We start from the raw sequence: 72,089 nt of genomic DNA, 5'->3' as shown, positions 1-72,089 counted from the left end.
GCTGGGGCTCCCAACGAGTCACCAACTGACTCCCACCAATCTCTAGCTCTATCCCTCAAACATCCCGCAGCAAAGCGGACCTTCGACCCTTCCGGGTAGAAGCTCGTCAACTGCGCAGACTCAATGTCTGTGATCCATCTCCTGGCAACAATGGGGTCCTTCACCCCGTGAAAGTCCGGCGCACCACTCCCCCTAAAGTCCTTGAAGGACAGTGTGCGCGTACCCGACTGGCTGGCCGCCGAGTCCCTCCTGAACGCCAGGAGGCGGTCCTCCATCAACTCGATAATCCCCTCCTTGATCGACCCGAAAATGATAGGGGTCGACTCAAGGATACCTCTAGTGATCTCAGACGCGATGAACTCGCATAGTCCGTCATCGACCTGCTCAGACCCTGCACCCGAGCCTGATCCTGATCCTGATCTAGATCCTGCTCCATGTCGTGTGATCGCCATACTGAAAATGAACACATAAACGTCAGGATCATACATATCCTCGAGAGGTCTCGCACACTCTCCAAGTTTCCCGGTTCTATCTCAGCCTTCTTTGATTCGAGTACGGATCCTCTGCTTCCAATAGTACGGGCCCATACTACCTTCCACATCTATCCGTACTTTCCTCAAGAACTGCATTGACTTCACCAAGTCCCTTTCTACTAATTCAACTTCCCAACTAAGCTCGTCCTAGGCTTTCCTAGGACGCTCTCCGACCTACTCTCCGCCGTCAGCTGCACTAGGAGTCCCTACCACCTCTCCCTAACTAGCTTGCGAATATTGTTACATATCCGCTCACTGCTTAGTTAAAGTTAGGCAAAACCCCTATAGCACAAAGCAAGCAACATTCATGCATCGAGTAACCACAACAAGCATAACCTGATCAGGACATCCTACCGCTGACTAAATAGTCCTAGCATACAGCTCATACTACAGGCATTCAAGGCATCCTTCCTAGATCCTTAGCCCTATTCTAGCATGCAGTTCTCAGAATCATAAATCATATACATAACATAACAATTATAGGTATATTGGGGAAAACTTACTTGAGCTCGGCCGGTCGCACGCATCACACACCTTGTTCTTTCTCAAAATTCTTTACTTAATTTTAGAAAACTGTTTTCCTTGTGAAAAATCTTTTAATCCCTCGGTTTGAGTCCAGACACCCCCGAAGGTGTGCCCGAATCCCTCAAACCAAGGCTCTGATACCAACTTGTAACATCCCAATTTTCAAGGCCAAAAAATTCATTTTTAAATTAAGTACCTCATGAAATAGTATACCCAAACATTGTCAAGTTACATCAAATTATAAAAACCATAACGTCATGTTTCAAAATCACAGTATCAAGAGTTATGAAAATCAGAGTACAATCCCAGAAACTCCATGCGGAAATCATGTGTGTGTGTGATGCGCTACTACACCGCCAGCTCCTTCCCCTTGGACGAAGAGGTACCTGAAACCAAAACTGAAACCATAAGCACAAAGCTTAGTGAGTTCCCCCATCATACCACATACCAAAACCACATACATATTGCCGGGCAATCCTGGGGTGCCCAACCTACCCATGTCAAGCCATTCTGGGGTGCTGACCTACCCATGTCAAACCATTCTGGGGTGCTGACCTACCCAGGTCAGGCTATTCTGGGGTGCCGACCTACCCTCCGGTCTATCTCAACCGAATACGGGGACTATTTCACCCCCTACCGCTAGCATATAATATCATATCATAATCGTGATGTCAGACATATCTGGGGTGTCCGACCTACCCATTGGTCCTAGCGACCGAATCGGGGACTAGTCCCCTCCTACTGATACTATCTCACATAACATAGCATACTAGCATACACATATATCAAGCATAAACAACCCAGATGGTTATCACAAAGACAATCATCACAACTAAACAATTACCAGTGGGCCGGCCTAGGTGCCTTAGACCCACTTCTACTGGAAGGTAACTCACCTCTATGTCGTGTAGTGTCTGAAATGTCCTCGGCGTGAAAGTCGATTCCCCTCGATGTAACATCTAGATTCCCAGGTATTATATGTTATTCTTTTATTTTGATTTAGAGAGAAGGACTCGACGAGTCGACGCCTAGACTCGTCGAGTAGGATCGCGATTTGCTGACTGGATTAATGAATGGACTCGATGAGTCGGCAGGGTGACTCGACGAGTCTGCGCTGAGGTCAAAAACCCTAAATCTGCGCACCTGAGCCCTATTTAAAGGACCTTATAGCCCTCATTTGCGGCTACCAGTCCAGAGAGAGAAACCCTAGAGAACTTGGGCGAGTTGTGTGTGAGAGCAAGCCATTTTAATCCTTTTTGGTGTTGTTTTGCAAAGAAGAAGATGTTTCCAGCTAGAGGAGGTCAAGAGGGTTTCTAGTCCGTGGTTTCCAAGCTTGGATCTGCAGTGTTGAGGTAGCAAATCGAACTCTCCTTCTCTTTTGGTTAAGATTTATGAATCTAGGGTTTTCTATACCCTTTTTATGGCTTTAATTGATGAGTTTATGGTCCCTTTTTGTGTTAGACTTCAGATCTGGACTAATAGAGGTCCAGAGAGCATTATCCATCTTGCTTTATGTAGAGTTATGGAAGGAATGAACTTAGGTTGCCATTTTTGAGGCTATTTCTTCAAAAGGAACCATATATGTGTTGCATGAGTGTAAAGGTTTCACCTTTACGTGATTAGTAGGTATGGGAAGGTCAGATATATAGGTTAGAGAAGCGGATCTGACCTCAGAAGGTCATTTGAGTGTTGACATGGATGTAACTCGCCGAGTTCATAAGTGGACTCGACGAGTCGAGTCGGGGTTGCCCCGCGATTCGTGACAATAGTAGCCCGTCGAGTGAAGGGATGACTCGCCGTGCCAAGTGAGGCTAGAAGGATTCAGAGGACCCACATGGACTCGCCGCGTCGCCCATGTGCACTTGATGAGTCGGGTCAAAGTTTGACCGTTAACTTCAGTTGACCTTAGGGTTTTGGTCAAGCTGATTCAAGAGAGTTCTGGGAGGGGTAGAATGGTCTTCTACCCATCATTAGAGATGAGAATATGAGAGTGTATTGATTAGGGATGTTATTATGTTGATAGGAGGAGGCTAGATCGGGTATCCGAGCACAGGAGATTATCCGATATCGTACGAGGTGAGTCTTCTCACTATATTGTAGCTAGAGTGGTACCTATGTGTGACCGGAAGGTCTTATATGCTATGAGATGTACGTGTTGTATGTTGTTATATGATACGTATGTGTTATGCATGTTATGAATGAAAAGGACCGGAAGGTCATTATGATATGGACCGGAAGGTCATTACGGGTAGAGGCGGAAGGTCTACCAGAGTTGGGACGGAAGACCCCTGAGACACATGGATCGGAAGATCACATAGAGTTATGGCCTTGAGTGGCGTATGTGTTGTATGTGGTATTTTGGGAACTCACTAAGCATCTATGCTTACAGTTGTTTTGTTATGTGTTTCAGGTACTAGCGAGGATCGCGGGAAGGCGCCGGCATGATCCGTACACACTCATGGAGATTATGTCTTGAGATTATGGGATATGTTTTGATATGATAACATCGGATACATTATGTTTTGATATTATCTTATGAATAAAAGTATGTTTTTGGAAATGAAAAATTGTTTTGAAAATTTACGTTGTTACAAGTTGGTATCAGAGCCTTGGTTTGAAGGATTCGGATGCACCTTCGGGCGTATCTGAACTCAAACTAAGGATTTAAGGAAGTTTTTCATAAAAGAAACAATTTTACAAAAAAGTAAAAGAATTTGAGAAAGGCGGAAGGAAGCAGTGTGTACGATCAGCCAGCGCCCGAACGGTGATTTCCCAAGATACCCTTACATTATGTGTTATGAGATATGTTATGATATGTTATGCATGCTAGAGTAGGCTAGGTATTCATATTAGGACTAGAGTGGCCTAATTTGTGATTCCTTAGCCTAGGAAGATTTATGTTGCTATGAGATGCTTAAGAGTGAGTAGGTAGCAGTGGAGAGCTTATGAGAGGTCTACCGAAGGGTAGCTTGTGCTAGCGAGATGTAGAGTACTTGTGATCTGGGATCCTAGGAGGAGGACTTGGGGTGAACACTGATGCGGTGTGGATGGTAGTATAGGGCCCGTACTACTGAAAACATCGAATCAGTACGCAGTCTAAGTAAGAATCCTTAGGGTACTAAGGAGCAAGTAGGGTTGAGTTATCGAGTGCGAGTATACTCGAGCGAGTCTCTGATATTTCTTATGTTGTATTTCAGAGACATCATGGTTGGGACACGCCACAGACCAGGGACCAGCGGTGTGAGTGACGAGGAGCTTCGTCAGATGATCCACGATGAGGTGGTTGCGGCTATCCGAGCCGAGATTCCGGAGATGTTTGGGTCTATCAAGACCACATTGATTGAGACCTTTGATGAGCGGTAGGCAGCGGTGACTGAGGCTGCGGCTGCTGCAGCTACTGCAACTGTTGCTACTGCTAGACCTCAGGGAGGTGACTCGATGTTGTTCCGGGAGTTCAGCAACACGAAGCCACCGGAGTTTGATGGGACGCAGGATCTGATTGCTGCGATGAGATGGATTTCTGATATCGAGGGATGCTTCTACACATGTTCGTGTCCGGAGTATTTGAGGGTTCGGTTTGCACTGAACCAGCTTCGCTTGGGAGCGAAGGACTGGTGAAAGTTTGTGACGGAAAACTTCACTCTTGCAGAGATTTCGGAGGTGACCTGGGAGAGGTTCACCGTCATGTTCAGAGACGAGTACGTTCCCCCGGTGGAGAGGGAACGGTTGGCACAGGAGTTTTTGTCCCTCGAGCAGGGGACGGAGTCAGTGACCGTGATCACACGGATGTTCCATGAGAGGGCGTTGTTTTGCCCTGAGCACGTGTCTTCTGAGCAGGCACGCATGAGTTGGTACTTGAGCATTTTGAGGAGGGATATCAGGGAGTTCGTGGCGAACTCGTCATACCGGACATTTGCTGAGCTCCATGCAAATGCCCGGAAGAGGAAGACTGAGTTGGAGACTCAGGCCCGGGGGGAGTCCGAGTCTCAGGGGAAGGATCGGCGGCCGGCACACTCTCATCTGGCAGCAAAGCGGGCAAAGCCCGCTGATTCGAGGTCTGGAGGCCATAAGGGCCGCACTTGTGGGAAGTGCGGCAAAGGACATGATGGGGTTTGTCGATCAGATGCTTGCTACAAATGTGGCAAGGAGGGGCACATAGCCAAGGATTGCCCCAAGGGGTTCATGGTTTGTTTTCAGTGCAACCAAACCGGACACCGGAAGGCCGAGTGTCTGCAGCTGTGGGGGTCAGCACAGGGAGCACCACAGGGATTTCCCCTGCTGCCATGCGAGCTGCTGAGGTTCGGCCGGTGAAAGCCGAGGCACCGGAGGCTCGCGAGAGAGCCTTCCAGTTGACAGCGGAGGAGGTCCGCATAGCGCCCGATGTCGTGGCTAGTATATATTCTTTCATTTATTTATGTTGAGTTTGTGATATTGTGCTTATATTGTGATATGTGTAGGTACTTTTCTTGTGAGTTATGTACCTGCTTTGGTATTATTTGACTCGGGTGCGAGTCGGTCATTTGTGTCTTTAGCATTTAGTCAGCACATCAGTATCCAGCAGGAGGTGTTGAGTCGACCTCTACGAGTTTCCATAGCTGACGAGCGAGCGGTGTATGGTATGGATGTGATGCGAGGATGTGTACTCGAGATCTTAGGGGTTGAGTTTCCGATAGATCTGGTCCCGATTGCGATGGGGGACGTGTGCGTCATAGTAGGCATGGATTGGTTGAGTCGATTTGGGGCTGTTATAGACTGCGAGCGAAAGTTGGTGACGATACGAGACCCTAGTGGGGGAGTACTTACGGTGTACGGAGAGGGTACCCGTTCTGGGTCAGCATTTTGTTCGGCTGCCAGAGCGAGGCGGAGCCTACAGCAGGGCTGTAGCGGGTTTGTGGCTTATGTGATGGATTCACGGGTAGCCGCAGAGGGGCCGGGTTCAGTTAGTGAGGTTCCGATAGTGCGTGATTTCCCGGATGTTTTCCCCGAGGAGTTGTCGGGTGTGCCTCCCGAGAAGCAGGTGGAGTTTCGCATTGATTTAGTTCCGGGAGCGGCGCCTATCGCCTTGTGCCACCAGAGATGCAGGAGTTATCCTCACAGCTTCAGGAGCTATTGGGGAAAGGATTTATCAGACTGAGTAGCTCACCTTGGGGAGCGCCGATCCTTTTTGTTAAGAAAAAGGAGGGTTCACACCGGATGTGCATAGATTACCGGGAGTTGAACAAGTTGACGGTCAAGAACCGTTATCCACTACCGAGGATTGATGATCTGTTCGATCAATTGCAGGGAGCATCTTGGTTCTCCAAGATAGATTTGAGGTCTGGATATCACCAGATGAGGGTTCGGGATGAGGATATCCAGAAGACGGTGTTTAGGACTCGTTATGGGCACTACGAGTTTGTGGTGATACCTTTTGGGCTCACCAATGCACCAGCAGCGTTCATGGATCTCATGAACAGGGTATGCAGAACGATGTTGGATAGGTCGGTGATTGTATTCATCGACGATATTCTAGTGTATTCGAGATCTAGAGAGCAGCACGAGGAGCATCTGAGGGAGATTCTCGGAGTTCTGAGATCGGAGAGGCTTTACGCCAAATTCTCTAAGTGCGATTTCTGGTTACGAGAGGTCCAGTTCTTGGGACATCTCGTCAACCAGAATGGGATATTGGTCGATCCGGCCAAGATCGAGGCTGTGATGAGTTGGGAGATGCCGATATCCCCCACCGAGATCAGGAGTTTTCTGGGGTTGGCCGGCTACTATCGTAGACTTATCAAGGATTTCTCCAGGATTGTCGTTCCTCTCACCAGGTTGACCCGGAAGGGCGTGGCTTTTAGTTGGGGTCTTGAGCAGCAGGCCTCATTCGAGACACTTCGCCAGAGATTATGCGAAGCCCCGGTGTTAGCCCTTCCGGAGGGAATGGAGGATTTTGTGGTGTATTTTGACGCATCAATATCGGAGTTGGGTGCGGTGCTGATGCAGAGAGGGCACGTGATCGCATGCGCATCAAGGCAGCTGAAGCCTCATGAGACGAGGTATTCCACCCACGATCTGGAGTTGGGCCGGTGGTATTCGCCCTCAAGATCTGGCATCACTATTTGTATGGGGTTCGGTGTACCATATACACGGACCACAAGAGCTTGAAGTATTTGATGGATCAGCCCAACCTGAATATGCGCCAGAGGAGATGGTTGGATGTGGTAAAGGATTATGAGTGTGAAATCCTGTACCACCCGGGCAAGGCTAACGTTGTAGCCGATGCCCTGAGCCGTAGGGCGGAAAGTGCCCCGATACGAGACGTCTGTATGAGGTTGACGGTGATGAATCCGGTGTTGGACACCATTCGGGAGGCCCAGGCAGAGGTTGTGAGACCGAAGAACTACAAGAGAGAGCGGGTGACCGGGCAGGTATCTGAGTTCGTTGCCGATAGCCGAGGGCTTATGACCTTTTAGGGTCGGATTTGGGTGTCGTTTGAGGGCGGAGCACGTACCATTCTAATGGAGGAGGCACACAAATCGAGGTTCTCGATCCATCCTGGGACCACTAAGATGTATTTGGATCTGAAGAGAGACTATTGGTGGCCCTGTATGAAGAGGGATGTTGCGTGGTTCGTTGAGAGGTGCTTGACCTGTCGCCGGGTTAAAGCCGAGCACCAGCGTCCGCACGGCAAGTTGCAGCCACTTAAGATTCCCCAGTGGAAGTGGGAATAGATTTCTATGGATTTTATCACCAAACTGCTGAGGACCGCGAGGGGTGTCGATGCAATTTGGGAGATAGTCGACCGGCTAATGAAGAGCGCTCACTTTCTTGCTATCAGTGAGAGCTCTTCCGCTGAGAGGCTGGCAGAGTTGTATGTGAGAGAGGTGGTATCGCGTCATGGAGTACCGATCTCGATTGTGTCAGATCGAGATGTACGTTTTACTTCCAGGTTCTGGAAGAAATTCCATGAGGAGTTGGGCACGAGGTTGCATTTCAGTACCGCCTACCACCCACAGACGGACGAACAGAGTGAGCGGATGATTCAGATGCTCGAGGACATGCTTCGAGCATGTGTGTTGGACTTCGGAGGAAGTTGGGACACGTACTTGCCGTTGGCTGAGTTTTCCTATAACAACAGCCACCATTCGAGTATTGGTATGCCTCCCTTCGAGTTGTTTTATGGGATGAGATGTCGGACTCCCATTTGCTGGGGAGAGGTAGGGCAGCGCATGATGGGTAGCACTGAGATAGTGCTTCAGACGACTGAGCAGATACAGTAGGTCAGGAAGAGATTGTTGACAGCTCAGAGTCGCCAGAAGAGTTATGCGGACAGGCGACGATCCGAGCTTGAGTTTCAGGTGGGAGACTTCGTACTCCTGAAGGTGTCTCCTTGGAAGGGAGTGATCCGATTCAGCAAGAGGGGCAAGCTGGGGCCCCGGTACATTGGTCCGTTCAGGGTGACCGCGAGGGTGGGCAGGGTAGCGTATCATTTGGAGCTACCTGCGGAGTTGAGACAGATTCATGATACCTTCCACGTGTCTCAGTTGAGGAAGTGTGTAGCCGACGAGTCAGCGGTGGTACCACTAGAAGATATTTAGGTGGATGCGAGCCTGAATTATGTTGAGAGACCAGTCGTGATTGTGGATCGTAAGATCAAGGTTCTGAGGAACAAGGAGGTGCCTCTGGTCCAGGTCCAGTGGCAACATTGGAGAGGGTCCGAGCTGACTTGGGAGCCGGAGTTGGAGATGCGGGAGCAGCATACAGAGTTGTTTGCAGAACGAGACTTCGAGGACGAAGTCTGATTCTAATGGGGGAGAATTGTAACATCCGGATTCCCAGGTATTATATGTTATTCTTTTATTTTGATTTAGAGAGAAGGACTTGACGAGTCGACGCCTTGACTCGTCGAGTAGGATCACGATTTACTGACTGGATTAATGAATGTACTGGACGAGTCGGCAGGGTGACTCGACGAGTCCGCGCTGAGGTCAGAAACCGTAAGAGCCCTATTTAAAGGACCTTATAGCCCTCATTTGCGGCTACCAGTCCAGAGAGAGAAACGCTAGAGAGCTTGGGCGAGTTGTGTGTGAGAGCAAGCCATTTTAATCCTTTTTGGTGTTGTTTTGCAAAGAAGAAGGTGTTTCCAGCTAGAGGAGGTCAAGAGGGTTGCTAGTTCGTGGTTTTCAAGCTTGGATCTGCAATGTTGAGGTAGAAAATCGAACTCTCCTTCTGTTTTGGTTAAGATCTATGAATCTAGGGTTTTCTATACCCTTTTTATGGCTTGAATTGATGAGTTTATGGTCCCTTTTTGTGTTAGACTTCAGATCTGGACCCATAGAGGTTCAGAGAGCATTATCCATCTTGCTTTATGTAGAGTTACAGAAGGAATGAACTTAGGTTGCCATTTTTGAGGCTATTTCTTCAAAAGGAACCATGTATGTGTTGCATGAGTGTAAAGGTTTCACCTTTACATGATTAGTGGGTATGGGAAGGTCAGATCTATAGGTTAGAGAAGCGGATCTGACCTCAGAAGGTCATTTGAGTGTTGCCATGGATGTAACTCGCCGAGTTCATAAGTGTACTCGACGAGTCGAGTCGGGGTTGCCCCGCGATTCGTGACAGGAGTAGCCCGTCGAGTGAAGGGATGACTCGACGTGCCAAGTGAGGCTAGAAGGATTCAGAGGACCCGCATGGACTCACCGAGTCGCCCATGTGCACTCGATGAGTCGGGTCAAAGTTTGACCATTGACTTCAGTTGACCTTAGGGTTTTGGTCAAGCTTATTCAAGAGAGTTCTGGGAGGGGTAGAATGGTCTTCTACCCATCATTAGAGATGAGAATATGAGAGTGTATTGATTAGGGATGTTATTCTGTTGATAGGAGGAGGCTAGATCGGGTATCCGAGCACGGGAGATTATCCGATATCGTACGAGGTGAGTCTTCTCACTATACTGTACCTAGAGTGGTAGCTATGTGTGACCGGAAGGTCTTATATGCTATGAGATGTATGTGCTGTATGTTGTTATATGATATGTATGTGTTATGCATGTTATGAATGAAAAGGACCGAAAGGTCATTATGATATGGACCGGAAGGTCATTACGGGTAGAGCCGGAAGGTCTACCAGAGGTGGGACGGAAGTCCCCTGAGACACATGGATCGGAAGATCCCATAGAGTTATGGCCTTGAGTGGTGTATGTGTTGTATGTGGTATTTTGGGAACTCACTAAGCATCTATGCTTACAGTTGTTGTGTTAGGTGTTTCAGGTACTAGCGAGGATCGCAAGAAGGCGCCGGCATGATCCGTACACACTCATGGAGATTATGTCTTGAGATTCTGGTATATGTTTTGATATGATAACATTAGATACATTATGTTTTGATATTATCTTATGAATAAAAGTATGTTTTTGGAAATGAAAATTTGTTTTGAAAATTTACGTTTTTACACTCGACTCATCAATCCCTAGATGGCAACCCAAGTTATCAATTCGAACATGCAACCCAAACCATGGTCAACTCAATTCAGTCAAAGTCAACATTGGTCAAAGTCAACATCCAGTTGACCTGACTCGCCGAGTTGGTCTACCAACTCATCGAGTCCATACTCCTCTAACTCGAACCAATCCCCGTCTCTACTCGTCGATTCTAGCAAGAACTCGACGGGTTCTTCTTCAATCATACCATTGGGGCCATCTTCAACCTACTCGCCGAGTTCGACCTTGAACTCGTCGAGTTCATCTCCCTCATAAAAATGTGTCCAGTCTATGACTCGTCGAGTTGTATGAACAAATCGTCTAGTCCATCTTCAAAGATTGGGAGATTGTCTTGGACTCGCCGAGTCTGTTCATACACTCGCTGAGTCCTATGATTTCCAGTTCCAAAACAAACCCCTAGCAGGCTGAGCGTTCCTTCCACTCAACCAAAACCATTTCCATAAGTCGTTTTTGGGGAAAAAGCGTCCCGACTCGCCGAGTCCCTCTTTGTCCAACATTATACAGTCGATTATAATTCGTCTTAACGCATCAAAACCATAGATCTGGCCTCATAGGGTCCAATTTATACGTAAAGCTTCAAACTTGATGCACATGCATGGGGCCTTTGGCTCAAAAAGCCATAAAAGGAGGTCTACAAGAAGCATGGGGTGTTTATGGCAACAAAGTTGGCACCTTTATGCCATAAAGACCCCAAAATATCCCCAGATCCAAAGTGCAACTCTAAGCACATCCACAAAATTCGATTTTTGCTTCTCTATACTCATTAAAATGGTAAAAACAACCCCAAAACAAAATCTAAGAGATAGAGGGTCAAGGTTCCAGCTTTTTACCTCAAATGAGCTGAGAATGGAGTAAAACTTCTGGATCTCCTTGCTTCTACTTCAACTTCCAAACTTCCTTCTCCTTCTCTAACCTCAAACACACAAAAACATACACAAAATGGCTTGAGAGCACTCAAACAAAGCTAGGGTTTCGAGTTAGGGTATTCTGGAAGTGAGAGGTGATGGGGTTTTGAGCATCCTAACAACCTTAAGGTGCACATACAACCCTAGAAGCTTTGGAACTATGTTTTCTCTATTATACATGCAAAATGATTTCCAAAGCCTTCACATATCTAGCATGCAAACCTAGGTGCATAAATAACAAAACACTAGATAGAATTACATACATTGATGTTGCTTGGATTCCTTCAAGACTTTGTGAGCCTAGCACCCCAAATGTTGTGCCTCAAATGCTTCACACAACACCACAAAACATGGAATAACTTGAGAGAATATCACTTAGCCTCAAAATCGGTTATGCCCTCTCTAGTAACCACTAGGTCCGATTTTACTAGCCAAAGGGTTCCTTTTATAGTGTAGTCACAATTAGGGTTTTCACATGAATACTCTTAATTTTCATGACTTTCCATTTCCCATGACCCATGGGTTTGTAACTCCCATGGACTATCCATGGAGCTCCATGTGGTTATAACCAAACCCATAAACCATGGATCATTAATCCACCATAAAAGAATTGATGATTGTCATAATCAACCCTATATATATAATTAGTCTCACTTTGATCACCAAATTAATACTAGATTAATACTTGATCAATACTAATTAAATAATACTATTATTAATATTTAGAACTTATAATATATTAATAATCATAAGTGCCTTATTCTCTCATCTAGTCTATCCAAGTATTGCAATGCCATGCAACCCAAATGGACCATGCCGGGTTGGGTCAAGTACATACCAAATAAAGTTATGGACTTAGACACTATATCCAACAGTCTCCCACTTGGATAAATCTAATAACTATATTTGCAAATATGACTTCAAAACCTGACTAGCAATCGTAGCTCTTTCAAAGTCTCTCGGAACTGAGATGATGATGATACGCCATTTAAGATAAGTGATCATATAATCCTCTGCTCTCATGATATCAGCCGGACAAACACATGGAACATGGTCTTACTTATTGTCCAGCATTTGTTTCTCGATCTCTGATTTGTTTCGACATAGAACTAAATTGAACACATCAATTAGGTTCTGACCGGGCCCGGTACATAGGTCAAAACCAAATCATCGAGGGGCCCAGATATCGCTTCTATTTCTAGAAGGAATAGATAAACTTCGACTGATATGCTTGTACTAACTACTTGTTGAATTATTCACAAAGGCACGTTTTATAACATCGAGTTAGCGTTTTCGTACAATCAATGAATAACCAACTCATAGTCAACAACTCATATCTCTAGGTTAGAAGATTTATATGATATTACCGTCTCACGACCACTCGAGATAAATTCCATGTAGTGATGCAAGTGAGCGTGGGTTGGGTCCAATACTCAGCCCTTATGAGTACTCATGAATGTTGTAGCAACCATTGCATTGTCCAAAGCACTTTAGACAAATCATACAAGCCAAATTCATTACAGTCTTAAATCAATACTTACTTCCAAAGTTTGACTGACTGTGGATGGTTTGAATAATAACATAATTATTCTGGAAGTAAAAACATGCAAAATTGAAACATAGTAAACAATCAACACAAGATAGTAACACCTTACACATAAATAAATAACAACTTTTATTTATCATCAAATGTCAATTACATTTTACAAGTTTCAGGAATCTAATTATTGAAACTAATATCATCCTTCAGCCCAATACGCCTTGCATGCTGTAAATGCTTAATCCTGCTCAGTCCCTTCGTGAGGGGATCTGTCGGGTTCTCATCTGATGATACCCTCTTAGCAACGAGGAGTCCTTCTTCTATTCAATGTCTGATGAAATGGTATTTTCTGTCAATGTGCCTAGATCTCCCGTGATCTCTCGGTTCCTTAGCCAAAGCAACCGCACTTTCGCTGTCACAGAAAATTTCCATTGGCTCCTTTATAGCTGGTACAACTCCAAGGTCTCCGATGAAGTTCTTTAGCCATATCGCCTCCTTAGCTGCTTCACTCGCTGCTATGTACTCTGATTCACAAGTAGAATCAGCTACTGTCTCCTGCTTGGAACTTTTCCAAGTAATTGCGCCTCCATTTAGGATAAAGACCCAGCCTGACTGAGAGCGGAAATTATCCCTATCAGTCTGAAAGCTAGCATCGCTATATCCTTCCACTCTCAAGTCATCACTGCCCCCGAGGGTAAGGACCCAGTCCTTAGTCCTCCGCAGATACTTGAGAATGTTCTTTACCGCTGTCCAGTGTGCCTTGCCAGGGTTCCCTTGATATCTACTGACCATGCTCAAAGCAAAGGCCACATCAGGGCGAGTACAAGTCATAGCATACATGATCGAGCCCACAGCGGAAGCATATGGTATATGACTCATCTCAGCTATCTCGGCCTCTGTACTCGGACTCTGAGTCTTACTCAGCTTGGCATTACTCTGGATTGGTAATTCTCCTTTCTTGGAATCTTGCATACTGAACCTCTTCAGTACCTTATCCACATAAGTACTTTGACTAAGTCCAATTAGTCTATTACTCCTATCTCTCAATATCTTTATCCCTAGGATATAGGCAGCTTCCCCAAGGTCCTTCATAGCGAAACACTTCCCAAGCCAGGACTTAACCTCCTGCAAGGTTGGGACGTCGTTTCCTATGAGAAGTATGTCATCCACATACAACACCAAGAAGCTAACTATGCTCCCACTAGCCCTGATATACACACAAGTCTCATCCTCACTCCTAGAAAAGCCAAACTCTTTGACTTTCTCATCAAAGCAAAGATTCCATCTGCGAGATGCTTGTTTCAATCCATAAATGGATTTCTCAAGCTTACACACTCTATTAGGGTATTTTGGATCGACAAAACCCTCTGGCTGAGCCATGTAAACATCCTCAGCCAACTTCCCATTAAGGAAAGCGGTTTTGACATCCATTTGCCATATTTCATAATCATGAAATGTAGCGATGGCTAACAATACTCTAATAGACTTAATCTTAGCTACTGGTGAGAAGGTCTCATCATAGTCAACTCCCGGAGTTTGAGTAAAGCCCTTCGCAACCAGTCGCGCTTTGTAAGTGTGTACCTTCCCATCCATGTCAGTCTTCTTCTTGAAGATCCATTTGCACCGAACTGTCTTACGACCTGGTACATTGTAAACCAAGTTCCAAACTTGATTGTCATACATGGACTGAATCTCGCTGTCCATAGCCTCCTTCCATTTAGCAGACTCAGGGCCTGCCACGGCTTCCCTGTAATTATTAGGTTCATCCAAATCTATTAGTGTACTATCACTAATAAATGTATCCCCTTCAGTGGTGATGTGATAACCATAACAAAAATCAGGTGTGTTCCTCACCCTAGTGGAACGTCTTGGAGGTACAGACTCATCTATCGGATCAATAGGAGTTTCCTCCTCAGGTTGGTCGATAGCATTTGAGGTTCCTTCACCACTTGACTCTTGAAGCTCTTCAAGGTCAATTTGCCTCCCACTGTCCCCTTGGCTTATGAATTCTCTCTCACGAAAGACTCCTCTTCTTGCTAAAAAGACCACATTATCACTGGGTCTGTAGAAGAGGTAACCAATGGATCTCTGTGGGTAGCCGATGAAAATACACCTCTCACTTCGAGGTTCAAGCTTGTCATGAGTCTCACGCCTCACAAAAGCTTCACAACCCCAAATCTTGATGTGGTCCAAATTGGGAACTTTCCCAGTCCACATCTCGTGAGGTGTTTTGGCAACCTTTTTAGTAGGGACTAGATTAAGGATATGGGCGGCAGTCACTAAGGCATACCCCCAGAAAGAGATTGGCAACGAAGCTCGACTCATCATGGAACGAACCATATCCAACAAGGTTCGATTGCGCCTCTCAGCCACACCATTCAACTGTGGTGTCCTGGGAGGTGTCAATTGTGAGACAATCCCCGATTCCTTAAGATAGTCAAGGAACTCAATGCTAAGATACTCTCCTCCCCGATCGGATCAGAGCATCTTGATGTTCCTGCCCAATTGATTCTCAACTTCCTGCTTAAACTCTTTGAACTTTTTAAAGGTTTCTGACTTATTCTTGATTAAGTAAATATATCCATATCTACTGTAATCATCAGTAAAAGTCACATAATAGCGATTAGCATCCTTTGTAGCAACTCTGAACGGCCCACACACATCCGTGTGTACAAGGTCCAACAAACCTTCACCCCTATCACAAGTACCTGTGAAGGGTGACTTTGTCATTTTTCCAAGTAAACAAGATTCGCAACTATCATCTGACTTGAGGTCAAATGATTCCAAGACTCCAGCCTTTTGGCCTATGCGCTTCTTGTTAACATGTCCAAGACGATAATGCCACAAAGATGCTTTATCCAAGCTATCTGAAGAATCAATATACAACACATTATTTCCTAGATTGTCTACAACATCCACGGCTTCATATACACCATCACAAGGTAATGCTTTAAAGTAAAATACATCATTGTAATAAACATTAATAGCACCATTTTTATTATCAAATGAAAATGAAAAACCTTGTTTGTACAAGCCATGAAAAGAAATAATATTTCTCACCATTTCGGGCGAGTAACAACACTTATTCAAATCTAACATTAACCCATTATTAAGCAATAAAGAATAAACTCCTATCTTGGTAACAGGTGATGCTTTCCTGTTGCCCATGACTAAGTTTATCTTCCCGTGCTCCACTTGCTCACTTCTTCTTAGTGCCTGCAAATCAGTACAAATGTGAATACCATAACCTGTATCAAGCACCCAAGAATTAGCATTAGATGAGTTGTTAGACAATATTGTGTAAATACCTGCATGGGTGGGTTTAACCTTCCCATCCTTTACATCTTGCAGATATTTAGGGCAGCTTCGCTTGAAGTGTCCCTTATCCTGGCAATAGAAGCACTGTGCTTCCTTTGGGTTTGAAGAAGGAGTAATGGGACCTTTCTTTATCCCACTTGAAGAGGAACCATCAAGAGTCTTACCCTTGGTACCCTTCGAAGGGCTTTTCCTCTTCTTACCCTTTCCCTGCCCAATAGCCAGAACAGGGGTTGTTGAAGGAGTAGAAGTAGCAACCGCTTTACCCTTAAGGCCATTTTCAGCTATCCTTAAGAGTCCTTGAAGTTTGCTAAGTGTGACTTCCTCCTTGTTCATGTGATAAGTCATACGAAACTGATCATAACTTGGAGGTAAGGAATGGAGAATGATGTCAATCGCCATTTCCTCAGGAAAGTCAACATTGAGCTTTAGCAATCAGTCAACAAACCTTTGCATCTTCTGCAAGTGACCGGTGATGGGTTCACCATCCTTCATCCTTGCGGTTATCATGGAGGAAATGATTTCATACCTCTCTTGACGCGCGCTCTGATGGTACCTTTCCATCAGATCTTGGTGCATCTCATAGGGGTAGAAATCTTCATAAGACTTTTGGAGTTCAGGAGTCATTGTGGCCATCATGATGCATGATACCTTAGTAGCATCCTTCTCATGTGCAATGAACTCCGCAAACTCTTCAGGAGTAGCAGTGGCTTCATTAACAACCTTAAGCTCCCTGTCAAGGACATATTCTTTGTCCTCATAGCGGGTAATCATCCTGATGTTTCTGATCCACTCATTAAAGTTGGATCCATCAAAGATGACCTTACCACACAAGTTCATTAGGGAAAAGGAGCCTGTAGGGTTTGAGCCAGAAGCATTGTTGGAAGACATCTGAAAGGAAAGAAAGTCAAGTTTCATTAGATTAGGAATCCTTAATAATTCACCCAAATGAAATATTAAGGCTAGGATCCAACAAACTATTTATAGGTGGAAGAGGGATGCCGTAATCCACACTATAAAATATTTGAAGGTAGGTAAATGACGATTTACCAATTTCCACCATAAGAACGAAATATTTTATTATTAGGTTTTATTGGTTTTGAAACTCCTAGATCTTTTTGAGATACATTGAACTTTTCAATGGCATGTTTGAATCTCGATTGTGCCCTCTCAAGTTTGTGACTGGGATGTCGAGGATCACAAACAAGGTGTGAATAACCATACAAATTGACTTGGTACCCTCAACAATATTACCTAATCGATGTACCGGTTAACCACACACACTCCACCGATCTATAATAAAGTCAAGTTACCCTTTGCCATGCTTACTAGTCCATGTTAGTGTGCCGGTTAACCACACACGCTCCACTAACGACTTGGTAAGGTACAAAGTGTAATTTTATGGGCTAGCACCAATTTCACATTTTCCTAAAGTAACTAAGATTGGGAATTTATAATGTATAGTTACTTTATAATTCATTATACTTTTAATGAGTATTTAAAGTCGTATCCTACCCGTTCGGCTAACGACCCTCCACCAGTCAAGGAAGCGGTGGGTGAGAGTGGACACCCATTAAGTTGCCATTTTATAGGCAACAACCTTATACCCCCCTTATAGATCGACTTCGTGAATGAGGCCTACTTGCGGTAAGTGTGACTTATTCTTATACATATCTATATAATAAAATTATAATAATAGTATAAGTGTTGATTTTTAAACTTTTTAAAAATCTAAGGTTTAATTTTGAATTAAAGTATTTAAAGTGTAAAACTTTTCAAATTCCAAAACTTGAGGGCAAGAATTGAAACTATTCCAAGTCTCTTCAAATTCATAACTTATGAGTTAATGGCCAATAAAATGAAGACTCTTCATTTTATGTAACCTATGAGTTCTTTAAATGTTTTAAATGAAAAAGACTTTTGGAAATCCATAACTTGAGGACAAATTATGAACTCCATTAAAACATATAATCATGGACTTAACTAACCATAATAATCAAACAAACATACATGATCATATTCAAACTCATAATTCAAGATAATTCATATCATCAAGTTTCAAGACAATTAGCATAATCATATTAACACTAATCTTGAAAGTATGACAACTACCTTGTAATTGGATTAGGATAATCATTACCATATCATAAAAAACAGTTTAAATGATTCAAAATGGTTATAGGTAATGATCCTAACCCAATTCTGGCCAAAAAACTCAAACAGCATGCATTCTGATCAACAAACTCGTCGAGTTCCTTCAAGAACTCATCGAGTTCATGCCCAAAGTCATGAACTCGTCGAGTTTTCTACAAAAACTCGTCGAGTTTTGCAGTCTGGACAGATTTCAGCTTTGCAAAATCACATAAACATCAATATAACAGAAAACAAGCCTAGGCTCTGATACCACTGATGGGGTTTTGAGCATCCTAACAACCTTAAGGTGCACATACAACCCTAGAAGCTTTGGAACTATGTTTTCTCTATTATACATGCAAAATGATTTCTAAAGCCTTCACATATCTAGCATGCAAACCTAGATGCATAAATAACAAAACACTAGATAGAATTACATACCTTGATGTTGCTTGGATTCCTTCAAGACTTTGTGAGCCTAGCACCCCAAATGTTGTGCCTCAAATGCTTCACACAACACCACAAAACTTGGAATAACTTGAGAGAATATCACTTAGCCTCAAAATCGGTTATGCCCTCTCTGGTAACCACTAGGTCCGATTTTACTAGCCAAAGGGTTCCTTTTATAGTGTAGTCACAATTAGGGTTTTCACATGAATACTCTTAATTGTCATGAATTTCCATTTCCCATGACCCATGGGTTTGTAACTCCCATGGACTATCCATGGAGCTCCATGTGGTTATAACCAAACCCATAAACCATGGATCATTAATCCACCATAAAAGAATTGATGATTGTCATAATCAACCCTATATATTTAATTAGTCTCACTTTGATCACCAAATTAATACTTGATCAATACTAATTAAATAATACTATTATTAATATATTAGAACTTATAATATATTAATAATCATAAGTGCCTTATTCTCTCATCTAGTCTATCCAAGTATTGCAATGCCATGCAACCCAAATGGACCATGCCGGGTCGGGTCAAGTACATACCAAATAAAGTTATGGACTTAGACACTATATCCAACAAGAGGGACGATGGAGGATGGTTTTGGGTGAGTTAAGTTGTTTAAATAGGGTGCAAACCCTAAATATTAGGGTTTTGTCCAGACAGCTCCTACTTATCGATTCGATCTTCCGACTCGTCGAGTAGGTCACTTAAATCCCGGATCAACAGTCGAGTCTACTTGACAAGTGGGGCCTCCAACTCGCTGAGTCCCAGAGTAAATTGCAATATCCTTGAATTTAAATACGTACCAGGAATCGGGTGCTACATTAGAAATGAAATTTTTACCCTTGAATTTTGGGTCGTTACAAGTGTCCTTTACAAATGCCCCAAAATCACTCGCAAAAGCTCTTTCTCTCACTCAAGAAGGTTCAAGATCGATCTAGGGTTTTCTTTGGATGTTAGGGTGATAAGGAAGGCCATATGAGGCACAATAAGTTCTTTAAATAGGGTGCAACCCCTAAAAATTAGGGTTTCTCTTTACAATTCCTACTCGTCGAGCCGGGGCCTTCCAAATCGTCGAGTAGGACTCAAACCCCGCATCCCCTAACTGTATTTACTCGACAATTTGGAGCACCCCAACTCGCCGAGTCCATGCACAAAACCCTAAAAATTATTAAAAATAAATAAATCAATACCTGGAACATTTGTTACAAGTCTCCCCCACTTGAACTAGACTTCGTCCTCGAAGTCTGCTGGCTCATACAAATCCTGGTAGTGGTATCGCATCTCGTCCTCCGGCTCCCAAGTCCACTCGGAGCCTCTGCGGTGCTGCCATTGCACCTTTACCAGCTTCACTTCCTTGTTCTGAAGAACCTTGGTCTTCCTATCTAAGGTTGTGATCGGTTTCTCAATGTAGTTCAGGCTCTCGTCCACCTGAAGATCATCCAGAGAAACGACTGTGGACTCGTCAGTGACACACTTCCGAAGCTGTGACATATGGAAGGTGTTATGAATCTGGCTAAGCTCATCCGGTAGCCCTAATCGATATGCCACGTTGCCCACCTGGGCCGTAATACTGAAAGGGCCTATATATTGTGGCCCTAACTTGCCCTTCTTTCGAAACCTGATGACCCCTTTTCAGGGTGACACTTTCAATAGCATAAAATCCCCCACCTAGAACTCAATATCCGATTGCCGCCGGTCGGCATAACTTTTCTGACGGCTCTGCGCGACCTGCAGCTGGTCGCGCACCTGCTGAATCAGCCCGGTAGTGCTCCTCATGACTCGGTGTCCAACCTCAGTGCTCCTCATGACTCGGTGTCCAACCTCATCCCAGCAAACAGGGGTCCTGCATCTCCTACCATACAACCTCTCGAATGAAGGTCGGTCGATACTGGCATGGTAGCTGTTATTGTACGAAAACTCTGCCAATGGGAGGTACGTATCCCAACTCCCTCCAAAATCCAACACACATGCTTGGAGCATATCCTCCAACGTCTGGATCGTCGTCTCTCTCTGGCCATTTGTTTGAGGGTGGTACGTTGTACTCAAATGCAGCTGAGTGCCCAGCTCCTCGTGGAACTTCTTCCAGAACCTAGATGTAAACCGAACATCCCTATCAGAGACTACCGATATCGGCACCCTGTGTCTAGCCACCACCTCTTGCATATAAATATCCGCCAACTTCTCGTCGGATATACTCTTAGAGATCGGAATAAAGTGGGCACTCTTCGTCAGTCTGTCTACGATCACCCATATGAAATCCACACCCTCTTGCCATCCTCGGTAACTTTGTAATGAAGTCCATAGTGATCTCTTCCCACTTCCACATGGGAATGGGTAGTGGCTGAACCTTGACATGAGGACGCTGATGCTCGGCCTTGACCTTCCTGCAGGTCGAGCACCGCTCCACAAACTAGGCGATCTCCCGCTTCATGCAGGGCCACCAGTAACTCAGTCTCAAATCTCTATACATTTTTATAGCCCCTGGATGTATAGAGAACTTGGACTTGTGTGCCTCCTCCAATATCTTCTGCCTCACTCCTCTAGTCACTGGTACCCATACCCGGCAAAACTGTGTCAAAAGGCCACGACTATCCTTAACAAACAAAGGACATTGCCCCCGAATCCGCTCTATCTTCCAATTCTCCTTCTTTACCCCCTCGACCTGAGCCTCCTTGATCATATCCAACAATGGAGAGATCACGGTCATCCTCAAACAAAAGTTCCCAATCGGGGAACCTGCGGCCTTGCAACTCAAAGCATCGGCCACGACGTTGGCCTTCCCGGGATGGTATAGGATCTCAAAATCATAGTCCTTCAACACGTCCAACCACCTCCTATGTCGTATGTTGAGGTTCTGCTGATCCATCAAATACTTCAAACTCTTATGATCAGTGTAGATGGTGCACCTCACTCCATACAAGTAATGCCTCCAAATCTTGAGGGAAAACACCACTGCCCCCAATTCCAGGTCGTGAGTGGGGTAATTCGCCTCATGAGGCTTCATCTGCCTCGAGGCGTAAGCTATCACATGCCCCCTCTGCATCAGTACCACACCTAACCCTGAAATTGATACGTCACAATACACCACCAAATCATCTAACCCCTCAGGTAGTACTAGAATCGGAACCTCGCATAACCTCCGTCTCAGGGTCTCAAAAGCCAACTGTTGATCCGTACCCCATCGAAATGTCACATTCTTCTTGGTCAAGCGGGTCAAGAGCACATCAATCTTGCAGAAATCCTGGATGAATCTCCCATAATATCCCGCTAGACCCAAGAAGCTACGGATCTCGGAAGCATTCCTCGGTGCTTCCCACTGCATCACTGCCTCAACCTTAGCTGGATCAACTGAAATACCCTCTTGGTTGATGATGTGCCCCAAAAAATGTACCTCCCGCAGCCAAAAATCACACTTGGAGAACTTGGCATATAGCCTCTCCGCCCTCAGGGTCTCCAATACCTCCCTCAGATGCTGCTCGTGCTGCTCCTTGGTCTTAGAGTAGACTAGGATATCATCAATAAAAATGATCACCGACCAATCCAGCATCGGTCTACACACCCTGTTCATGAGATCCATAAATGCTGCTGGGACATTGGTGAGCCCAAATGGCATCACCACAAACTCATAATGTCCATACCGATTCCTAAAAGCTGTCTTCGGTATGTCCTTATCTCAAATCCTCATCTGATGGTATCCCGACCAAAGAATAATCTTGGAAAACCAAGACGCACCCTGCAGCTGATCAAACAAATCATCGATATTCGGTAACGGATAATGGTTCTTCACCGTCAATTTGTTCAGCTCTCGATAATCAATGAACATCTTGTGCGATCCATCCTTCTTTTTCACAAACAGGATCGGAGCTCCCCACGAGGAACTGCTCGAACGGATAAACCCTCGGTCTAGCAGCTCCTGAAGCTGCGTAGATAGCTCCTGCATCTTGGGCGGTACTAGTCGGTAGGGTGCCTTCGCTATCGGAGCAGAACCCAGCACCAAATCAATGTGAAACTCAACCTGCCTCTCCGGAGGCACTCCTGGTAACTCTTTGGGAAAAACATCCCGAAATTCCTGTACAACCGGCACACTGCCCACATCTGTCGTGGTCTCAACCCTCGTATCCGAGATATAAGCCAGAAATCCCGTACATCATTGCAGAAGAAATCTCCTTGCTCTCGCAGCCGAACAGAGGGTCGGCCCCTGCAAGGCCCTTTCACCATGTATAACCAGTTCTCCCCCACTTGGGGTTCGAACCCTCACTAACCGGCACTCACAGTCGATCATGGCCCCATTGGCCCCCAACCAATCCATCCCGACAATCACTTTCATCCCTCGCAACGGTATCGGAACCAAGTCAACGCGAAACCTCTCTCCAAGCACATTCAGGACACAGTACTGATACACCCTCGCAGCACTCACAGTGCGGCCGTCAGCAATCTCTACCTCAAGTAGGGAATCCAAAGTTCCCGGCGCATCCCAAAACTTCTTGCTAAGTGTAAGAGACATGAATGATCGGGTAGCTCCTGAATCGAACAAAACATGAGACAACATACCATTGACCAAAAAGGTCCCTATACATAAGCACAATGCACATATAAGCAATACAAATAAATAAAGAGTAGAGAAGAATAAACACGTACCAGCTACAACGTCTGGTGTTGCCTGAGCCTCCTCGGTAGTTAGCTGAAATGTGTGGCTCTTCACCGCTGGAGCATCCTCCTTAGCAAGGCGGCGATCAGTGATCCTTATCGTGGCGGGCACAGGCGTCACCACTGCTCCTCCCCCTCCCTGCAACCTCGGACAATCGGCCTTTTATGGCCAGTTTGGTTGCAGTGTAAACATATCAAGCCCTTCTTGGGGCAGTCCCTGCTCATGTGGCCCGGCTGACCACACGTATAACACATCGGGTTCGTCCCCCGGCAAGCTCCCCCATGAGATCTCCCACACTTGGCACATCGGTCACGGCCATGCTTGCCCCTACTGGATGAATCTGAGGTCTTAGGCTTTTTAGCCTGACCTACTGCTACCTGTGCCTGCTCAGGCTTCCACTTGGTGCAGAAATCCAACTCCATCTCCCGCTCACGGGCCTTCTCCACCATCTCATTCAGGGTTTTTCACCCTGTAAAGCTCACAGACTCCCGGATATCATCCCTCAGCATGGAATGATACCTAGTCCTCCGCATGTCCTCATCGGTAGCATATTGTGGTATCAACAATGCTCGCTCCCGAAACTTGGCAGTGATCTCCGTCACAGTCTCGGTGGTGTGCTGGAGCTCCTGGAACTCCCTCACCATTTGTTGCACCTCAATAGCCGGTGCAAACTCCAAGTCAAATTGCCGAACAAACTCGGCCCATGTCATCTCAGCCACACCGGCTGCTCCCACCTGTCTAGTCACCTCGCCCCACCGGTCTCGGTCTCTGTCTCTCAGAATACATGAAGTAAATCCCACCTTTGCCGCGTCTGGGCAAGAACTCGTGCGTTGGGCGTCCTTGATATCTACCACCTAGCGTCGGCTGACAAAGGGGTCCCTGACCCTGAAAAACTCTGACGCTCCACACGCCTTGAACTCCCGAAATGAGGGAGTTCGGGCCCCAATCTGGCCCGTAGCAATCTTGGCTCTAAATGACCTGAGCCTTTCCTCCATGATCTCCATCATCCCCTCCTTGACCGTCCCAAAGATCACTGGGGTAGCGTCATGGATGCCCTTCGTAACCTCAACTGCAATGATCTCGCGCGGTCTCTCATCAATGGGCTCAGTAGTGTCACCTGACCCAGACCCAGATCCTGATCCTGATCCCCCTCCTCCAAATCGTGTCACCACCATGCTGAACTGAAATGTCATAAACCATGATAATCACGACATCTATAAAGGGGATCCTTCCACACCGGTCCTCCTTAGAGCTGCCAGATCTAGCTTTGGTTCGGCTACAGGTCCTGTGCTTTCAGTAGTACGGGCCCAATACTACCTTCCACACCTACATGTACCTTCCCCAAAGCTCTACCTGATAACTCCAATTCGTCCTAAAATACATCATATCCCACAAGCCACCGCATAACCCAAATTTCAGGTTGTCCTAAGATTTGCTCTACCCATATCAATCAAACCAATCATAACAGGTTGCCTTTATGCATGACAATTATACACAAAAGAGGATAAAGTAGACTTTCGAATAAGAGATTCTACCCTAGGACCACAACCAGACAAGGAACAGGAAATAAGGCCAAATCAATCATTCTAAGGCTATAAGATCCTAACCGTATACAATTTTAAAAGCATACAGATAGCAAGTTCCATACGATTATCAAAGCTCAAATATCAGTATAACATGGCTAACATATTGGGGAACTACTTACTTGGCTCAGCTGATCACGCGCGTTGCACTTTCCTCTTTTCCAGTCTCAAAAGTGTTTTAACTTTTATTTTTGAAAATGATTTTACCATTTCCTTAGTGTGAGTCCTGACACACCCGAGAGTGTGCCCGAATCCCTCAAACCAAGGCTCTGATACCAACTTGTAACGACCCAATTTTTCAAAAGAAAATTTTCATTTTTAATTATCCAAAACACATTTCCATCCTCCACAATAACCAGTTACAGTTGTTTTCAAAACCATATCAAATACAACTTTATTCCAAAATATCAGAGTGTCCCACAAAATGCCCGAGTGAGAGTGCATGTCGCGCCATCAAGCCATGCCCTTGCCCTTGGGCTCAGATGTACCTGAAACAAATCCACAAACTGTAAGTTAATGCTTAGTGAGTCCCCCAGAGCATACCCCACACACAATCCACATAACACATATCATATTAGCTATAAAGCTACACATATCACATAAGCCATGCATACAACATATAAGGAAGCCATGGAAACCCTCTAGTGTCTTACACCTAATGCCACTGGAACCCCCACGTGGTCTTAACTGCCTGCCATGGGAACCCCCACATGGTCTTCCTGCCTTGGGAACCCCTACAAGGTCTTCACTACCAAACAAGACATAATGCAAACTATACATGCAGATATACTAGGATGCCATGGAAACCCTCCAAGGTCTTATACCAAATGCCACGGGAACCCCCACGTGGTCTCAGACTACTGCCACGGGAATCCCTAGGGTCTTCCATCCAAATGCCATACTAACATAACGCATAATCAATCAATAGTCCACATAACATAGAATGGGTTGGACTTGGTGCCTTAGACCCATTGGTATGGTGAGAAGACTCACCTCTTAAATGATGAACTGGCAACCTAGAATCAGGTATGTACCACGTACTGCTCCTCCTCAACTGCCTATAACCATCATGTGATTAACTTGTCATAATCCCATAATTACCCTCAAAGTCAACTCTGGTCAACCATGGTCAACAGTCAAGGTCAACAGTCCATGTTGACCTCAACTCGTCGAGTACACCCATCAACTCGTCGAGTTCCTGTATGACTTGTAATTTGCCGAGTTACCTTTGTAACTCGTCGAGTTCCTCCCAAGTCCATTACACTGAGTCCTGCCTCAACTCGCCGAGTTACCCTATTGACTCGTCGAGTTCATCATATTTCCAGAAAACTGAAGTATGAACGAACCAAAACCCTAATCCTTCACTGCAATCATCCAAAAACCCAGAAACGGGAAAACCCTACCCCGACTCGTCGAGTCAGCTAAGGGACTCGACGAGTTCCTTCAGTACTTTCCAAGTTCAACCCTTTTTAGTGGGATCTATGGTCCCAAACTCCAAATCCAAACTCCCTTAGTGCAGATACCACGTAAAGTTGCAAACTTTACGTGCATGCAAGTCCCTACAAGGCCATAACCTCAAACTAGGCTTCTTACAAGGTTTTTGTGCATAGAAAGGGCTAGGCTGCATAAAGTGAGCCACTTTATGCCATTGGGGACCTTGAGAGGTCCAGATATGGAACCATATCCTTGTGATAAGTCCATATCCAAGCTTGACTCCATTTTGCACCAAAAATGGCCATTTACTTCCAAGAAAAGGGATCTAATCAACTAGAGATCAAGGTGACGACTTTATACCTCAAAATGATGGCCAAGACATAGTAGATGTTGGATCTACTGCTCCTTTCCTTATTTCTTCCTCTTCAAGCTCTAGAGTCCTTCACAAATGACCCAAAATCACTCATAAAAGCTCTTTCTCTCACTTAAGAAGGTTCAAGATCGATCTAGGGTTCTCTCTGGATGCTAGGGTGATAAAGGAGGCCACAAGAGGCGCAATAAGTTCTTTAAATAGGGTGCAAATCCTAAAAATTAGGGTTTCTCTTTACAGATCCTACTCGTCGAGTCGGGGCCTTCCGACTTGTCGAGTAGGACTCAAACCCCGCGTCCCCTAACAATATCTACTCGACGAGTTGGAGCACCCCAAACTCGCCGAGTCCATGCACAAAACCCTAAAAATTATAAAAAAAATAAATCAATACATGGAATAGGTGTTACATTACCAAAATACCCATTGGCTCCAAAACACAAATCGAACACCCAGATCATCTAAATTACGTCACCCACACCCAAATGGGAATGATTCGGGATAAGGTGTTACAACAGATGAGTCTAGCTGTTATTATTGTGTTATGTTGTTTATGTGTGACTGATACTGCTGATAGTCTCCATGGTTGCTGATAACTCACCAGGCATGTTGTTATCCCAATGGGACTGCTGATAGTCCCTAGGGTTGCTGATAACCCATAGTTGTTTTTTTGTGTTGTGTTGTGTGTGGTATTTTAAGGAACTCACTAGGATTTTTGCTTACGGTTTTCAGTATATGTTTCACATGTTTCTGTTTTCAAAGGGAAGAGCTTTGGTTGATTGTAAAGCACACACCACATGTTTTCGCATTCTACGATTTACTATGATAACGATGTGTATTGATAAAACTTTGATTACCTTGGTTCTTTGAAGATGATATGATTTACTATTTTAGTAATTTGAAATTGTGAAATTTTTGCGTCTTATTTTAGGGATGTTACACTCGTGTTGACTTTCAGACTACATGTCTTCTAAGGAAATCAGTGATTTAAGCATTTCAGACATTGGAAAAACCATGGATTACAAGCCATTTAAATTTCTAATTTTTGTTATAGCCTACCTGTTATGGCAATTCATGTATCATTATTATCTATAAGAACCCTGTATTCAAACTTAAAGACATAATACAATTATTGCTTTATTTATCATTGTACTTGTGTTATATATTCAATTTATTTGTGATCCATGAACTTAGTCGCACGGCCCGACATGTTCCGCCGCCTCGGTCGGGGGTGTGACAGCTAGGGAGATATCGGTCACAAGGTTATGGGAAGGACTGAAGTAGTCCTTCAGATGACAGAGCTTATCCAACATATCAGGCAGAGGCTGCAGATATCTCAGAGTCGACAGAAGAGTTATGCCGACAAGCGTCAATCTGAGTTGGAGTTCCAGGTTGGAGACATGGTTTTGCTAAAAGTATCACCCTGGAAGGGTGTAATATGATTCAGGAAGAGGGGCAAGTTGGGGCCCCATTATATTGGTCCATTTTGAGTGATTGCGAGGGTTGGCAGGGGATCCTACATGTTGTATTTGCCTGAGGAGCTCAGTAAGATCCACAACACCTTCCATGTTTCGCGGCTTCAGAAGTGTGTGGCTGATGATTCAACGGTTATTCCTTTGGATGACGTTCAGGTTGATGATTGCCTGAATGATATTGAGAGACCAGTGGCGATATTGGATCGGAAGACGAACGCCTTGCACAACAAAGTGGTATCTTTGGTTAAGGTTCAGTGGGAGCATCGGAAGGGTTCCGAATGGACGTGGGAACCTGAGTCAGAGATGCAAGAGCATTACCCTGAATTGTTCAGCGGACTTCGAGGACGAAGTCTATTTCAAGTGGGGGAGAATTGTAACATTCAGTTCAAGTAGGAAATTGTCTGGTTTAAAGATTTGAGGGTTTAACCCTACTCACGACGTGAGATATGTATGTCACGTCGTGAGGAGTTTAGTGTAACCACAGATTACCTTTAGGCTCATGATGTGAGCACATAGGGCTCACGACGTAAGGTTAGACAGCGAGGAAACCCTAATTTTAGGGGTTTTATTGCATATTTAAAGGAAGTGAGGGCTAAGGTTAGCTCATCCTCAGCCCCATCACCTCCTTGCACTCCCTTTTGGAACCCTAGTACCCATAATTGATCTTGAGCTCATTTATGGTGATTTTAGACAAGGAGAAGAATAGGAAGAGCATTTAGTCCATCACTTCTGTATTCAAGTCTCTACATCAAGCATCCTTACACCTTCTGGACCTTTTGTGAGTTTCAAGTTCATTACTTTATGAGTCTATAAACTTAGATATAGGTTTTTATGCATAAATCCTTCATATCCAATATGATGTAGTGGTTGAAATCCATAAAGTTGCCAACTTTATGGATTTTCAGTGTCCCTTGAGTGTTATAGATACTAGATCCAGAATATGGTGGAGTTTTATGACTCTTGCATGAGATTTGGTGTTATCTTCTCATTTTTCACCCTAGTTAGTGTTTGGGACATGCATTGGACAAGCATGTTCAAAAAGCAACGATTTTTATGATGTTCTAGAGTGAATAAGACACTAGTAAGGATTTGGTTGCTTGGACAAAAAAGGAATAAGAGCTTCATTAAAAAGGAATAAGACATGTTTCGCCGCCTCGGTTGGGGTGTGACAGCTAGGGAGATATCGGTCACAAGGTTATGGGAAGGACTGAAGTAGTCCTTCAGATGATAGAGCTTATCCAGCAGATCAGGCAGAGGTTACAGATAGCTCAGAATCGACAGAAGAGTTATGCCGACAAGCGTCAATCTGAGTTGGAGTTCCAGGTTGGAGACATGGTTTTGCTAAAAGTATCACCCTGGAAGGGTGTAATATGCTTCAGGAAGAGGGTCAAGTTGAGGCCCCATTATATCGGGCCATTTTAAGTGATTGCGAGGGTTGGCAGGGGAGCCTACATGTTGTATTTGCCTGAGGAGCTCAGTAAGATCCACAACTCCTTCCATGTTTCGCGGCTTCAGAAGTGTGTGGCTGATGATCCAATGGTTATTCCTTTGGATGACGTTCAATTTGATGATTGCCTGAATGATATTGAGAGACCAGTGGCAATATTGGATCAGAAGACGAAGGCCTTGCACAACAAAGTGGTATCTTTGGTTAAGGTTCAGTGGGAGCATCGGAAGAGTTCCGAATGGACATGGAACCTGAGTCAGAGATGCAAGAGCATTACCCTGAATTGTTCAGCGGACTTCGAGGACGAAGTCTATTTCAAGTGGGGGAGAATTGTAACATTCAGCTCAGGTAGGAATTTGTCTAGTTTAAAGATTTGAGGGTTTAACCCTACTCACGACGTGAGATATGTATGCCACGTCGTGAGGAGGTTAGTGCAACCACACATTACCTTTAGGCTCATGATGTGAGCACATAGGGCTCACGACGTAAGGTTAGACAGAGAGGAAACCCTAATTTTAGGGGTTTTATTGCATATTTAAAGGAAGTGAGGGCTAGGGTTAGCTCATCCTCAGCCCCATCACCTCCTTGCACTCCCTTTTGGAACCCTAGTACCCATAATTGATCTTGAGCTCATTTATGGTGATTTTAGACAATGAGAAGAATAGGAAGAGCATTTAGTCCATCACTTTTGTATTCTAGTCTCTACATCAAGCATCCTCACACCTTATGGACCTTTTGTGAGTTTCAAGTTCATTACTTTATGAGTCCATAAACTTAGATATAGGTTTTTATGCATAAATCCTTCATATCCAAGATGATGTAGTGGTTGAAATCCATAAAGTTGCCAACTTTATGGATTTTCAGTGTCCCTTGAGTGCTATAGATACTAGATCCGGAATATGGTGGAGATTTATGACTCTTGAATGAGATTTGGTGTTATCTTCTCATTTTTCACCCTAGTTAGTGTTTGGGACATGCATGTTCAAAAAGCCACGATTTTATGATGTTCTAGAATGAATAAGACACTAGTAAGGATTTGGTTGCTTTGACAAAAAAGGAATAAGAGCTTCATTAAGAACTTTTATCTAGGGGCATTCTCACGACGTGATATCTTGGATGGCATGACGTGACATGACCATTAGAGGTCACGACGTGACTAGTGGATTATGGGACATTCGAGTATGGATTGATTTTGACCTTGACCAGGGTTGACTAACTTTGACCTAAGGGTATTTTGGGTATTTTGAGTTGTATTTGAGATTGGTCACAATTTGATGAATAGGTGACCGGTAGGGGTGCTGTAACATACCAAAAATCACAACCAATTTAAACTTTTCAAAAAAACCCATTTACTAATAAAAGTGTTTACAAAACCATTGTTTCCAAAATATTATTTAAAGTCGTAGTCTCCTAAGATCAATAACATAAAATCAGGATGTGTACGGGCACACATTCACCTTCATGCGATCATCAGAAGTACCTGAAACAATAAACTAAACTGTAAACCAACGCTTAGTAAGTTCCCCCAAAGTACCACCACATAAAACATAACAAATAATAGTATGGCTTGCCCGCCGGGCCTATAACTCATATCTGGCTTGCTTTCGAACCCACAAAATAAGTCTGGCTTGCCCTCGGGCACACATCTTATGTCTGGCTTGATCTCGAGCCCACAACATAAGTCTGGCTTACCCTCATGGCCCACAACTTATGTCTGGCTTGCTCTAGGGTTTGTTGGCTACCGCACAAAGCAATACTATCTCAACCCAACCCTACTATTTCGACATATACATATAACATATCATAACTTATATCCAGCAACAGATAAGCATATAACCAGTTATCAGACAAACATACAGGTTCACATATGTGACAACCCGTAAAAAATTTTCTTTTAAGACACAGTCCATCAACTCAACTGAGTGTCAAACTCATTAGTACTGAGTTCTAACCCGGTTAAAGGTCATTCTAAGGAGTTTTGAGCCTAATACACTTAAGGAATAAGTGTTAGAAAGTACCTGCTAGAACCACAGTGAAGCAAATCGAACCTTAACCTCATCTAAATGAGTTCACGGCCACAAGACCATGAGTTTACGGCCGTAAACTCATGTGGCCGTAAACTCAAGTGCATATATAAGGCATTTGGTCATTTCTTCTCATTTCTTCCTTCCTTGGCCGATTTTTCTTCAAATCCTCTCAAGTATCATCCAACTTTCTTCCTAGATCTTCAAAAGATGTAAGTATTATTCCTAGATTTGTTGATACATCTCTTAATCTAGTATCCTTCCATGATTTCATCCATAGAAATCACTCTTTTCTTAGATCTTCAAGTTTCACCAAGAACACCAAGAACACACACTAGTGTTCTTGGCCAATATCAACCATTTCAAGCTTCTAGATCGTAAGTGCTCTTCCCTATACTTCTTATCTAGTTAGTATCCATGCTTAGAGACTTGAAACATCCACTTTCCCAAGAACATCTTAAGTTTACGGCCCAAGATCTCCCTTGGCCGTAAACTCAATGTTGAAGCATGTATGGACCATAAACCCTATAAGATGCAAAGCTAGTGACCCAGAACCCTTCCTTGATGATTGAAGGACCTTAAACTTCACTCAAATACATAAATGAGTATGAGTTTACGGCCGTGAACTCCTTAGGGCCGTAAACTCATCAAAAGCCTTCAATGGGTTGGTCTTTTTCATTCAAGTGTAGAACAAGAGTCCCTAAAGTTTCCATAGCTTTCAAACCAACATTAGGCATGTTTGACCATGAGTTTACGGCCGTAAACTCCTTTGGGCCGTAAACCCATGGTAGTAAACTCATGTTAGAGTCATTCCACTTTCCTTAGTCCAATCACATGTGATTCCAACACTTGGTCAAAGTGTTTCCTAGTCCCGGAAGGTGTTTCCTTTCATATAGTTGCTTATAAACACTATATTCATGCCAATATGTGTCATTATATGTCATTTAGGACTTGTTGTGTCTCGGGACTTCATTCGTGGAACTTCTCATCCTTACACTCATACCCGGTTGAATCACCCACATCGGGTGAGTTCATACCGCGTAATGAATGTTTTAACTGTTTTAAATGCTTTTAAGGGGTGGAATACAAGTTGAACACAATGATAATTGTGTAATTGTTTGTTATAAACATCTTTCAAAATGTTGTTTATGTCTTCTATAAGTGATCAAAACATTTCAAAAACTATTTTACAGTTATGTTGCTTTATAGTTTAACAAAACTCTGATTTTAAAGTACAAGCATAATTTGGTAGTAAAATGAGTCTTTTCAATAATAGTTCAAGTAGAATACTAGTAAACTATAATGGGTATAGTTTAGGGGTTCAATTCATACTAGATACAATACACGATAACAGAAAGAACATACTAAGATACCATAACAAGAGAAGATACTAAGATACTAAAACAGAACGAACACACTAATTTGCTATAACATGGAACGCTTACAGGATCTAACTATACCAATGAATCACTAACGCATTATTCTAAACAAAAGGTGATAGTTATATTGGGTATACATGATCATATAATTTTAATGTGGATGTTCACGGCTTGCAATTGATTGCAGAGATCGCGTTTGGTTCCCAGAATCTTTTGACAGGGAGAGCGTTTATTATGGGATCTAGCCATCACATTATACCTTAATAATCAATTTAAGGCATTTAGTACAATAGTAGTTACTATATACAATACTACAGTACTTACACTTTACAATCAACAAACAGAGCAGTCGGGTCTAGTACATTCAGTAGAAAGGGACCATAATGCTAACCTTATGATTCCTTAATGTATACATCAAGGGATATATATAAATAGGATCCAACATGTAATAGGATGTGTGCCTTCCGCTTCATTTCCTGTTCCTTGTTTGGTTGTGGGCTTAGAGCAGATTCACCCCACCTATTATCTATTCGATTTTAGTTATATATATGTCCCGTACACATTAAGTCATCATAAGGGGTACCAGGTATGGGTCAAGTCATAGGACACTAATTCAATGCACAGTTTTCTAGTACAAAGCATACTTTTCAAATCAGAACTTTTGGCATACATAACTAGGAACTTACCAGTAAAGGGTTTAATCCATTTTATTAAACCAGTGTAAACTTAAAGGACTTTAGGTGATTGACTCTATAATACATTAGTTTATACATCATGGTTATATATCATTAGTTCCCAACAGGTAGTTGGATGTGTGCTTTCCGCCTTATTTCCTGTTCCTTGTTTGGTTGTGGGCTTAGGGCAGATTCATCCAATCAACTATCTATTCGATATTAGATTATATATAGCCAGTATAAACTAAGTGATTATAGAAGTAATCACTGTGGTCACTATTTTATTATAAGAAATAAGGGTATTCTTAAGGGATCTTTTCATAAAATATAAAGCAACTATTACAATTAACTTCATGAGTAATAAGTGAATACACCAGGGTTATATACAACGAGGACCTAACAAACAATGGGATGTGTGCTATCCACCTTATTTCCTGTTCCTTGTTTGGTTGTGGGCTTAGGGCAGATGCGCACAATCGATTGTTTGTTTACTCTGAGTTTTATATAACTTGTATCCATTTAGTACTCATAAAAAGGATTGTAGAATCATTTTTACGTATCTTTCATCAAATTAGGAAATATAGGGTTTTCTGGAGGAACAGGCGAACTTTTCTAAAAACAGAACTTATAACTTACTTCATTTCAAATACAGTTTTCAACAACTTTTCTACAACTTACTTACATCACTAAAATCTTATGAACTCACCAGCTTAATTGCTGATAAACTCCTTCAAATAACTTGTATTCTCAGGAAAGTAGTAGACAGGTACTCGCTCTGGGAATTCAGAAGATGGAGCAGTATAGCTTCAAGTCTTATTTTGTTATTTGTTTATGTACTCTATGTTTTGTGAACACATACTTTGTAAACACTTTCTTTCTAATGAAATGGTTGTTCATTACTTTGCTTACTATGATGCATGTCTTGTGATACTAAACATGACGTCCTCCACCCCCGAACGTTTCCGCCGTTCCGGTTTTGGGGTGTGACAACATACCACAATCGCATACTACATCCTAGATACCAGGATACAGATCTAACAGATCACTACAACATAGCACATACAGTAAACCAAGATATCAATCCAATGGGTCGCCCTTGGTGCCTTCGACCCGTAAGTACAGTGAGGAAAAACTCACCTCTCAGTATGAACGATAGCTAATAAGGTCCTGACTCCGAATCTCAGCTCTAACCGTCACCTATCCATCAAAATGACCAATTCTCAACCACAATCCAAAATACCCCTAGGTCAAACTTGGTCAACCCTGGTCAAAGTCGAAGTCAACGACCCTTAATGACAAATATATATCCTCACGTCGTGACTAGGCCTTGGTCACATCGTGACAGTCCACTCGGTCCGATTCCAACTTGTCTCGGCCCAACCTAGTCAACTCAGTCAAAGAAATAACCTGAGCTGACATAACAACGAGAGTACCCATTCTCACGTCGTGAGCTCCAAGGATCCTAAAAAAAACGGGGATTATTCAAATCTCACGTCGTGAGGTCTTACATCTCACGTCTTGAGCACAGTCTGAAGCTAAAAGTGTAACACCCAAATTTTTCAAATAATTTTTCACATTTTATAAAACACACTTTCATCCATAATTGTTATAAAAACACTATTGTTTCACATAGTCAAAACATAACATCATATCCCAAGATCATAAAATAGAAACTCCTCGTGTGTGTACTGATCAAGTCGGCGCCTTCCCGCGATCCTCACTGGTACCTGAAACACATAACACAACACTGTAAGCATAAAGGCTTAGTGAGTTCCCCAATATACCACACACAACACATATTAGCCACTCGAGGCTATAACTCTGTTTGACCCTCTGGTCAATGTGTCTCAGTGGGACCCTCCAGTCCCATAACTCTGTGGGCCCTCTGGCCCTAACTCTGTGGACCTTCCGGTCCTAACACGGTAACTCTGTAACATACATAGCATAAAGCACATAGAAATCACATCATGCAAAACATACAAATACTCTGTCACATAACTCTAATTACCATCCTAGGTAAAGTATAGTGAGAAGACTCACCTCGGATGTCTCGGATAATATCATGCTCGCGTATATACTGATCTAGCCTCTGCCTAAACACATAACATAATCATCTCAATCAATAACGGCTCTCTAGGCTAGACCAGACTCTCACATGTCCTCTAAGAAGGCTAAAAGGCTATTTTACCCTTCAAACAGTCTACAAGTCCCATTGTTGACCAAACCCTAAAAGTCAACAGTCAACCCTTGACCAGACTCGCCGAGTGCACAAATGTGACTCGGCGAGTTCAGTCGTGAACTCGAGTCCCCTAAATCCCTTCTGACTCACCGAGTGATTTCCCCAACTTAGTGAGTCACCAACTGTGTGGTTCACGGGGAAACCCGATCCTACTCGCCGAGTCTGCTTGGACTCGGCGAGTTCTTGCCATGCTCAAACTCCAATGACTTCCTGAGGTCATATCTCTCCCTCTAATCCTTAGATCTAACCTTCCCAAGTTCAATAACCACGTAAAGTCTCTATCTTGATGCACATACAACCTCTCTATGACCATAAATGATGATTTAGCCCCAAATACCTCAACCCAAGGTCATGACCTCCATTGCTCTTCAGAAAGCTTGATGAGTAAGGCTCTCTGGACCTCTATGGATCCAGATCCAGAGCCTCATCACCAGAAAGGGACTATTGGTCATCAAATCCACTTAGACAAGGGCTCAAGAAAACCTAAATCCATATAATCTTCATGAAACAGAAGAAGAGTCGAAGTAATACCTCAAATGCAATGATCTTAGCTTCAAATCCTCAGAATAGCAACCTCCTTTGCTTTCTCTTGGCTAGGAACTCCTTCTTCTTGCTAAACAACACCACAAAGGTCAAGAATTGCTTCCCTTCTCTCTCAAAATGCTCCAGCACTCTAGGGTTTCTCTCTATGGACTGGTAGCCGCAAATGACGGCCATAAGGGCCTTTAAATAGGTCCCAAACCCAAGCAATTAGGGTTTCATTAAACAGCGTGGACTCGCCGAGTCCACGTATCAACTCGCCGAGTCCGGCCATTAATCTGGATAAGAACCCGCGACCCTACTCGGCGAGTCTAAGGGCCAACTCGCCGAGTTCCTCTCCCAAACTCAATATAATGAATAAAATAATATACCTGGTAATCTAGATGTTACAACTCTCCCCCACTAGAATCAGACTTCGCCCTTGAATCTCACTCCGCAAACAACTCTGGATACTACTCACGTATCTCTCGCTCCAGCTCCCAAGTCAGCTCGGACCCTCTCCAATGTTGCCACTGGACCTGCACCAGGGGCACCTCCTTGTTCCTTAGAACCTTGATCTTTCTATCCATAATTGCAACCGGTCTCTCAACATAGTTCAGGCTCACATCCACCTGAATATCCTCTAAGGGTACCACTGCCGACTCATCGGCCACACATTTCCTCAACTGCGACACGTGGAAGGTATCGTGAATCTGGTTGAACTCCGCCGGCAGCTCCAAACGATAAGCTACCCTGCCCACCCTCGCGGTCACCCTAAACGGACCAATATACCAGGGACCTAGCTTGCCCCTCTTCCTGAAGCGGATCACTCCTTTCCAAGGAGATACCTTCAGGAGTATAAAATCTCCGACCTGAAACTCGAGCTCGGATCGTCGCCTATGCGCATAACTCTTCTGACGACTCTGAGTCGTCAACAACCTCTGTCGGACCTGCTGTATCTGCTCTGTCGTCCGAAGCACTATCTCTGTACTACCCAACACACGCTGCCCTACCTCTCCCTATCAAATGGGAGTCCGATACCTCCTTCCATACAACAGCTCAAAGGGTGGCATACCAATGCTCGAATGATGGTTGTTGTTATAGGAAAACTCAGTCAAGGGTAAATACGTGTCCCAACTCCCTCCAAAGTCCAATACACATGCCCGAAGCATGTCCTCGAGCGTCTGAATAGTCCGCTCGCTCTACCCGTCGGTCTGTGGGTGGTATGCGGTACTAAAATGTAGCCTCGTACCCAACTCCTCATGAAATTTCTTCCAGAACCTGGAAGTGAAACGCACATCTCGATCTGAGACGATCGAGATCGGCACCCCATGCCGAGATACCACCTCCCTCACGTACAACTCTGCCAACCTCTCAGCGGAAGAGCTCTCACTGATAGCAAGGAAGTGAGCGCTCTTCGTCAACCTGTCCACAATCACCCAAATTGCATCGACGCCCCTTGCAGTCCTCGGCAATTTGCTGATAAAATCCATGGCAATCTGCTCCCATTTCCACTCGGGAACCTCCAACGGCTGCAACTTACCGTGTGGTCTCTGGTGCTCGGCCTTAGCCCTGCGACAAGTCAAACACCTCTCAACGAACCATGCAACATCCGTCTTCATACAGGGCCACCAATACTCTCTCTTCAGGTCCAAATACATCTTAGTGGCCTCGGGATGGATCGAAAAACTCGATCTATGCGCCTCCTCCATCAAGATGGTACGCGTTCCGCCCACAAACGGTACCCAAATACGACCCTGAAAGGTCATAAGTCCTCGACTATCGGTAACGAACTCCGATACCTGTCTGATAACCCGCTCTCTCTTACGGTTCTCCGGTCTCATGGCCTCAGCCTGGGCCCCTCGAATGGTGTCCAACACTAGAGCCATCATTGTCATTCTCAAACAAACGTCTCGTAAAGGGGCACTCTCCGCCTCAGCCGGGTGGTACAGGATCTCGCAATCGTAATCCTTCACCACATCCAACCACCTCCTCTGTCGCATGTTCAGGTTGGGCTGATCCATCAAATACTTCAAGCTCTTATGGTCTGTGTATATGGTACACCAAACCCCATACAGGTAGTGACGCCAGATCTTGAAGGCGAACACTACAGCCCCCAGCTCTAGATCGTGGGTGGGATACCTCGTCTCGTGAGGCTTCAGTTGCCTCGATGCGTATGCTATCACATGCCCTCTCTGCATCAGTACCGCTCCCAGCCCAGATATCGATGCGTCACAATATACCACAAAGTCCTCCATACCCTCCGGAAGGGCTAACACCGGGGCTTCGCACAGTCTCTGGCGACGTGTCTCGAAGGAGGCCTGCTGCTCTGGGCCCCATGAAAAAGCAACACCCTTCCGGGTCAACCTGGTGAGTGGCACGGCGATCTTGGAGAAATCCCTGATAAATCTCCGATAATAACCAGCCAACCCTAAGAAACTCCGAATCTCGGTGGGGGATCTCGGCACCTCCCAATTCATCATTGCCTCAATCTTGGCCGGATCGACCAATATCCCATTATGGTTAACGAGGTGCCCTAGGAACTGGACCTCTCGTAACCAGAAATCACACTTGGAGAATTTGGCATAAAGCCTCTACGATCTCAAAACTCCAAGTATCTCTCTCAAATGCTCCTCATGCTGCTCTCTGGATCTCGAATACACCAATATATCATTGATGAACACGATCACCGAACGGTCCAACATCGGTCTGCATACTCGGTTCATGAGATCCATGGACGCCGCCGGTGCATTAGTGAGCGCGAAAGGCATCACCACGAACTCGTAATGCCCGTAACGAGTCATGAACGCTGTCTTCTGGATATCCTCATCTCGTACTCTCATCTGGTGATATCCAGGCCTCAAATCGATCTTGGAAAACCAAAACGCTCCCTGCAACTGATCGAATAAATCGTCGATCCTCGGTAAGGGGTAACGGTTCTTGACCGTCAGTTTGTTCAGCTCCCGGTAATCAATGCACATCCGGTGCGAACCATCCTTTTTCTTGACAAAAAGGATCGGCGCTCCCCACGGCGAGCTACTCGGCCGTATAAACCCCTTCCCCAGCAGCTCCTGCAGCTGTGAGGATAACTCCTGCATCTCTGGTGGCGCAAGGCAATAAGGCGCCTTGGCGATAGGCGCTGCCCCCAGAACCAAATCAATATGGAACTCTACCTGCCTCTCGGGAGGCACACCCGGCAACTCCTCGGGGAAAACATTCGGGAACTCACGCACTATCGGGACCTCATCGACCGACCTCGGTCTTTCTGCATCTACTCTCGTATCCACCACATAAGCCACAAACCCACTACAGCCCTGCTGTAGACTCTGCCTCGCCCTAGCGGCCGAACAAAATGCTGACCCAGAACGGGTACCCTCGTCGTACACCGTAAGTACTCCCCCACTGGGGTCTCGTATTGTCACCAACAGTCGCTCACAGTCTATCACAGCCCCAAATCGGCTCAACCAATCCATACCTACAATAACACACACGTCCCCTATCGCAATCGGGACCAGATCAAACGGAAACTCGACACCGAAGATCTCGAGCACACATCCCCGAATCACATCCGTAGCATACACTGCTCGCTCGTCGGCTATAGAAACTCGTAGAGGTCGACTCAACGCCTCTCGTTGAACACTGATGTGTCGACTAAACGCAATCGACATGAAAGATCGACTCGCACCCGAGTCAAATAACACTAAAGCAGGTACAGAACTCACAAGAAAAGTACCTACGCATAACATGATATAAGCATAATATCTCAAACTCAGCATAAATAAATGAAAGAATACATACCAGCCACGACATCGGGCGCTGCGCGGACCTCCTCCGCTGTCAACTGGAAGGCTCTCCCTCATGCCTTCGGTGCCTCGGCCTTCACTGGCCGACTATCAGTAGCTCTCACTGCAGCAGGGGAAGATCCCAGAGATACACCATGTGCTGACCCACGTAACTGCGGACACTCTACCTTCTGGTGTCCGGTCTGGTTGCAGTGAAAATAGACTGCAAACCCCTTGGGGAAATCCTTGGCCATATGCCCCTCCTTGCCACATTTGTAGCAAGACCCTGCTCTGCACACTCCATCATGACTCTTGTCGCACCTGTCACAAGCGCGGCCCTTCTGGCTCCCAGATCTAGAATCGGCGGGCTTGACCCGCTTGGCTGTCGGTTGAGACTGTGCCGGTCGTCGATCCTTCCCCTGAGACTCCGCCTCCTCCCTAGCCTGAGTCTCCAGATCTATCTCCCTCTTCCGAGCATTTGCCTGAAGCTCGGAAAATGTTCGGTACGACGAGTTCGCCACGAACTCTCGTATGTCCCTCCTCAAAACACTCAGATATCGGCTCATACGTGCCTGCTCGGAAGACACGTGCTCTGGGCAGAACATCGCCCTCTCATGGAACTTCCTCGTAATCACTGTAACAGACTCGGTACCCTGCTTGAGGGTCGGAAACTCCTGGGCCAAACGCTCCCTCTCCACATGGGGAACGTACTCATCTCGGAACATAGCGGTGAACCTCTCCCAGGTCACTGCAGTAAGCTCAGCAGGCGTGTAGTGTGCCGTCACAAACTTCCACCAGTCCTTCGCTCCCAAGCGAAGCTGGTTCAACGCGAACCGTACCCTCAGATGCCCCAGACACGAACATGTGTAGAAGCACCCCTCAATGTCAGAGATCCACCTCATCGCGGCTATCGGATCCTAAGTCCTATCAAACTCTGGTGGCTTCGTGTTGCTGAACTCCCGGTACAGCAACGCGTCACCCCCTTGCGGCCTGGCAGTATCAACGGCTGCAGTGGCTGCAGCAACAGCAGCATCAGTAAGAGCAACATACCGCTCGTCAAAAGTCTCTATCAGTGTGGTCTTAATAGACCCGAACATCTCTGGAATCTCAGCACGGATGGCAGCAGCCACCTCCTCATGAATCATCTGGCGGAGCTCCTCATCGCTCACAACCCCCTCGCTAGTCCCTGGCCTGTGGCGTGTCCCAACCATGACGTCTCTCTGAAATTCAACACAAGATATCAGAGACTCGCTCGAGTATACTCGCACTCGATAACTCAACCCTACTTGCTCCTTAGTACCCAAAGGATTCTTACTCAGAGTGCGCACTACTCTGGTGTCTTCATTAGTACGGGCCCTATACTACCGTCCACACCGCATCAGTATTCACTCTGAGTCCTCCTCCTTGGATCCCAGATCACAAGTACACTATATCTCACTGGCATAGGCTACCCTCTAACAAATTCCTCATAAGCTCTTCGCTGCTATCTATTCACTATCAAGCATCCTAGCAGCAAACTCCCTAGGCTAAGGCATCACAAATCAGGCCACTCTAGCCCTAACAAGAATACCTAGCCTACTCTAGCATGCATATTATAACATATATCATAACTCATAATGTAAAGGTATTTTGGGAAATCACCGTTCGGGCGCTGGCTGATCGTACACACTGCTCTGCTCTGCTCTTTCAAAACTTTTTACTCTTTAATAAAATTTTGTGAATTTTTTTATTTTGAAAATCTCTCAAATCCTCAGTTTGAGTTCAGATACGCCCGAAGGTGCACCCGAATCCCTCAAACCAAGGCTTTGATACCAACTTGTAACACCCAAATTTTTCAAATAATTTTTCACATTTTATAAAACACACTTTCATCCATAATTGTTATAAAAACACTATTGTTTCACATAGTCAAAACATAACATCATATCCCAAGATCATAAAATAGAAACTTCTCGTGTGTGTACTGATCAAGCCGGCGCCTTCCCGCGATCCTCACTGGTACCTGAAACACATAACACAACACTGTAAGCATAAAGGCTTAGTGAGTTCCCCAATATACCACACACAACACATATTAGCCACTCGATGCTATATCTCTGTTTGACCCTCTGGTCAATGTGTCTCAGTGGGACCCTCCAGTCCCATAACTCTGTGGGCCCTCTGGCCCTAACTCTGTGGACCTTCCGGTCCTAACACAGTAACTCTGTAACATATATAGCATAAAGCACATAGAAATCACATCATGCAAAACATACAAATACTCCGTCACATAACTCTAATTACCACCCTAGGTAAAGTATAGTGATAAGACTCACCTCGGATGTCTCGGATAATATCCGGCACGCGTATATACTGATCTAGCCTCTGCCTAAACACATAACATAATCATCTCAATCAATAACGGCTCTCTAGGCTAGACCAGACTCTCACATGTCCTCTAAGAAGGCTAAAAGGCTATTTTACCCTTCAAACAGTCTACAAGTCCCATTGTTGACCAAACCCTAAAAGTCAACAAAAGTCAACGGTCAACCCTTGATCAGACTCGCCGAGTGTACAAATGTGACTCGGCGAGTTCAGTCGTGAACTCGAGTCCCTTAAATCCCTTCTGACTCACCGAGTCATTTCCCCAATTTAGTGAGTCGCCAATTGTGTGGTTCACGGGGAAACCCGATCCTACTCGCCGAGTCTGTTCTTGGACTCGACGAGTTCTTGCCATGCTCAAACTCCAATGACATCCTAAGGTCAGATCTGTCCCTCTAATCCTTAGATCTAACCTTCCCAAGTTCAATAACCACGTAAAGTCTCTATCTTGATGCACATACAACCTCTCTATGACCATAAATGATGATTTAGCCCCAAATACCTCAACCCAAGGTCATGACCTCCATTGCTCTTCATAAAGCTTGATGAGTAAGGCTCTCTGGACCTCTATGGATCCAGATACAGAGCCTCATCACCAGAAAGGGACTATTGGTCATCAAATACACTTAGACAAGGGCTAAAGAAACCCTAAATCCATATAATCTTCATGAAACAGAAGAATAGTCGAAGTAATACCTCAAATGCAATGATCTTAGCTTCAAATCCTCAGAATAGCAACCTCCTTTGCTTTCTCTTGGCTAGGAACTCCTTCTTCTTGCTAAACAACACCACAAAGGTCAAGAATTGCTTCCCTTCTCTCTCAAAACGCTCCAGCACTCTAAGGTTTCTCTCTATGGACTGGTAGCCGCAAATGACGGCCATAAGGGCCTTTAAATAGGTCCCAAACCCGAGCAATTAGGGTTTCATTAAACAGCGTGGACTCGCCGAGTCCACGTATCGACTCGCCGAGTCCGACCATTAATCTGGATAAGACCCCGCGACCCTACTCGGCGAGTCTAAGCGCCAACTTGCCGAGCTCCTCTCCCAAACTTAATATAATGAATAAAATAATATACCTGGGAATCCAGATGTTACAAAAAGTCACCATTTTAAGTCCTTATGCCATTAAGTCCTCGAATCCATCTCATCCATAAGTTAAATAGGACTACTAGGGTCCATAAAAATGTTTCCTTTATGACCATGCATGCACCAAATATGATCCAACCCCTTTCTAGGTCAAAAGTGAAGAAATATGCTTCTAACTCTCATGCATGTCTCATAAAGCTCACCAACTTTCAGATCTGAACAATATGATGGTCAAGGAACTCTTAGAATCCATAAAGTTGCTAACTTTATTACTTCACTCAAGCATGCAATAACATGAACAAAGTAGACAAAACCATAGATCTATCTATAATATGCAATAAAGTTGGAACCTTTCATACTTACAAAAATCCAAATGCAGGAAGAGATGATGATGATACTTTGCCCTCCCCACCACTAGAGTACTTCTTTCCTCTCATTCTCTTCTTCTTCAAGCTAGAAATGCACAAAAAATGGCTAAGGATCTTGATAAGGAATATAATTAGGGTTTATGAAGTCTTGTAGAGTGAGAGAGGCTGAGGATGGGCAACCCTAGCCCTCACATTCATTTAAATATAAAAAAAAAATAGGGTTTTGGTCATCTGCCCACTCTCACGTCGTGAGCATTGGACTGCTCACGTCGTGAGCCTCAAAATGATGCACGGGTCCAAATTACTCCTTACGAAGTGAGCAAGCATTCCTCATGTCGTGAGAAGGGCCAAAATTGAAAACTTTTAACTTCACAATAATAATAATAATGTGCACGTGATCTGAGTGTTACAGCTGCCACCTCATCCTAATACCAACGACTTGCTTCATTCTGTAACACCGTAAATTTTTAAACAAAATTTTTCATTTAAAAACTCAACTATCTCATTTCAAAATCACAAAGATTCCACAAACATCAAGTTATCAAAACACATGTCCCAAAACTGTTTATAACACAAATCCAGGATCCTCCAAAACATATCTCCAACATGGGTGTGTGTACAATCAAGCCGGTGCCTTCCCATGATCCTGAGAGGTACCTGAAGCACATAACACATAACACGGTAAGCACGAAGCTTAGTGAGTTCCCCAAAATACCACACCCATCACATTAGCCACTAGAGGCTAACTCAATACGACCGTCCGGTCAATGTGTCTCGGTGGAGACCCTCCGGTCCCACAACTCGGGTGGACCCTCCGGTCCTAACTCAATAAGCTCATAATAATACTCAATATAAATCACAAAGGCATAATGCAGAATATCACAATACACAGGTAAGCACATAAGACACCTCGGTCACACAAAGATACCACTCATGGTAAGTATAGTGAGAAGACTCACCTCGCAAGAAATCAGATTATCTCGAACTCAAATCACCGGTCTAGCCTCCGCCTAACACATACGACAATTATCCCTAATTAAAAACGGCTGTCAATGAAGCTAGACTAACCCTTCTACAAACTCATAGAAGGGTAAAAGACCATTTTACCCCTCCATGGCCTTAATAGTCCACAAATTGACCAAACCCTAAAAGTCAATCAAAAGACAACGCCAATGAGTACGTTGCGCGTACAAGATCTCTACGTTGGGCGTACTCCGATGCCATGCATGCATCGGGGATTCTCAAACCTACGCTACGCGGACTGGGATTACGCTTGGCGTACGCCCCAGTTTTGCTCTTTCTACACTTTTGGTCTTAATCAGTTAAGACATTGGCTCATATCACAGATCTGGACTCCTTAAAGGCTCTTACTCCATAAAGGCAGTGACTTTAAGGCTTTGCATGGCTGATAAAGTCACAAACACCCAAAACTCTCATTCTCTTATCTCAAAATGCTCATATCTCATGCATGGGTTGATTCAAACGTCCAAGTTTCGATTTTTATGACACTATACCCCTAAATACACTCAAAGGAGCTGCTCATAATCTCTAGAGCTCATTTTCACATAAATCATGCAACTTTGGGACCAAAACCCTAAAATGGTCTAACATGATGCACAAAACAAAAGAGTGAGAAAGCTTTGAGCTTTATACCTCCAAATGAAGCTCCCAACACAGATATGATCAGATTTATACCCTGGACTCCCACTCCTTCTTCTTCAACGCTCCTTCTTCACTCAAAGAACACACAAAATCGCTTAAATGCTCTCAAATGGACACACACAAGCTCAAGAACGAGGATTAGGGTTTGAGAGGGTTGTTTGTATGAGAATGGTGGCCAGGAATGAGGCCATCATACCATTTATATAGGGACACACCCCAAATTAGGGTTGTCACTCTGGGCCTAGTACGCCCAACATACCCTCTGGTAGACCCAGCGTACTAGGTGACTTCCGCGTCAAAAACACGCACATGAGTACGTTGTGCATACACTCGCATACACCCCACGTACTCATTTACCACCTTTTCTCAATAAGGGCTAAGCTTGATAATTTACCAAAAGAACAAGTGCTTATAAGGTATAGGCGTATAGCTGGTCTTGGGATGTTATAATTCTCCCCCACTAGAATCAGACTTCACCCTCGAAGTCAGGCTCCGAAAATAACTCTGGATACTGCTCGCGTATCTCGGACTCCGGCTCCCAAGTGCACTCGGACCCCTTCTGATGTTGCCACTGGACCTGAACCAGGGGCGCCTCCTTGTTCCTCAGAACCTTCACCTTCCTATCCAAAATCGCAATCGGTCTCTCAATATAATTCAGGCTCGCATCTACCTGAATGTCCTCTAACGGTACCACTGCTGTCTCATCGGCTACACACTTCCTCAACTGGGACACGTGGAAGGTGTTATGAATCTGGCTCAACTCTACTGGTAGCTCTAACCGGTAGGCTACCCTACCTACTCTGGTGATCACTCTGAAAGGACCAATATGTCGGGGCCCCAACTTTCCCCGTTTCCTGAATCGGATCACCCCTTTCTAGGGGGGTACCTTCAGGAGGAAATAATCTCCAACTTGGAACTCCAGCTCGGATTGTCGCCGGTCCGCATAACTCTTTTGGCGACTCTGGGCTGTCAGTAACCTCTGTCTGACCTGCTGAATCTGCTCTATCATCTTCAGTACTATCTCAGTGTCACCCATCACTCGCTGCCCTACCTCTCCCCATCACTCGCCCCCAACTCCAAATCGTGGGTGGGATACCTCGTCTCATGAGGCTTCAACTGCCTTGATGCATATGCAATCATGTGTCCCCTCTACATCAACACCACTCCCATCCCTGATATAGAGGCAACACAGTAAACTACGAAATCCTCCATTCCCTCGAGAAGGGCTAACACCGGTGCTTCGCACAATCTCTAGTGAAGGGTCTCAAATGAGGCCTGCTGCTCGGGCCCCCAGGAAAATGTAACACCCTTCCATGTCAAACTGGTGAGAGGAACAACAATCTTGGAGTAGTCTCAGATAAATCTCCAATAGTAACTGACCAAACACATAAAACTTCTAATCTCGGACGAAGATCTCGGCACCTCCCAACTCATAATTGCCTCAATCTTGGCTGGGTCGACCAATATCCCATTCTGATTAACAAGATATCCCATGAACTGGACCTCTCGTAACCAGAAATCACACTTGGAGAATTTGACATATAGCCTCTCCAACCTCAAAACTCCAAGAACTTCTCTAAGATGCTCCTCGTGCTGCTCTCTGAATCTCGAGTACTCAAGAATATCGTCGATGAACACGATCACTGATCGATCCAAGATGGGCCTGCACACCCGGTTCATGAGGTCTATGAACGCCGTCGGTGTGTTGGTGAGCCCGAACGGCATCACCACAAACTCGTAGTGCCCATAACAAGTCCTAAAGGTCGTCTTTGGAATATCATTTTTGACAAACTCTCATCTGATGATATCCAGATCTTAAATCAATCTTGGAGAACCAAGATGCCCCCTACAACTGATCGAATAAATCGTCGATCCTCGGAAGTGGATAACGGTTTTTGACCGTCAGCTTTTTCAACTCCCGGTAATCAATGCACATCCGGTGTCACACCCCAAAACCGAGAACGGCAAAAACGTTATGGGGCGGAGGACGTCATGTACAGTATCACAACAATGAATAGTAGTAAATAAGCAACAACATCATCCATTGCATTAATAATATAATTTTAATATAAGTGTGTTCTGTCAAGTTATATAGACACCAAAATATAAATCAAAATGAAAGATGAGTCTTGAACGAGCTCCATCTTCTCTAAACCTTGCATCGGTACCTGTCTACTGGTGACCTGAGGATACAAGTTATTTTGAAAGAGAGTATCAGATTTAAATCTGGTGAGATCATAAGTATTTTAGTGTCTGTATTTGTAAGAAAGTATTTGTAAGTATGTGAAGTATAAGTATGTAAAAGTTCTGAATCTCCTAGAAAACCCTATGTTTCCTACTAAAAGTAGCCTTCTACCAAGGCATCTAGTATCTGTGTGTGTCTCTTGTAAGAGTGTGTTTTTTCCCAAATCTGACTATCATTTATCAAAAATATAGTTTTTGCATTTCTATATATTGTGTGAAAATCACAAAGTGAATGCAATGGGAAAATGAAATAGTACTGTAGTATTGTAATAAGTAACTACTACTGTACTAACTACCTTAAACCAATTATAATTTAAAGTAACATGTGATCGGCCTGTATCTTGCTACCGACTATAGTACGCGACAATGTAAGATGTCGGAAAAATGACATTTGGCACCCGTAGAGTTGAAAGTCCCACTGTAGCGAGCAGCAAGGTGTAGGATAGTCAATCCAGTATAGATCTATACGCAAACTCATACGCTCCCCAATTAAGGAGATTCTTGATACATGAACGGTCATGGCAGGTAGTGTCATGCCCCGTTACGTGGCTCACATAACTGTAGTAATGTTCTAGTATATGTATGTGCTAGCTGTATTGTGTGTTCTCTCCCTGTCTAGCATGTATTGTTTGTTTCTCATCATAGTATTCTATTGTTTGTTTCTCATCATAGTATCTATTGTTTGTTTCTCATCATAGTATCTATTGTTTTTTTGTTATTAACTCATGTATGAACTGACTCATTGTATGTTTCACTGTTCTAGTAGTAGTATTAGTATCTCCCTAAACTATACCTATTATAGTTTACTAGTAATGTTGTTTGTGTATATGAACATGTGTGTATACCTTTGCTACCCAAAGGTATTGAACTGAATGAAAGATGTAACCTTTTATATCTATATACATATACATAATATATAACTAGGATTCAAACGACCTTCGGACAAATAACCTTGATACCCTAAGTCCACAACCAAACAAGGAACAGGAAGTAAGGTAGGTTATCAGTCCTAAGTCCTTTCAATCCTACTTATTTAACTATATCTACATAGATACACAAAATATAAGTTAAAAGAGTTGAATAAAAGTATTTAACATGTAAAAGAGTTTGATAAAAGCATTTGGTATGTAAAAGAGTTTGTAAGACAGTTCGAAGTAAAACAGTTTGGTAACACAGTTTGAAAAGTAAGAAATCCACTTGTTTTGTAGTTATTAATCACATGTGATTGATATAATAACTATAATAGTTCAACTTGTATCCCCCCCCCCATAAAAGCATTTAAAAACATTTAAAAGGTTAATTAATGGGTATGAACTCACCTGTAGTGAGTGGTTTGGATGAACGGATTGATATAGGATGCTAGGTGTCAAGTGAAGACTTGTACACACACAATGATCCTAGTTAACATATAATAACACATATATGTATCCAATTAGTCTTTAAACAACTAATTAACAAAGTTAAGACCTCCTAGTACATGTAAAACACCTTATATAAGTGCTATAAGTCCTAAGGATTGCATCTAAGTGTTGTAGGACATTGCTATTGAGTTTAGGGTTCAAGGGGACCCTTTATTGGAGTTTACGGTTTTGTGACCATAACTCATTGAGTTTACGGTCGTAAACCCATGAGTTTATGGCCGTAAACTCATGGTACTTTTACCATGTTGAGTTTTGAAGCTTTACAAGTCCTAAGAAGCATTTCTACTTGAAGTATAAGCCTTTGGAAGTGATTAGGGCACCATTTCACTCCTTTATGGAGTTTACGGTCCTTGGACCATTTGTATTTAGGTTTACGGCCGTAAACCCAAATGATTTATGGTCTTTTTGTTGTTTTGAATTCCTAGCACATCAAGGAAGGGGTCTAGGCTAGTTTCCAAGGCTTGGTAAGGGACTAGGGACACTTTGGCACCCTTTTTAGGGTTTACGGTCCAAGGTGTTCTTGGACCGTAAACACCTTTGATCCTTTGATTTCTTGGTATTTTCTAGATATTTAGAAGTGTAACAAGTCTTATAATACACTAGGATAGAAGTACTTACTAGGTAGAATCTTGAAAAGGTGTTAAAAGTCCAAGAACACTAGTGTGTGTTCTTGGTGTTCTTGGTGAAACTTGAAGATCTACACATTTGGAATGATTTCACGGATGGAATCATGTAAGATCACTAGATTAAGGTAGATGTCAACTTTTTAGGGCTAGAAACACTTACGTAGTTGAAGATCTTGAAGAAAACATGGATGATACTTGAGAGGATTTGAGATTTGGATCTTGAAAATGTGAAAAGTGGTAAAATATGACTAAGTGTCATATTTATACCCCCTTTTAGGGTTTACGGCCGTAAAAACCTTTGTTTAGGCCGTAAACTCCAAACTCTTGGAGTTTTGGGGCATTATTGTTGCACAATAAACCCTAGGGCATCCTCTCTCCTGATATCTCCCGAAGTAATAACTCTAAAACACTCAAACTTATTCCAAAAAGCTTGAAAGTTAGCACAAACTGTTCTGACTTCTATTGAATTGAATGGTTGTACAGAATAGAAATTCCGGGTTGTCACATCATCCCCCCGTTAGAAGGAATTTCGTCCCGAAATTAGAGTTTAAGCAAATAAGTAGTTACAAATAACTAAGTAAAAAGAGGAGGATATTTCAATTTCATCTGATCCTCTCGTTCCCAAGTGAATTCAGGTCCTCGCTTGGCGTTCCAGCAAACCTTCACTATTGGGATACGGCTTTGTTTCGTTTGCTTGACCTCCCGGTCCATGATCTCTACAGGTTCTTCCACGAAGTTGAGGCTCTCGTTGATCTCGATCTCGTCGAGTGGGATTACAAGAGTCTCGTCGGACATACACTTTTTCAAGTTCGAGACGTGGAAAGTAGAATGTACGTTACTGAGCTCGCGCGGTAAGTTAAGTTTATAAGCTACAGGGCCGATTCTTGCGAGAATCTCGAAAGGCCCTATGTACCTTGGATTTAGCTTTCCACGCTTTCCGAAGCGTATCAAGCCTTTCCAGGGTGAGACCTTCAATAGAACACGGTCGTCCACCTGGAATTCCAACGGTTTCCTTCGTTTATCAGCGTAGCTTTTCTGTCGGTCTCTAGAGGCTTTCAATCATTCACGAATCTGAACGATCTTCTCTGTCGTTTCCCAAATGATCTTCGGGCCTATGAGAGTGCTTTCAGGAACTCGTCCTTTAGCTAACTGGGTATCACCCACCTCAGCCCAGCACAGAGGGGATCTGCACTTTCGACCATAGAGGGCCTCGAATAGAGCAGCCTTTATGCTTGTGTGATAACTGTTGTTGTAGGAAAATTCGACAAGGGGTAAATGAGTATCCCATGCTTTCCCAAAGTCGATCACACAGGCTCGCAACATATCTTCCAAGGTTTGGATAGTCCTCTCACTTTGCCCGTCGGTTTGTAGATGGTAGGCTGTACTCATGTCCAGCCTAGTTCCTAAGGAACTTTGTAGCGACAGCCAGAACCTCGAAGTGAACCTACTATCTCTGTCCGAGATAATAGATATGGGAACACCGTGCAGTCGTACAATCTCCTGAATGTAAGTCCTTGTAAGCTTCTCCATCTTGTCTGTTTCCTTGATAGGCAGGAAGTGTGCGGACTTGGTCAATCTGTCGACGATGATCCATATGATATCAAGTCCACCCGTTGTCTTGGGCAACTTGGTTATGAAGTCCATAGTGATCCGCTCCCACTTCCATTCCGGTATTTCTGGTTGTTGTAGTAGACCCGAGGGTTTCTGGTATTCGACCTTGACCTTTGCGCAAGTAAGGCATTTACTTACGAAGGTAGCAATCTCTGCTTTCATGTTAGGCCACCAGTATAGCTTTTTAAGATCCAGATACATCTTATCTGAACTTGGGTGGACGGAATAACGAGTGTTGTGCGCCTCGTTCATGACCAAGTCTCTGAAACCACCGAGTTTCGGGGTCCAGATCCAGTCCATGAGATAATAAGCTCCGCCACCCTTAACCTCCAAGTTCTTATCCATCCCTCTGAGGGATTCACCCGCCACATTTTCAAGTTTCAAAGCGTCGAGCTGGGCCTCCTTAATTTGCGTGGAAAAGTGTGAATGGATAGTCATAGTCAATGATTTGACTCTACGACCAGAATATTCTTTCCGACTTAGGGCGTCAGCTACTACATTGGCTTTACCCGGATGATAACGAATTTCGCATTCGTAATCACTGAGTAGCTCGACCCACCGTCGTTGTCTCATGTTGAGCTCCTTCTGGTCGAATATATGTTGCAAGCTTTTGTGGTCCGTAAAGATAGTGCTTTTTGTACCGTACAGGTAGTGTCTCCAGATCTTCAGAGCAAACACAATTGCTCCTAGCTCAAGATCATGTGTGGTGTAGTTGACCTCGTGTGTCTTCAGTTGTCTCGATGCATAGGCGATGACCTTACCTCGCTGCATCAGAACACATCCGAGTCCTTGATTTGACGCATCACAATAGACAACAAAGTCTTCTATCCTTCGGGGAGGGATAGTATTGGTGCGGTGCACAAGGCTCGCTTGAGCGTTTGGAACGCTCTCTCATGCTTCTCTTCCCAGTCAAAGGCCACGCCCTTCTGGGTCAGGGTTGTAAGAGGTTTCGCTATGCGGGAGAAGTTCTGAATGAACCTGCGATAGTAGCCAGCGAGGCCTAGAAATTTACGAATTTCAGTAGGCGTCTTCGGTGCTGACCAGCTCTCAATGGCTTTAATTTTGGAAGGGTCCACGTGTATTCCCTCTTCGCTAACCACGTTCCCTAAGAATCCAAAATTCACATTTCGAGAACTTCGCATAGAGCTTCTCCGAACGTAGTGTTTCTAAGACCTGTCGAAGATGTTGACTATGTTCCTCCTTACTACGAGAGTAGATAAGTATGTCATCGATGAAGACGATGACGAACTGATCCAAGTAAGGACGACACACCCTATTCATTAAGTCCATGAATACAGCAGGCGCGTTTGTTAATCCGAATGGCATCACTACGAATTCGTAGTGTCCATAACGAGTTCGGAAGGCTGTCTTCGGAACATCCTCCCCTAGCACTCGTAGTTGGTGATATCTGGACCTTAAGTCGATCTTTGAGAAGAAGTTCGCCCCTTGAAGTTGATCAAATAAATCGTCAATACGAGGTAAAGGATAACGATTTTTTACGGTCAGTTTGTTGAGCTCTCTGTAGTCGATGCACATACGAAACGATCCGTCTTTTTTCTTGACGAACAAGACTGGAGCTCCCCAGGGTGAGAAGCTTGGTCTTATAAAGCCCTTGCTGAGCAGTTCGTTAAGTTGACAGGACAGTTCTTACATCTCTGCAGGTGCTAGACGATAGGGTGATTTGGCTACGGGAGTAGCCCCTGGAACTAAATCGATTCTGAACTCGACTTGACGTTGCGGAGGTAATCCTGGGAGTTTTTCTAGAAATATGTCGGGAAAGTCGCGTACTACTGGAATATTCTGAATGTCTTTCGTTTCTTGGCTCACATCGACCACATGAGCAAGGAATGCGCGACATTCCTTTCGCAAGAATTTCTGAGCTTGAATGCTCGAGATGATACGAAGGTTCGTGTCGGGTTTGTCGCCATATACCACTAGAGTTTTGCCAGACGACAGATTAAGTCGTACAGCCTTTTCGTAACACATGATGTCGGCACAATAAAGACTCAACCAATCCATGCCGATAATGACGTCGAAACTTTTAATTGAGATCGGCATGAGGTCGATCGAAAATGAATGGCTATCTAGTGTTAGGGTTGTAGGGTTTCAAAGCACTCCATGGATGATGGCAATGGGCCCCTTGATGAAGTGTAGGTTAAAAGCCCAAGACTTGTCTTTTCCCTATAAATAGTCATGTATTATTCATTATTAGGGTTAAGAGTGAGGCAAAATGTAGCCTCCGCGTAGTGAGGTTTCTTATGTAGTGTTAGATTCTTTAGTCTATGCTGAAAGTGTAATTTATTCCTCATGTTTGAATAAATCGAGTGATCATTCGACATATCTTCTTTATTTGTGTTTGTTCTTATTTTCCGCATCTTGTTCATCAAATCACAATTAGGGTTTTAATCCCAACAAGTGGTATCAGAGCGGGTCTTTGAAGATCTATTGATTTTTGAAGTATCGGTTCTTGTTTTGATGATTTTATGCACAAATTATTGAAGATTATTGATGTTTTGGCGTTTTTGAATCAATATTTTTGTTCGATCTACTGTTCATGGAGATCTATATATTATGTTCCTGTTCATCTGGTATTATTTTTAATCTGATTCATTCTTCTGTTCATATTGGATCTGGTCGTTAGCTTTATCCAAAAATCAATTGATGTTAGTCATTTGTTTTGATCCAATTACATGTATTCGAATCTTACTTTCATCTGGTCCAAATTCTTGGCCGATTCACTATTCCTTGGGCCAAATTGTTTCAACTTTTGTTTATCGCTTTGTTCATATATCGTTCATCGGCGTTTGAAATCACAAAATTCTGAATCTCGTATGTCAATATTCTTATTCGATTTAAGGGTTTATCTTCATGGCGATTGAGCATTTTTTTGGATTTCACAATTCTCGATTTCCGTTTAATCCGCTAATGGTTTTGTTCTTGAGTTGAGATTTCTGAAAAATATATTCTCAAAATCGATTTTGATTTTGTTCTTTGATTATCTGCTTGAACTAAGTTAATCTATCATGTTCCATAATCGATCTGTTTAGCTTGGAAATTGAGTTGAGAAAATTGATTGTGTTGTTTGGCGCTGACTGTTATGGATGGTCAAAACCGAAAATCAAGAATCAGATCAAAAGGCTTAATGTTGAAATCGGAACAGCAAAATCACTTCGTTGGAACAAAAATCGGATCTTGAATCATGTGTGGTATTGATCAGAATAATTGGAATCTATCGGAACCTGCACAGAATCATTCTTTGCAAATGGAAAATACATCCGGAATTATCTTGATGCCATGTATGCAATTGCCAAGTCAAACCTGTAAGTCATAATCGAAAGAATGATGAGTTACCTGTGAATGAATGAAATCAGAATCGTGACTACAATCGGGAGTGTAATCTGGGTAGTTGTGTGCTTATTCGCAATTGAAAGTCAAAGGCACATTCAGAAAAGTCAAAATTGCCTTGAAAGTTCTTCCTGTGAACGTTCGCTTTGGGGGTATAATCGATGGACTCGGAACGAACTTGGGTTTTATGTTTGTGCTTGGAATGAACGAAGGGTGATTCGGGGGTTGGTAATTTCTTGGATTCGGTGTTACGGGTGATTCGCTTCGGGTCTGTGATCGGCTGATATGGAGTGAAAGGTCAAGGAATCGGGTTCGCACTCATCTCCCATATGCGAAAGTGATTCCGGATTCGCAACTTACAGATGGACCTTGTGCTCGGAACGAAAGTCTACACGGAGTTATGGTTCTTTTAATCGTCCATCTAAATGGGAGTTGTTTGGATTCGTGTTCTTCAAATACGAAAATGAGTTGTAACAGACGTTAAATTGGGAAAGATGACTCATTTTATATTTTTGGTCCCTGCAACTTCAGTAATTTGACCAATTTGGTCCCCGTTGTTTACACAGCTTGGTGATTATGGACCATTTCCAAAAATTGTTACAATTAAAGGGGAAATTGATGCAGAATTACCATTAAAGCCCCTGTCTTTCAGCAAGTGACAGTTTCTGCCCAATATTCAGAAAAGTTTACAAATTTGAGGGCCGGTGAACAGTTTTGAATTTTTTAACGCACAAATTTTTTGTGAACAGAAAAATAATGATTCCATCAAGTCTTGGCGGTTCGGAAAGTAGTTTTTCGCAATAACGTCAAATTTTCTCAACTTTTTCGGATTTTATACTTCGTCGTTTATATCATTTTGTCGCGAGGGAGCATAGTAATATTTTATCCATTCAAGATCATTCTCATGACCATTTGAAGGCTTTATAATCATGTTTTTGATTATAAATCGGGGGAGAATTTGGTATGGCCATTTGAAATTGGATTTGAAACTTTTCAAAGTTGAAGATTTATGATAAAGCTTGTGGTAGAATTATGAAGGTAGCTTTTACAGTAGAAGTTCTTCATCGAGCTCTGCTAAAGCTTTTACAGAGAAGTATCCTTTACAATAGAAGTTCTTCATCGAGCTCATCTAAGGACTTGTTATATCTCCGACTTCTAGTATTTTCTCGATCAAGTGGCATTATGAATCTTAAATTTTGGGTTGTTACATGATAATTTTTGGTGGCTTATATCATTAGCTTATTTGAAGATCATTGTGACTTGGAGGGGGGGGCTCTTCAAAGACAAGAAGTGATTCAGTTTCTTTGTTCTGAAATTGGTTTTTATGGCGGGCTTGGTTTTCATGAAGATTTTTTTTGGGATTACATTCGAAAATGAAGTTTAAAGACATTACTTCAGTGTTTGGGTTATATATCCTAGAGACCATGTTTGAAGACTATTGAAGAATCAAGATTCGTGGATTGCTTCATTTATTCCTCGTTGCAAGATCTTTTTACTCGCTAGATATGTGTTTTGGAAGTTAAAGCATTGTCATCCATTCCATACTTTGAGGGGGAGATTGTAGGGTTTCAAAGCACTCCATGGATGATGGCAATGGGCCCCTTGATGAAGTGTAGGTTAAAAGCCCAAGACTTGTCTTTTCCCTATAAATAGTCATGTATTATTCATTATTAGGGTTAAGAGTGAGGCAAAATGTAGCCGCCACGTTGTGAGGTTTCTTATGTACTGTTAGATTCTTTAGTCTATGTTGAAAGTATAATTTATTCCTCATGTTTGAATAAATCGAGTGATCATTCGACATATCTTCTTTATTTGTGTTTGTTCTTATTTTCCGCATCTTGTTCATCAAATCACAATTAGGGTTTTAATCCCAATAAGGGTACACCCTATGAATATACTGCTAGCGCTCTCAGTCTTTCCATTAGCCATTTCTACAGTGAACGGTTCTTTAAGTGCTCGTGATTTTTGCTTAAGTAATTGAGCAAATTTTTGGTTCACGAAACTCCTCTCCGCTCCACTATCAAACAGTATGCATGCATAAGAGTTATCGAGGAGAAAAGTACCAGTGACCACTGTGGGGTCGGCAACCGCTTCCTCATGGCCTATGGCCAGAACTCTTCCCACTCTACCGGCATTCCCTGCCTTTGGGCAGTCCCTCTTGTAGTGGCCCACCTCGCCACAACCGTAGCAAGTTTAGCCCACACCAGCTCCGGGGACTTGGGTGATTGGTTTTGCTGGAGCCTTGCAGAAGCGGGCAGTGTGCCCCTTTCTTGCTATAGTTAGAGCACTGCATTTCACGACAGGCTCCAACGTGGTGGAAGTTGCACTGATTGCACTTAGGTAAATTTCCAGCGTATTGCTTTACCGCAGCAGCAGCAGTGGCAGGTGCTATTGCAGCATGAACTGCCACGACCCGCTGCTTTTTGGCAGCCTTCTTCTTTTTCTTGTCATCCCAGAGCTTCCGCTTGGAATCAGTGGTTTTGGCGGGTTCTGAGATAGCCAGGGTCGTTGTTGCGGCCGGGGTACGAACCCCATGGTCTATGAGCCGATGTGCCAATCTCTTGGCACTGTCGAATGTAGTGGGGTTTGAAGTCAAAACATTTCCCTGAATGGAGGCACCAGCCCCCATATGTATCTTTCGATCTTCTTTCCCTCTATGTGAACCATGTTGGGACAGAGGGCCACCAGCTCGCAGAACCTGGCGGTGTAAGAGACTATGTCGGAGCCCTTCATTGTTAGGCTCCACAGTTCCTCTTCTAGCTTTTGGATTTCGCCCCTCGGGCAGTACTCTTCGATCATTAGATCTCTCAGAGTTTCCCATCCCATAGCATTTGCCACTACGAGAGATAGTGACTTGACATGGCTATTCCACCATGTCAGGGCTTTGTCTTCAAAGGAGCAAGCGGCGAACTTGACCTTGCTCCCCTCTGGACAGGAGCAGATTTCAAAAACCGAATCGGTTTTCTCGAACCATTGCAAGAGGGCAATGACTCCGCCAGTCCCTCTAAAGGACTTGGGCTTGCAGTTGATGAAGTCCTTATAGGAGCACTCTCTCAAGCGCACAGGGATTTCACCATGAGTAGATAGGACATGGGTTCCTCCTCCAGTGGAACCAGACGAATGATATTGAGCCATGGTTGTAGCCACAGCCACAGCTACAGCAGCATTTAGAGCTGCCGTATCGATTTGAGGAGCAGGTGGTGTCGGTGCGGGAGGATCGCGTCTTGTTGATTTACGTGGAGGCATCTTTTAATTATAAGTTTACAAAGATGAAGATATTGATAAGAATTTAATAGGAAAATTGATGAAAATGCCTGATGGACTAACTCTCCATAGCCCAACAGCACAATTGAATAGTACGATTAAAGGATGATCTAGTACTAAAAGATGATAGCAATTGGATATTGATTTCCATAAGATTAGATATCTGTCAATATTACTGGAATTACAGATGTAATAAGTTCGGGAAAAATGACCTAAAAGTAGATCTTACATCAACCAATATGGGAAAATTTTGACAGAACTACGACCTAATCAAGGCCTAACAGGTCTAAGATTTACAAAGATAGGAAATTAGACTAGAGTTTTTACACAAACTAGGTTATATCCAAAAGAGAAGTCGATGGAACTCTATCGGAGATGAGAACTACTAGAGTGAGTTCTTGACTCCGACAGAAGACGTTCTATGTCCCTCACGCGCCTATCAGATCTTGCTTGCTGAGCTCGAAGTTCCCTGACTTCATCTTGGGTTTCAGCAAGTTCCCTTTGCAGAACTGCATTTCGGACCTGAGTCTTTTCTTGAGCAGACTCTAGCTGGCGAATGCGGACTGTGTTAATGCCAGAGTTGGCGTCAATCTCCACGAATCGTTCGATAGTTACTCGACCCTCTACTGCATTTCGAGAAATCCTACGAACCATGATGGGTAGGACCCTGTCAGCAGAACCTCCCTCGGTGAGGTTGTAGAAGCTTCTGTCTCCATTGTAGGGCATGGGTTGGCCCTGTTCTTGACTCCATTTATTCAAGTTTGTGGCCCACAGAGGTGTGATTCCTTGAAATGCTGGATGAGGGTTCAGGTTTGGGTCTTGAGCAGCTGGGGGTAGGTTGTTGACTTCTGGCTCTGAGTCAGAACCATCAGAAAAGCCTTCAGCTTCGTGATCATCCAATGGGATTGGGTGATCATCTTTTGGCTCTTCTCCAAGCCATCCAGCATTGCCGTGGTTGGGGTAGTACGGGTCTCCAGGAATATGGAATCCAACCATGATATCTACGCGAGAATAGTGATATAAGAATTTAGCACATAAGTAGTTTATAGTAGCACAAAATACCCCTATAGTATTTTAGGTTTATGTTATGTTCTATTGTTCTCCTTGTGGTATTGTTGGTAAGTTTTTAGACTTGTTGCAACCTCACAACCACACTTAGGCACATGCTAGTCAACCCTCGGATAATATAGTTGATCAGGCTATATCTTCCCAGATTTGACTATATGTCTCTAAGTCTACTTGTGCTGCCCAACAATCGTAATACTTTTGTTCTGTCCTAGTGACACTGATTTTAGTATGAATGCAGGCACGTATACTTAATTAAATATTTTATTATTTAAAAGTATAAACTCTTGGTAAGAGTATTTTAATCCCATTATATTTATAGTCTGTGTATCTTTTACGGGTTGATACACTCAATTCACTATAAACAATGCTCTGATACCAATCTGTCACACCCCAAAACCGAGAACGGCGGAAACGTTCTGGGGCGGAAGACGTCATGTACAGTATCACAACAATGAATAGTAGTAAACAAGCAACAACATCATCCATTGCATTAATAATATAATTTTAATACAAGTGTGTTCTGTCAAGTTATATAGACACCAAAATATAAATCAAAATGAAAGATGAGTCTTGAACGAGCTCCATCTTCTCTAAACCTTGCATCGGTACCTGTCTACTGGTGACCTGAGGATACAAGTTATTTTGAAAGAGAGTATCAGCTTTAAAGCTGGTGAGATCATAAGTATTTTAGTGTCTGTATTTGTAAGAAAGTATTTGTAAGTATGTGAAGTGTAAGTATGTAAAATTTCTGAATCTCCTAGAAAACCCTATGTTTCCGACTAAAAGTAGCCTTCTACCAAGGCATCTAGTATTTGTGTGTGTCTCTTGTAAGAGTGTGTATTTTTCCAAATCTGACTATCATTTATCAAAAATATAGTTTTTGCATTTCTGTATATTGTGTGAAAATCACAAAGTGAATGCAATGGGAAAATGGAATAGTACTATAGTATTGTAATAAGTAACTACTACTGTACTAACTACCTTAAACCAATTATAATTTAAAGTACCATGTGATCGGCCTGTATCCTGCGACTGACTATAGTACGCGACAATGTAAGATGTCGGAAAAATGACATTTGGCACCCGTAGACTTGCAAGTCCCACTGTAGCGAGCAGCAAGGTGTAGGATAGTCAATCCAGTATAGATCTATACGCAAACTCATACGCTCCCCAATTAAGGAGATTTTGGATACATGAACGGTCATGGCAGGTAGTTCCATGCCCCGTTACGTGGCTCACATAACTGTAGTAATGTTCTAGTATATGTATGTGATATCGCAATAATTATACATATATTTCGAGCGATATTTATGTATTTTTAGCTATATTTTGGTATGATTTAAGATAAAAGGTACTTATAAAGTTTGAAATTCCATTTTACAGCTAAAAATTATTTCTGAAGAAAAATGAGAAGAAAATGTGCAAAAATCCGCAAAAAGAAGTGAAAAAATTACACGAAGAAAAACGAGATCAAAAAGTCAAAGAATTCAAAGATAGCCGCGTTGGAAAGACGAGAAAACAAAATAAAAATATAAAAAAAAAGAATTTAAATTAATTAATGAGGTTTAATTAAAATAAATTATTGGGAATTAATTATTTAATTTCTAAATAATTTATATTAATTAAATTAATTTAATTTAATTTAAATTGGAAAAAGAAAAATAAAATAGAAAAGAAAGAAAAAAATTCGGAGCCCAAACCTGCAGCCCAAATCGGAGCCCAAACCCGAAGCCCTGATCCGTCCAGCGAAGAACCCGAACCGACCCGCGACCACTTCGTCTCACAGTCAAACCCTGTCAAAACCCGAGCCGACCCGGCCCCGCCCCGATTTAGGAACCTCGTGTTTCTTCCCTGATGACGTCAACCGTGACGTCATCGATCCGATTCGAAACCCGGTTTCGACCCAGCTCCGACCCGCGATTCGAACATTTTCGTCTCACAGAAAGTCCGCGTCCAACCCGATTTCGACCCGGTTTCCGACCCAATTTCGATTCGGTACTGTTCAATGCTGAAACGACGTCGTTTTGGCCTCCAGATTTGCCAATTCCGATTCCATTCCGTTTTTAACCATTTTTTCCCCACTTTTTTTTATTTTAAACCCATTCTTTTCCAACCAATACCCAATAATTCACTACCTTTAAACTTTTTAACCTTTTATTCCTATCTTTTTAATTCTTTTTTCTTAAGATCTAGATTGGATCTTAGATCCAATCTCAATTTATTTCTTTTTTGGTATTTAATTCTCCAAATTTTTACTATAAATACCACCATTTTTCACCATAAAAATGGAGTGGAGGAAGAGAAGAAAAGAGAAGACATTGCAATTATGCATTTTGATACACAAATTTCTTCCAACCTTTGAACCACATTTCTACAATTGGGGATTCAAGAGTCAAAGAGCTAAGGAATTGAAGATTGCAGTGGCATTAGGGACTACATCGGGTTTGTTTTATCGAAATGTTTAACATTCTCAATATGTTTTCTATGTATGTTGTAACTTTGATTATGGGCTAAATTCCTTTTTGTTTTCACTTGGATAATGAAACCTTGAAAATATGATTTGATTTATATTATTCGGATATTAATTGTTATTTATTTTATCATGCATATTTGATCATTTATTTTTATACGTTGAATTTTTGTAATTAATTTTTACCTATAACTAAGTTAATATTTTTAAAAGGATCAATTTAAATATATTATCTTGAATCATAAATTTTTCATTACCATTGATATTTATGACTAGTGATGGACAAAATCCTAGGATTAGGCAAAATAAAATACTAAAAATTTAACATGTATATTTTGTATCGTATGACCAACTTACGATTCTTATTAGTTTTACGACCACTAAAATTAATAGTTTGATCAAATGTTTGCATGATACGAATTAATTATTGTTAATAAAATTGTTAATTGCATGACCATTGTTTTTAATTATTTTTATTATCAAAACGGTAAAAAATTAGATCATAATTTTTAACCAATTTTAGAAATCGGTAAATGACGAATAATATCCATTGCACTTAATATAAATCATTCATTACTAAAAGGTGGAATTAAATCTAAGTGAAAGCATCCTTATCATTCTTAATTCTTAAAACCAATTCTTGTTCTATATTTATTTTTTACATGTTAATCGTTAAAATTCTCATTATTTGTCTCGTTACTAAAAACTCCCCCAAGTTACTTATCTTTTAAGTTAATTAGCGACAAATAGTCTAAACGTAAATCATACTCGTTTCCCCAAGTGTTCGACATCCGTACTTACCATTGCTATATTACAACTCAATTAGGTACACTTGCCTAAGTCGTGTAGTAAATTCTAGCATCGGTAATTTCGACCCTATAAATTTAAGACTAGAGTGAATTTAAAATACACATCAAGTTTTTGGCGCCGTTGCCGGGGATTGATTTAAAATTACACATCAAGTTTTTGGCGCCGTTGACGGGGATTGATTTAAAAACACATCAAGTTTTTGGCGTCGTTGCCGGGGAAACGGTTTTATTTGGTTTAGTCTTATTGTTTGTTGGTTAACGAAAAAAAAAATTAATAAAAAAATTAATAAAAAAAAGGAAAAAGACGAAAATGATTAAAAATATTAAGTTTACTTATTAAAAATTTTTTAAAAAAAAAATTAAAAAAAAATTGAAAAAAAAAAATTTTAGAATTTTTTTTTTTTTTGTATTTAGTATTGCATAAATTTTCTTAGTTGTAAGTTAATTATATGTTGTTAAATTTCTTTAGTTAATTATAGATTGTTAAATTTACTTATAAAAAAAATTTTAAAAAAATTAAAAATATATATATATTTAAAATATATATATATATATATATATATATATATATATATATAAATAAAAAAAATAAAAAAATAAAACGGTATCAGAGCCATGTTTATATTGCATAAATAACCTTATTTAATTCGCGTGTAATACGAGTAATTCTACTTACCAGAACAGAATTTGGAATTGGTACGTTGGTTTTGGTTGTTGGATTTCAGAAAAGTTATATTTATAATATACACTGAAATGATCCTGCCTCCCGGCTCCCTCTCTCTGTCTATTCTCTATGTGATAGTCAAAGTATTACACAAAAATTAAATAAATAATTTATGCAATATAATCAATTCAGTTCAAATTTCACTGTCGTCCCACCTTTAATAAAAAAAAAAAAAAAAAAAAAGAGAGAGAGAAAGTGGATATACCCCTCCAACTCACTGAAAACAATTAAGTGAGGGGTAGAGTCTGGCTCATGACTCAGTTAAAAAGAAGCGCTTGCGGGAGGCAACCCGATATTTGTTTTGATTTTTGAATTTGGTGTGTTTATTTTCTGTATGTTTGGTGTGAAATTTCTTTTTAGTTTGTGTTTTTGTTTTCAATAAAAGTGCTTTTAATGGTTTTATTTTTCTGTGAAAGTTACTTTTCAGCTTAGAAACAGGTGATGGTGAGAATGGTGTAAAGTAAATTTCTGAAGTGCAAATTACAATTGGAGCAATGACATCACATAAGTGTGGGGTGATTCCCCACAAAGAGCAGGATGGAGAACTGAAGCTGATACTGACCAACGGGAGAGCATTATTCGAAGGATGAAGCAAGTGTTCGGCTGACACAAGCCAAATCCAACTCACTCGGCGAAAAGGAGTAACTGATCTAATAACGCAATGTGTACTTGGCCAGTATACAAAGCGTTAAATTCAAGAATCGCGTAGAGAATCCCAATAATTGCATTACGCAACGTGTCCAAATCTTATACGCGACACGTAAATGCACCTGTTCAGAGAAATTGTGCGGAAAAAGATTCAGATGCCACACTTACCTAAATCTCCAACTGGTTCAAAAAGAATAGATTTACATGCACTTCAACATCACAAACAGAAAAGTACACTCAACACTTGTCCTATGCAGATAAGGATTTCGACCTCGCCACTGCAATACCCCAGGGGAGTCTGTTCCTTTTTCTCCCTTTTTACTTTTATGTTCTTTAATTTTGCATACAATGAGGACATTGTATGATTTAAGTGTGGGGTAGGGGGTCGAATAAGGAAACCAAGCATTTTTTATAAAAATTGAAAAATTGAAAATTTTTTGCTAGATTCACATTTATTGAATAATGGTTTAATTCATAAATCTAGTAAAAATTAAAAAGTTTTATTGTGTTGAAACTTAAGTTGTTAACGTTGTGTGGGATGATCCAATGCGAACTCAAATGTTTAATTGAACCAATAGTATGTTATAGTACATTTGTGGCTTCCCTATCCTAGTGAAATCATGGAACAAAAACACAATCTTGCTTAGTTTGAGGGCCATAATATGTTTAGCATCGTGTACCAGAAATATATCCAGGAGAACTTATGTACTCATTGCACTCTAGACTAATATCTCTAACCAATAAGAGTTGAAGTTAAGTTCCCTTGCTTAAGCATATGTTTTTATTTTTAGGATTTTTAGTTTGAAAAAAAAAAAGTTACAATGTTTGAGAATAAGAGTCTACAAAGTTATGAAGATCAAGAAATATCATGAAGAAAAGTTCAAAAAAAATCAATGAAGACTCAAGAATAAAGGCAATTTGCCAAATTATTATTTATTGTAATTTTTATTTCTAGGTTATTTTTCCATATGTATGCTTGAGGACTTAGTAAAAAATTACCTTGAGGTTAAGAAAGATTTCTGAAGATATATTCGGAGGGATGCATAAAATGAATGTTGTTCAAAAGAAGTGGGCAAGTGTTTATGAAGATTGTGAGTATTTAGGATTGGGGAAGTTTTAGGAATCATTAGACACAAATGTATGCATTGAGGTTTCGATGTAATGGCTGGGTTCAAGACGGATTGTCTTGTGCGATGTTGGTGATGAAGGTTTTTGATATGATGACATGCTAAAGTCAGTTTTGCTTGAGGACAAGCAAACTTCAAGTGTGGGGTATTTTGATATCGCAATAATTATACATATATTTCGAGCGATATTTATGTATTTTTAGCTATATTTTGGTATGATTTAAGATAAAAGGTACTTATAAAGTTTGAAATTCCATTTTACAGCTAAAAATTATTTCTGAAGAAAAATGAGAAGAAAATGTGCAAAAATCCGCAAAAAGAAGTGAAAGAAATTACACGAAGAAAAACGAGATCAAAAAGTCAAAGAATTCAAAGATAGTCGCGTTGGAAAGACGAGAAAACAAAATAAAAATATAAAAAAAAAGAATTTAAATTAATTAATGAGGTTTAATTAAAATAAATTATTGGGAATTAATTATTTAATTTCTAAACAATTTATATTAATTAAATTAATTTAATTTAATTTAAATTGGAAAAAGAAAAATAAAATAGAAAAGAAACAAAAAAATTCGGAGCCTAAACCTGCAGCCCAAATCGGAGCCCAAACCCGAAGCCCTGATCCGTCCAGCGAAGAACCCGAACCGACCCACGACCACTTCGTCTCACAGTCAAACCCTGTCAAAACCCGAGCCGACCCGGCCCCGCCCCGATTTAGGATCCGCGTGTTTCTTCCCTGATGACGTCAACCGTGACGTCATCGATCCGATTCGAAACCCGGTTTCGACCCAGCTCCGACCCGCGATTCGAACATTTTCGTCTCACAGAAAGTCCGCGTCCAACCCGATTTCGACCCGGTTTCCGACCCAATTTCGATTCGGTACTGTTTAATGCTGAAACGACGTCGTTTTGGCCTCCAGATTTGCCAATTCCAATTCCATTCCGTTTTAACCATTTTTTCCCCACTTTTTCTTATTTTAAACCCATTCCTTTCCAACCAATACCCAATAATTCACTACCTTTAAACTTTCCAACCTTTTATTCCTATCTTTTTAATTCTTTTGAATTCTTTTTTCTTAAGATCTAGATTGGATCTTAGATCCAATCTCAATTTATTTCTTTTTTAATATTTAATTCTCCAAATTTTTACTATAAATACGACCATTTTTCACCACAAAAATGGAGTGGAGGAAGAGAAGAAAAGAGAAGACATTGCAATTATGCATTTTGATACACAAATTTCTTCCAACCTTTAAACCACATTTCTACAATTGGGGATTCAAGAGTCAAAGAGCTAAGGAATTGAAGATTGCAGTGGCATTAGGGACTACATCGGGTTTGTTTTATCGAAATGTTTAACATTCTCAATATGTTTTCTATGTATGTTGTAACTTTGATTATGGGCTAAATTCCTTTTTGTTTTCACTTGGATAATGAAACCTTGAAAATATGATTTGATTTATATTATTCGGATATTAATTGTTATTTATTTTATCATGCATATTTGATCATTTATTTTTATACGTTGAATTTTTGTAATTAATTTTTACCTATAACTAAGTTAATATTTTTAAAGGATCAATTTAAATATATGATCTTGAATCATAAATTTTTCATGACCATTGATATTTATGACTAGTGATGGACAAAATCCTAGGATTAGGCAAAATAAAATACTAAAAATTTAACATGTATATTTTGTATCGTATGACCAACTTACGATTTTTATTAGTTTTACGACCACTAAAATTAATAGTTTGATCAAATGTTTGCATGATACGAATTAATTATTGTTAATAAAATTGTTAATTGCATGACCATTGTTTTTAATTATTTTTATTATCAAAAAGGTAAAAAATTAGATCATAATTTTTAACCAATTTTAGAAATCGGTAAATGACGAATAATATCCATTGCACTTAATATAAATCATTCATTACTAAAAGGTGGAATTAAATCTAAGTGAAAGCATCCTTATCATTCTTAATTCTTAAAACCAATTATTGTTCTATATTTATTTTTTACATGTTAATCGTTAAAATTCTCATTATTTGTCTCGTTACTAAAAACTCCCCCAAGTTACTTATCTTTTAAGTTAATTAGCGAAAAATAGTCTAAACGTAAATCATACTCGTTTCCCCAAGTGTTCGACATCCGTACTAACCATTGCTATATTACAACTCAATTAGGTACATTTGCCTAAGTCGTGTAGTAAATTCTAGCATCGGTAATTTCGACCCTATAAATTTAAGACTAGAGTGAATTTAAAATACACATCAAGTTTTTGGCCCCGTTGCCGGGGATTGATTTAAAATTACACATCAGTATGTGCTAGATGTATTGTGTGTTCTGTCCCTGTCTAGCATGTATTGTTTGTTTCTCATCATAGTATTCTATTGTTTGTTTCTCATCATAGTATCTATTGTTTGTTTCTCATCATAGTATCTATTGTTTGTTTCTCATCATATTATCTATTGTTTGTTTGTTATCGACTCATGTATTAACTGACTCATTGTATGTTTCACTGTTCTAGTAGTAGTATTAGTATCTCCCTAAACTATATCTATTATAGTTTACTAGTAATGTTGTTTGTGTATATGAACATGTGTGTATACCTTTGCTACCCAAAGGTATTGAACTGAATGAAAGATGTAACCTTTTATATCTATATACATATACATAATATATAACTAGGATTCAAACGACCTTCGGACAAATAACCTTGATACCCTAAGTCCACAACCAAACAAGGAACAGGAAGTAAGGTAGGCTATCAGTGCTAAGTCCTTTCAATCCTACTTATATAACTATATCTACATAGATACACAGAATATAAGTTAAAAGATTTGAATAAAAGTATTTAACATGTAAAAGAGTTTGATAAAAGCATTTGGTATGTAAAAGAGTTTGTAAGACAGTTTGAAGTAAAACAGTTTGGTAACACAGTTTGAAAAGTAAGAAATCCACTTGTTTGGTAGTTATTAATCACATGTGATTGATATAATAACTATAATAGTTCAACTTGTATCCCCCCCCCTAAAAGCATTTAAAAACATTTAAAAGGTTACTTAAGGGGTATGAACTCACCTGTAGTGAGTGGTTTGGATGAACGGATTGATATAGGATGCTAGGTGTCAAGTGAAGACTTGTACACACACAATGATCCTAGTTAACATATAATAACACATATATCTATCCGATTAGTATTTAAACAACTAATTAACAAAGTTAATACCTCCTAGTACATGTAAAACACCTTATATAAGTGCTATAAGTCCTAAGGATTGCATCTAAGTGCTGTAGGACATTGTTATTGAGTTTAGGGTTCAAGGGGACCCTTTATTGGAGTTTACGGTTTTGTGACCATAACTCATTGAGTTTACGGTCGTAAACCCATGAGTTTACGGCCGTAAACTCATGGTACTTTTACCATGTTGAGTTTTGAAGCTTGACAAGTCCTAAGAAGCATTTCTACTTGAAGTATAAGCCTTTGGAAGTGATTAGGGCACCATTTCACTCCTTTATGGAGTTTACGGTCCTTGGACCATTTGTCTTTGGGTTTACGGCCGTAAACCCAAATGATTTATGGTCTTTTTGTTGTTTTGAGTTCCTAGCACATCAAGGAAGGGGTCTAGGCTAGTTTCCAAGGCTTGGTAAGGGACTAGGGATACTTTGGCACCCTTTTTAGGGTTTACGGTCCAAGGTGTTCTTGGACCGTAAACACCTTTGATCCTTTGATTTCTTGGTATTTTCTAGATATTTAGAAGTGTACCAAGTCTTATAATACACTAGGATAGAAGTACTTACTATGTAGAAGCTTGAAAAGGTGTTAAAAGTCCAAGAACACTAGGGTGTGTTCTTGGTGTTCTTGGTGAAACTTGAAGATCTACACATTTGGAATGATTTCACGGATGGAATCATGTAAGATCACTAGATTAAGGTAGATATCAACTTTTTAGGGCTAGAAACACTTACATAGTTGAAGATCTTGAAGAAAACTTGGATGATACTTGAGAGGATTTGAGATTTGGATCTTGAAAATGTGAAAAGTGGTAAAATATGACTAAGTGTCATATTTATACCCCCTTTTAGGGTTTACGGCCGTAAACACCTTTGTTTAGGCCGTAAACTCCAAACTCTTGGAGTTTTGGGACATTATTGTTGCACAATAAACCCTAGGGCATCCTCTCTCCTGATATCTCCCGAAGTAATAACTCTAAAACACTCAAACTTATTCCAAAAAGCTTGAAGGTTAGCACAAACTGTTCTGACTTCTATTGAATTGAATGGTTGTACAGAATAGAAATTTTGGGTTGTCACATCCGGTGTGAACCATCCTTTTGATGGTTTTAGAGCATAAAAACAATCCTATGTGTTCATACAAAAACATAAAAGCTTGGATCTAGGTTTCTCTATTGAACATGTAATTCATCCAAGACTTATAAACCCTAGATCTAGCATACATATTTCGAAATTAACATAATATATCAGATCTAGATGATTACCTTTCTTGAATGTCTTGAATCTTCAACTCTTGGAGCTTAGTGTCATAAATGTCACACCTCTAATGGCTTACAAACACCACAAGCAAGAGGATTATGTTTTAGGAGAGAGGATGAGAGGCAAAAATCGGCTCCAAGCTTCCAAGGGATCAAGTGGCCGATTTTGCTAGCCCTAGGGGTCCTTATATACTTGAGCTTCTAGGGTTTCAGTCAAAACCCTAATTGGATGACTTAGGCCCTAAGTAACTTGAGAACCTTCTGGAATAAGGCCGCCTTGGACGAAATTAAGATGGACTCCTCCTTAAATTCGTCCATGCCCTAATCCATAAGGATTCTCAGCCCAATATCAACTATCACATAATTGACAGTTCTAGTCCCCTTTTATTAATTAATGTCTTTTAGCCACAGAATTAATTCTTAATTAATTATTGTCTAATATTAATTAAACTATATGATTTCTCTTTTAATATATTATTCATATAATATATTAATAAACCATAATAATCTCTCTTTCTCCATAAATCATCCTATCAAGTTGCTTTGGTGAAGGCAACCCAAAAGGACCATGCACAACCGGGTCAAGTACATACCAAATATAGTTACGGACTTAGACACTAATCCAACACCTTTTTCTTGACAAAAAGGATCGGAGCTCCCCAGGATGAGCTACGCGGTCTGATGAACCCCTTCCCCAGCAACTCCTAGAGTTGTGAGGATAACTCCTACATCTCTGGCGGCGCAAGGCGATAAGGTGCCTTGGAAATAGGCGCCTCACCCGGAACCAAATCAATCCAGAACTCTACCTGCCTATCGGGAGGCACACCCGGTAACTCCTCAGGGAAAACATCCGGGAACTCGCACACTATCGGAACCTCGGAGATAGAACTCGACCTCTCTATAGCAAACCGCGTATCCATCACGTACGCCAGAAAACCCATACAACCCTGCTGTAGACTCTGTCTCGCTCTGGCAGCAGAGCAAAAAGCTGACCCAGATTTGGTACCCTCGCCATACACTGTAAGCACTCCCTCACTAGGATCTCGTATAGTCACCAACTGACGCTCGCAGTCGATCACTGCTCCAAAACGTGTAAGGGTCGAATTGTTGTAATTAGTCGAAGTATGTTTTGGACTCTTCGAACATTTTGTAATGTATTTTACTAGGGCGCTTTTATTCGAAGCTTTAGAGTCAATGCCTTAGTATATTTTTTGTACGCTTTCAGTTCCTTATAAATAGGGATTATTTACTAGAGTTAGATAAGAACTTTTACAGACTTGTCTATTCGTACTCTGTAAAAATACGAAAGCGTAATAGAGCGTAAAAGATCATATATACATCATGTGTCTAAATCTCGCATTCATACTTGAATTCATACTCTGATTAATTCAATACTCGATTCTTTGATTCATCAATTGGTATCAGAGAAGGAATCACATATGTAATCTGATTTTCATCCATTCAAAAAGTTTTTGAATCAAATTTTGGTTCAAAAGTTTCCGCACTTTTTGATCGTGAAAAAGTTGTCTAAGATTTCAGTTTGTGATTTGATTCTGAATTTGAATTGTTGAATCGAGTGTTCTTCTTATAATTCCGATCTGATTCAGCTAGTTTGTTTTCAAATCTCCAAATTTTATTAAAAATTTTCAAAATCAACTTCCGTACAACAATGGCGAGCTTTAATCTCAATTCAATGACTTCGTTCTCTCATTTGTTAGGATCATCGACCAAAATTCCAATGCTAATTCCTGAATATTATGATCAGTGGGCTGATCGGATGCAGGATTATCTGAATGGTATTGATGAAGAATTATGGACATGTATTAGTGGAAGTGTCAATGTTCCAGTGAATGTTCAACCAATCGGAACTTCTTCTACAAGTTCTGAAGTTGATAATCAAACTGATCGTCTGAAGAAACTGGAGAAAAGGTGTATGAGGGAACTGCGAGGTGCTTTACCTCCAGTTGTGTATAATTACATTAGGAGTTGTACAACTGCAAAGGAGGTCTGGAACAATTTGAAATATAAGTTTCAAGGAAGTGAGAAGACAAAAATCAATTCAGTCAAACAGTGTTTGGTTGAGTTGAAAGATTTCAAACAAAAAGAAGGAGAAACAATTGAAGTTTACTATGATCGTCTGAATGAGTTAATCTATCGGTGCAATCACTATGGAATTACCAGGACTTCAATGGAATTCAATCTCATCTTTATAATGGGGCTTTGAAAAGAATGGAGAAGTGTGAGTATGATGGTAAAGAATCAGCAAAGTTTTGATACATCAACTCTCAATGATTTGTA

This window comes from Lactuca virosa, chromosome 5, assembly GCF_052849685.1.
Source record: "Lactuca virosa cultivar CGN04683 chromosome 5, Lactuca_virosa_CGN04683_v6, whole genome shotgun sequence".
Taxonomy (NCBI): Eukaryota; Viridiplantae; Streptophyta; class Magnoliopsida; order Asterales; family Asteraceae; genus Lactuca; species Lactuca virosa.
Note: the sequence above shows the minus strand (reverse complement) of the source record.